General features: G+C 40.6%; 2 protein-coding genes and 1 pseudogene across 2 annotated transcripts; 2 read left to right on the forward strand and 1 right to left on the reverse strand.

Annotated features, from left to right (window-relative positions):
• Positions 1–5083: 5083 nt before the first annotated feature.
• On the forward strand, positions 5084–7666 carry LOC148809083 (macrophage mannose receptor 1-like). The gene is made up of 3 exons (XM_088909316.1): positions 5084–5120; positions 5663–6037; positions 7296–7666. The coding sequence occupies exons 1-3, from the start codon at positions 5084–5086 to the stop codon at positions 7664–7666; spliced, it is 783 nt and encodes a 260-aa protein (XP_088765442.1).
• A 281-nt stretch (positions 7667–7947) lies between these two features.
• On the forward strand, positions 7948–25815 carry LOC148809084 (antigen WC1.1-like). The gene is made up of 13 exons (XM_088909318.1): positions 7948–8278; positions 8681–8995; positions 10220–10441; positions 10664–10762; positions 11556–11870; positions 12843–13145; positions 13907–13960; positions 14135–14440; positions 15345–15491; positions 21683–21772; positions 22506–22577; positions 23689–23760; positions 25655–25815. Exons 1-13 carry the CDS (start codon positions 7948–7950, stop codon positions 25813–25815), a joined length of 2487 nt encoding a protein of 828 aa, XP_088765444.1.
• An 8903-nt stretch (positions 25816–34718) lies between these two features.
• Positions 34719–41216, reverse strand: LOC148809085 (uncharacterized; annotated as a pseudogene).
• Between the last annotated feature and the right edge of the window lie 22350 nt (positions 41217–63566).

A 63566-nucleotide genomic window follows, 5' to 3' on the forward strand; every position in this document is an offset into this window, starting at 1 on the left:
CTCCCAGCCTCAGCGGCAGACAGCAGATAATTGTTTTCTTCCCTGTTAAGCTGAGCTGTCTGCTGCTATTGAAAAGCCGGGCATGATTTTTTAGCAGCAGACAGATAAGGCAAAAACTATGCCTAACATTTAGGCTGCAATTGAATTGGGGATCTTTGTGTACGCTGAAAGTTGTTTTACTATTAGTAATCAATAATATTAAATTTAGCACTGTAATAAATTGTTGCACTTTTCCCTGCATCTTGTAAAAATATATTTTCATTGTTCAAATATACATTAAATCAGAAAATAAGTTAAATACAAAATTAAAGAAAAAATAGGGTAAAATGTAATTCAAAATATTTTGCTAACAATGTAAAATGTTCTTAAAAAATAAAATGTATTAACTAAGGAATAGGATGGCACAGTTGTTAGTATGCTTTTTGCATTTTTTTTCATAAATACAACAATAGTACCAGATGTCTCAGTGGGTTTCAAAATTAAATTTTGCATACAAACCTGTGAATTAGAAAGATAACTAAGCTATGCAGCCATTTCTAATAGTGGTAATGTGGTTAGTGTTGCTATCTTGCAGCACTGGGGCCCTAGGTTCAATTCCTGCCGTCCTCTGTGTGTGGAGTTTGCATGCTCTCTCTGATTTCTGTGGGTTTTCTCCATACATGTGATATGATTTCCTCTTGCAGTCCAAAACATACTGGTAGGTTAATTGGCTTATGGGAAAACTGGCCCTGGTGTGTGTGTGTTTGTGTCTGTTTGTCTGTCCTGTAATGGACAGGTGCTATGTCCAGGGTGTATTCTGCCTTGCATCCGTTGCTTGCTGGGATAGGATCCAAATAGATTAGAAAATGGATGAAAGTAAAGGCACTATGTGGATGGAACTATACACAGTGTTAGAAACCAACTATGAGATGGCAGAATCTCACTGAGGATAAATAATTTTATAGTGCTGGCTTAAGGAAACAGCCTTTCCACCTCTCTTGCACATCAGTATCCATACCTAGTTAGTTTTTTTAACAAATTGCCTCTAAATATAAACATCTTAAGATCCTGGATCTGTTCATCAGCATCAGCTATGTTTGGCCATTCCTTCAATTCATGTGCATCCAACACACAGTTCAATACTAGCAACTACACAAAATCTAAAATACAATCCTCATTTCAGTATCTATGTAAACATACAGTCTGTTAACTTCATCATCTTCCTCTGCAGTCTATAACATCTCCCATCATTTTGTCAAAACTATGCCTAAAATCATTAGGAAGTGTTCTTTTTATCAGTGTATTCCTCAACTTTCCCCAAATTATCTTTTTCCTACCAACATCTCTAGTCTTACTTCGTGCAATAACTCAGCCAACACTTAAATCCCCAAAAGCTGCTTGTGTTAATTTGTTTAAATCACAAATATCATACAGTATGCAAATACCGGCCATGTAGTACTCTGCATTGAGGAATAATAGTTTCTTTTAAAGGGAATTGGAGAAACTAGGAATTAATAAATGCACATCCTGTTCACTGGGGTAATTAAATCCACACTGAGTAATAGATAGATAGATAATACTTTATTAATCCCGTAGGGAAATTGATGTGTTACAGCAGTCCAGCCCAAGACAAACAAAACAGACATCAGAATAGTTATAAAACAAAAGAGAACAAAATAAATAAAAATAAATAAATATATAGGTGTATGCAAAATATGCATAGGTTTATACAGACTGATTGTCCAAAAAGTACAATGGAGTAAACATGTTGTCCATAGACGAGCAAATGAAGGGCTAACAGTCCTAGACTAGGGCAGCGTTATACACCCTGACAGCCGCCGGGAGGAAAGACCTGCGGAAACGTTCCCTTGAATACCGTAGCTGGAGCAGTCTGTTGCTAAAAGTGCTCCGCTGCCCAGTAACAGTCCCATGAAGCGGATGAGAGGTGTTGTTCATGATGGCTGTGAGCTTGGTCAGCATTCTCCTCTCAGCCACCACCTCCATGGGGTCAAGGCTCAGCCCCAACACAGAGCCAGCCTTCTTGATAAGTTTATTGAGCCTATTTGCATCTTTTGTCATGATGCTGCTGCCCCAGCACACAACAGAAGAAGATGGCCGCCGCCACCACTGATTCATAAAAAATGTGTAGCAGTGTTCCCCGCACACCAAAGGACCTGAGTCTCCTAAGAAAATAGAGTTGGCTCTGACCTTTCTTGTACAGGGCGTCAGTGTTACCAGACCACTCCAGCTTATCATCCAGGTGTACCCCTAAGTACTTGTAGGAATGTACGCCCTCTATGTCCTCACCCTGGATGGAAACAGGGTTCAGCGGAGACTTATTCCTTCGAAAGTCAAAGATCATTTCTTTGGTCTTGCTGGTGTTAAGCTGGAGATGGTTAAGATGACACCACTCCACAAAATTGGTAATCAATTGGTAATCTCCAATATGTTCAGAATTTGACAGCCGGAATCCTGTTTTGCTTTGAAATGCTACTTTTAAAGGTGCTATACAAAATAAAGTAATATATTTGTCATATATTTACAGTAATTTAAAGTATATATTTAAAGTAATAAATTAACAGTATATGTAAATGTTTTATGATATGTCTTTGTTGTAAATTTCTGTGATATGTCTGTAGATTGTATCTTTTTTTTATTTTTTGTTTTGTTTCTTGTTAATTTTATAAAAGAGAGTATAATAGAGAGTCCCCATTTACCCCATCTTGATTAAAATCACTAACGTGTGTTTCATAAAATGCTTTTATTTATTCACAATCAGACAATGCACCACAGAACTCACATTCCTGAATGCCCCCCCTCCGTTAATCAACAATCTTAGGAAGAACACGAAACAGCCTGTTAATAAAATTGTTGAACTTTGTTCTGTCAGTTCTTCCTCCCAGAACTTGTAAATCGGATTGATCAGTTCTTGCTTTGTGCTGGGTTTAGCCGTTTTCCGAATGCCATTTCAGGGAATGCCATACCATCTCTAGTGGATTTAAATTTGGGGATTCAGCTGGAGTTTTCAGCCAGTTCACTCCAGTTATTAACAGCTCACCCATTTAATAACCACTTTTTATGCGCGAAAAACGGGTGATCTTTCTTCCTCATGATCAGCTTAGAATCTTTGTGTACGCTGTACGTTTTTTTCTTCTTAATTAAACATTTAAAATATATGAATTTCATAAAGACAACACACATTTCGAACACAAAAAATAATATTCTGTTCTCTTCCTGGTATGTAGAACAGATCAGCAGGTCTTCTTTCCGAATTGCTTTTTTCCATTATATTTATCATATTGGCTAGCTAATGTCCTCTCTTTGCTAGCTAATGTTACTTGTGGCTGTGTTTCCGCGTTCCGTAGAAGCACACATATCCATAGAAAGTGTATTATACTACTATTCGAGCTACAGTACATGAATATAATTATATCGTTATTAATTTCTTTAGATACGCAATTACATATTATATTCCCTATTAATCAAATTCTAAAACTATGCTTTTGTTTTCTCCGATAATGAGCGTATTCACAGAAAAGGTTAAAACATTATGACTTTTCACAAAGTATATAAACTTAATATGCTCAGAAGGAGCACATAAAAACATTTCTGAATATTTTTCTTTAAACTACCAATGCCAGCCATAGACAGTTTACATTAAATGTTTATGTTCCTAAATTAATATTGTTTATGGTGGTTTATCGTGGTGTTACTTTTTGTCAATGAAAAAATAAAGTCTTTTCGTTTACAAAGACAGTTACAAAGAAAGTGGACCACTGTAATACTTTGAGCTTACAGCATGTCCAAGGTCATTCATTATTAAACCTATTAGTAATATCTTCCTTAAAGACTTTGATGCATAAAATATTTCTGCATAATTAAAATATTTATGATAAAGGTGGTAGGTTGTGTACTTTTGTCCAACTGAGCAATCTTGCTTTTATAAAATTTACAGACTTTTTAATGTTTAATGATTAACATGCTGTAATACACAGTTTAAAATGATTAAAAGTCTAAAGAGCAAACAACTTAAATTCTTAATTGGAAAAAGACTGTCCTTAAGCAGTGACCAGGATTTGAAACCATGTGTTTTCTGGCGATAACTCAACTGCTGTACATGAGAGGTTAAGTTTTATTAGCGCAACCTCATGGTTATTCCTGATACTATTATCATAACTGTGGTATTGTATGGTTTGACGCGATATGATGCGTTGTGATGTGAAATGCCCACCATGTTTTACCGCAGCGTACCCCCCTCGTTTTGAATGGCTGCATCTGTATATCAATGTAATATAGTTAGAACGAGCACATATAAAATCTTTTTCAAAATAAATACAGTAAGTGATTGAGTTAAAGACTTTGATGCATGTTTATGAAGAAGGTGGAATACTGTTGTGTATTTTTTTTAGGTACCACTACTAGCCATATACAGTTTGTGTATAATATTTATATTCCTAAATTAATATAGTTTTTGATGTTTAGAGACATTATGCTCATGTTGTTTTTATGCTCAGCTACCAAAAGTTTTCTTTAGTTGTAAAATTCCATATTAAGCACATTTAAACATGCACAGTAGAGAGATTAAATAAAGCAATCGTTTCACTAACAACTAATGCACCATTAGTGCCACCTGTCAATCACCTTTAACAGCGAATCACGTGCTGCGGCAACCTGCTGCCCCACTCCCGCATCACAGGGTTTTACTGCGCATTCTGAATGGCTACATCTGTATATTCATTGTTCCAATTTAGTTGTGCAACTTTTATCCAACCAGTCCTTTGTTACAGTATCTTTACAAACCATGCATATTTTTCTTGCTAAATGAATTTACTAAACTTCCTTTTACTTTATAACACTATAAACATCTCATGTTGCCTTCAAGTGTTCATGACAGCAGGAGGCTAGCAGCTCTGGAGTGATACCAGTGCCTATTGGTATCAGCATCATCTCCTGTATTGTTGGGATACAAACACAGTTAACCTGGGTAATTCTGTAGGGAATTTGGTTTAGATTCTGAAGTCAAAATGTTATTGTTTTTTTCCCCTCTTTCTATATTCCTGATATCTTTATTGCTCTATACATTCCAGACTGGAAATCCAGAAGCATGGAGAAGAGTGTGTTTCTCATCCTGCTGTTCTCAGGTCAGTGTTTTCTGCTGCATATCTTGATCTCCATTATCTGTTTATTAACTTTAAATAATAGTTTAAAAATAATGATTATTTATTTAAATACATAATAAATATAGTATTAAATTATACAAATATAGAATACATTATTTAAAATTAATTATTAATTACTTTAAAAATATATTTCCCTTCACACAATATAGATAATATTGTTAGATAATTAAGAGATACAAACAAGAGCCAACATGAAGGTTAAAAGCAGGTTAGAATTACTTGGCAATGAAAAAGCACTAATGCCATTAATGGACAACCATCTGCAGCTGGAAACAATGTGTCTGTGAAGAACATATTAAACAAACTTTCCAAAAGATCAGATATCAAATTTCTTTCTGTGGAAGGCACATATAAAGCCCATTGACATGACTCAGTATTAGACAAGTGGAAAAGTGGATTTCTGCCCTGAACCAACCTCATTTACTGATGTTATCCTGACTTTTGTGTGGTTGCAGTGCTTGTCTGAAACTCCTTGTGTGTTGTGTTGTGTTGTGTGTTTCCAGGGCTCTGTAAAGTCTCTTTGTGTCGCACACGTCAGTATCACTTTGTGAGCACACCGCTGAATTGGGCCGATGCTCAGCGTTACTGCAGAGACAAACACATTGACCTGGCCTCCATCCACAGCAGGGAACAACTAGACAGGCTTCTCAGCAATGCAGAGAAGACATTCTATGCCTGGATAGGACTTTATGTAGAATGGCAGTGGTCCCTGACAGGCAGCGATTTCTACAGTGAGGGTGAGGCTAATTTCCGCAACTGGCGTAGTGGGCAACCAAACAATCACCAGTCAAAGAATGAAGATTGTGCGGCAATGGATAGTCAAGGTACATGGAATGATATGCCCTGCAGTTACACCAAATACTTCATCTGCTATCAAGGTAACCACCCCTGTCTCTTTTTAATTACTAAGACCCTTAAAATGATTAATGTTTCACACAGTTGTAGTAATGCTTGACTCGTCCTCTGTCACAAAATATTTCCTTATTTAATGACACATTCATATTCAATCCAGGTTACCTGCCTTGCAGTCTCTGCCACAGAAAGCTGAGAATTTCCTGGCTGATACATTTTCCCATTAGCAATGTTAGTCCATGTGAGAAACAGGAGCTGTTGGGATAAAGACTTTGTGGAAGTAACCACTCCTCTGTGCTAACTGAGAGGTTTATAAGACCAGGTAGGAGGGAGTCTGTGTCTAAACTCCAGGCTGGAAGGAGGAAGAGTGAGATTTTATTATGAATGCATTGGGCTAGCTTATAGACCTGGGGGACTAAATGAGGAAGGCCTGAGAAAAAAAATGGTCCTGGAACTGGACCTCAAGGAGTGTGCATTGCATGTTAGTGTGACAGTTCATTTTCCTCCCACAGAAAAGAGAGAGGAGTCTAATTGACACTGGTTGAGTCCTAAAGACTCTCTCCGTCTTGACATTAGCAGCCAGTTGAGAGATCACAGAGTGTTTGAGAAAGAGAAAACAATAAATCACTTGATTATAGAGCTGTGGCCCAAACACGATGAACAGAGAGAAATAAGAATGGGCAAAGTTACTAATTGCTTTGTGAAAAACTGGTGTTTGATGTAGAGTAAGAGCTGAAGAGCTGAGTTGAAGTGAAGATTGGGACTGGGTGGCATGGACTAGTCTAATTGAAGAGTCTATTGAAAACCTGGCTGTGAGTAGTGATTAGTAAAGTGTAGATCAAGTATTGTAGATCAAGTATTGTTCAACACAAAGTTAATGGGGTTGACTATTCTAGTGCCTGATGTCTAATGAAGACAGAAAGTGAAGAGTTGGTGACCAGAATCAAGTGAATAACAACCAAGGAAGAAGATGACCACATGGTCTTTCCTGACAGGGTGACAGGCTGGCCATGTTTGAATTAGGGAAGTGTTTGTGTCAGCGATTGTTACAGAGTTTCAAAATGATGCACAAGACACAAAGACAGCTGCTTGTACTTTGGAACTATCTACCAGCCTGCTTGACGATACTAATATATCCAACTCATTAAAGGCTACTTAAAAAATGATCTAAGAAACATAAATATACAAAATAAGAAATGATTTTTTCAACTATATTTTTAAACAAAAATACTACATATAATTAAAAACAAACATAATATTTACATATACCCTTTGTCTATTCAGATGAAACAGTCGATGCACTGACATACATTCTGATTCGGGAACAAAGAAGCTGGCAGCAGGCTCAGAGATTCTGTAGAGAGAGGCCCAAAGATCTGGTCAGTGTGAGGAGCCAGAGGGAGAATGAGAAGATCAAAAACACGGCAAAGGGCAATGAAGTGTGGATCGGCCTCTACAGGGGGAACTGGAAATGGTCAGACCAGGAGAACTTGTCATTCCAGAACTGGGCTAGAGGTGAACCCAACAATTATGGTGGAACTGAAGACTGTGCTGCTGTGTTCTCAGATGATAGTAATAGGGGAAAATGGAATGATAATTTTTGCAATGTCCCTTATCCTTTCTTCTGTTATGATGGTGAGTTGAACCATTTTTGATGAGAGACTCAAGGAGATTCACCTGATAACACAACAACAAGTCTCATCTCAAAATATACCAGTCAATTCCAAACACTTCAACTCATCATTCACCAACACAACATCACTTACTAATACACCTCATCTTGTCATTCACCAACACACCTCACCTCCTTAAAAGCAATTTTAACTTATTTATGCAACTGATATATCTCACAGCTCACTTTATGTGAGATACTCAGATTTTTTTATCTCAAAAGTTGCTTACACTTGTTTTACCATCCTTCAGTTTTAAAGTGATCATGGTTGTAATTACAGATCTTTACAGAGTGAGGCTGGTGGATGGTAGTAATCCCTGCTCAGGGCGTGTTGAGGTTATGCCTGATCTTACCTGGGGCACAGTGTGTGAGAATGACTTTGACTGGAAGGATGCAGAGGTCATCTGTAGACAAGAGAATTGTGGGATTCCCAAAGCTGTCTTGGGTGAAGCTTACTTCGGAGAGGGGCAGGGTCCTGTCTGGTCGGAAAAGATCCAGTGCCAGGGCAATGAAACCCACCTGACCTTCTGTCAAATCTCCACCAGACAGCACCAGAACTGCACCCACAAAAATGATGTGAGCATTGTTTGTTCAGGTGAGAGCATCAGTTCACACTTACTCAAAAAAATGAAAATACTTTGTGGGGCCAATAGGAGTTTTGTGATTGCAAGGTTTTGTGCTAGCTGGAATTTTCCCTATTAAAAATTATAATTTGGTCCCAGTGTTTTTGATGAATTTTGCTTGGAGATCGGTGGAGAAACCTTAGAATTAGAGCACAGGAGTAGTGGTGAGTCTCAAAACATGACCTGTAAAAACAGTCTCTCCAAATTCCAACTTACACTATAGGAACACTGATTTGTACAATCATTGTTTGTGTTCTTGAAATTTCCAGTTTGGAAATAAGAGTGTGGTCAGCACAGGAGAAGGTAGGCTAATTTACCAACTCCTTTCTCTCACAAGGAGTCTTAATCCTCCTCCTGTTGTTTCTCCTGTGCAGGATACACAGGATTCAGGCTGATTAATGGCTCAGACTCCTGCTCTGGCCGAGTGGAGTTGCAGTATGACGGCGAGTGGGGGACAGTGTGTGACCAGTACTGGGACATGAGAGACGCCAGTGTTCTCTGCCGGCAGCTGGGCTGTGGACTGGCTGTAGCAGTTCCAGGACAGGCCTGGTTTGGACACAGAGAGGGCTCAGTGTGGAAAGATCATTTCCTCTGTGATGGCAGCGAGGCTCACTTATCTCTGTGTGCAACATCCACCCTGGGGGGAGCTCTGTGCTCTCACAGGAACGATGCAGGGCTTGTTTGCTCTGGTGAGTTTGGAGTATGGTGGCAAAAACAGAAGCATTTATAAAGGTGGCTAGTCCCAGGGTTTATAAAGGTCAAGTGTGATGTCGTGGGGGCGTAGTCATCACTGGTCATGAAAAATAGACAGATAAAAATACACAGACACACCCAAAAACTGATATTCAGTGTTTGGTTTGTTTATCAACAGAAAATAAATCAAAATAAACCTAGCTCCTAACTGACTTTGTGTTTTCCCTCAACTCAACTCAAAAAGCCAAGCTTACTGGTGTGTTTAATTGTCTTTGCTGTACGTTGTGACACTGATTTATGAAGAAAGCAGACCTTTTCTATTGGCCATGTTCATGCTTGGTAGTTGATAGCAGCTGATCCCTGCTGTCTAACAATATTTTTGTGTGCTGGCATTCACTCTCTGCCATCTTGGTATGAGCAAATGCCTGTGTAAAATGGATGATGCTTTGGGTAAAGTACCATTCTACAAGGATTACACCCCTCATGGTATCACAAGAACACTAGGAACTACCTTTTCACGGGCTAGGGGGTCGACACCTTGAGAGGAGGTAGAGAGCCAATGTGTAGTCGCTCAAAAATTAGGGTTCTTCACTAAGGTGAGATAGGGGGTGTGGTAATGATCAAGAGAAAACTTCACTAAGGGTTTTATACATGAAAAGAGTGCCTTACCTGTATACCTGTAACGGCGTGGTTCTAGGACAAATTAGTTCACATAAGAATGTAATGTAGGACTCTCAATTAGAAGCTCAGGTGGTGCTGATGATAGATGAGGATGCTGATGATAGTGACAATCAGGGAGAGAGAAACAATTTAGGGGACTGCCTTGGTGGTGTTAGGGCCACTCTAGTGGTGAACAGGGGAGGATTCCTTCCACTGTGTCAGTCAATATACTAAAATATCTCAAATACTTTGTATCAAAAAGATCTTTAAAATCACAATTTGGATCATGACAGTAAAGCTTAGCTTTTATTTTTTTAAAGAGGACTTGTATTTATTCTGAGAAATTCTTGTTAATATAGCCCTCATGCTACACAAATGAATTAATTGTTAGAAAAAAATAGAAGCAAAATATATACTACAATTTGGGAAATATCTAACATGGGTTTTCCAGAATAATGAAATATTGTGTTTTCTCCTAAATGTTGTGCTACCACAAGATAATTTCTGCAACAGTGTAAGAATTAAGAGAATAAATACTTTTCTGGACATTTTTATCTCAGGGCCTGTGCTTTCAGCCCAGGATGTCCGGCTAACTGGAGGAAGGAGTCACTGTGAAGGCAGGGTGGAGGTTCAGTACAACAGGACTTGGAAGACCATTCTCATGGATTCTTGGGGCTACAAAGAGGCTTCTGTAGTCTGCAGACAGCTGGGCTGTGGCTCTGTAGAGCAAGTCTATAACTCCTCTCTGTATGGGACAGGTGACAGTGCTCTGTGTCTGACAGGTATTCAGTGCTCTGTAGTATAAGTCTATAACTCCTCTCTGTATGGGACAGTGACAGTGCTGTGTATCTGACAGGTTTTCAGTGCTCTGTAGCACAAGTCTATAACTCCTCTCTGTATGGGACAGTGACAGTGCTGTGTGTTTGACAGGTATTCAGTGCTCTGTAGTACAAGTCTATAACTCCTCTCTGTATGGGACAGTGACAGTGCTGTGTGTCTGACAGGTATTCAGTGCTCTGGGGATGAGTCTCACTTGGTGAACTGCAGTTCTCCACAGACAGTCAGCTGCAGCCCTGGACAGGAAGTGGCCCTGCTCTGCTCTAGTGAGTGCTAAGCTTCTTTTTCATTAGCAATCTAGAGCTGTAGGTGAGAACAGTTTAATCAATACACTTTGAAATGGCTTGAGAATGTGAATGTTGGTTTAAATCATCCAAATATCTGATATCCCATTTAATAAACATTACTTATGAACTTGCAGTATTGAGAGGAAGAGGAAAATTGTTTTCTAGAAGCTGTGTCATGCACTAATATTCAGGGTCACCGTTTTCATCAAATTATTTTCCTAATTGGACTGTAGCACTGGACAGGATCTCAGTTGTTTAGCATTTATAGTATACAAATCAGTGCACATGAGGCTTTGTGTGTAAAATCCCTCCTTTACAAATCATCAGTTTCTTCAAGGTAATGGAAATAAAAAGTCGATAAATTATTAAACCAATTGATAATGAATGAGATTTAATTTTTACTGTCCCTTTTTTGTGTTCATTGAATAAATTCAGTCAGTTTTCTTTCCACTCAGTGATGCAACTGTTACATTTTAAATATTTTTTTTTTATTAAGGGTCTATTTTTCACAGATGTTAATATTTCTCCCAAGTACACACCCGGCAGTATAAAAAACCAAGTAGATAGAAAATTATATTTGTAATTTGCCGTTTTAATGCAATTTTAATTTTATTATTATTAACTCTAATACTGGAAAGAAAGGTATTATTGCTAATACTGTCTGTTCCTCTTAGACCATAACTCTTAGCAAATTGTGTCCCTCTAGAGGTCATATTCACATCTTAGTAGTAGACAGACCTCTGACCCCTGACCTCTGACTCTCTGCTCCTAGACCAGCTGTCCCTTAGACTTGTTGGAGAAGGAGGTGACTGTGCTGGGAGGCTGGAGGTTTATCACAATGGATCCTGGGGGACAGTCTGCGATGACTCCTGGGACCTGGCAGACTCTCAGGTGGTGTGCAGGCAGCTCCAGTGTGGGACAGCCCTCAGTGCCCCAGTGCCAGCCTCCTTCAGCCAGGGAACTGGACCCATCTGGCTGGACGAGTTGGGCTGTCTGGGGAACGAGTCGTCTCTGTGGGAGTGTCCCTCAGCAGGGTGGGGACAGCATGACTGTGGACACAAGGAGGATGTGAGAATCCTGTGTTCAGGTAAGAGGGCTATATTTTTATGTTTTGAAATCTGTGCAAAGAAGTAATAAATAAAAGAATAAAATTGTGTAAAATAAGAAATTGTTATTACATGTTTTCAGTCTTTAAAAAATATACAGTACATATCCCTTTTAGGGATCAAAGTTGAAAGAACTGAAGTTTAATAGGCTGTGATGGGAGGAAATGTCTATGAGTTAGAAAATATCCCTGTTCCTCAACATAGGGAGTTTGGATAGAATTCAAAAACCCATCTCAAATCCCATAAGGGATTTCCAAAAAAAATGATTGAGCATGCAAAAAATGCAGCACAATGTGTGGAGGTTAGATAACACTAAATGTGGACATTTGGTCTAAATACAATGCACAGATCCAACATACCCCAGTAAACACTACCAACCAGTCAAGCATGGCAGTGTTTCTTCTCTACAGCAGGGACTAGGAAATCATTAAGAACTTAGGAAAAATGGACAGAGCCAAGTACAAACAAATACTAGAGGAAAACTGAAAAAAAGCTTAAGATTTAAAACTGAGGCAAAAATTTTAATTTCATTTGGGCCTCAGAAAACATACTGAAGCTTCTGGGGCTGAAGAGGTGGAGAGTAATGTGTGAAAGTGGACTCTCGGTCAATGTGGAGCCACCAGTGCTGACAGGAGTGAGTGGGGAGAGAAAGAATATCAGATGATGGAGGCAATCATGGCACAGACTCACTCTGGAGATCATTTATATTTGGTGTCAGTGCTAAGTGACATACATTTATATATATATACGTTTTGGATTGGATATCAACAATTGATTGTGCCACTTGATGAAATAAATCACCAACATGTAGACTATGAGAACTTAAAATATTATTAAAATATTGTATTATTATATTTGCCATTATTTTCACAGGTGTGAAAATGTTGATCCATAAAAGTGAAAAAAGTAAGAGTAAGAGTGATTTCTTTCTCGGTTTCTCACTTTCTTCCCAGAGCACAAGCAGCTGAGGCTGTCTGCAGGCTGCTCAGGACAAGCAGAGGTTTACTACAATGGCACCTGGGGCAGCATCTGTGCCAACAGCATGACAGACATCACAGTTGCAGTGATCTGTAAACAGCTGGGCTGTGGAGACAAGGGTACCATCAGAGAGACAAACTCCAAGCTGAGCCCTGATCCCAAATGGCTGGACTCTGTCTCCTGTCGCAAACACGACTCCACCCTGTGGCAGTGTCCCTCCTCCCCCTGGGGTCAGAATGAGTGTGAAGACCGGGAAGTGGCTGAGGTCACCTGCTCAGGTAAAAAGATCTCATGCTTTTCCCTGTCATAAAAGAAGTCCATATTGATTCTTCCATGCTAGAACTTATATGAACTATGTGGAATGAGAGACTAATGAGGGAGTAGAATATAGGCTTTGGAATTCAAAGGACATGTTAAGAATTTAATAAACAGTTTTGCCTTCTGCTTTAACAATTCATCAAAGGCCAACTTCAATAAATCATCTCTCCATCCATCCGTTTTCTTATACTTTCTTCCAATTTATAGTCACATGGGAGCTGTAGCCTATCCAGGGTCAAGCAACCATGATGAAAAAATTAACCACAAAGAAGAATTAACCACATAGAAGTCATATGTTATATTGAATAGTAATATGACTCCCTGTGGTCTTCATGTGATCTTATATGGTGTGTTTTTGTACTGCTCATTGACAATCATTAACCCGTGACTTAATTACCTAGGTATACCAAGTTAAAATTGCAATTATTATTGATCAGGGGATCCTCCACATCTCAGCTAGAAGTGTTTACTCTGCCAGATATCACAAAGTGTATCTAAAAATGAGACACTTCCTAGTCACCTATAGCTGTAGCAAAACTTTCAGTCTAAATATGTGAGTCAGCAGCAGTTTAACCCTCATTTATTATTGTACATGCTGCTATTGTAATGTATTGTAATGTAATGTAGTATAGCAGTAATAACTGAAGTGTTATAAAAGGTCTTGTCAGGTACAGTTTCCAGGTCTCCATTCTGCAGCCTCAACAAAATCCTGTTTTTCCAGCCTCCAGCAACCACAGGCCCTGTTCTGAGGACCCCACTCAGCAGCACTGCACAGGTTAGTTTACAGCCGCTGTGACCCCAGAAGCGGAATCATCTTAGCATGGGATGATTCAATCAAACGTTGCAAAGCAAACACTCCCCATGATTAACCAACAGGCACCGCTCCTTTAAAGTCTGCATCCAATCAGATCTCTGAGGTTCTTACATTGTTCTGGTTTTTCATCATCAGAGGCTCTGCGCCTGGCTGGAGGCACTAACTGCTCTGGCCGGGTGGAGCTGCGGTACGAGGGCTCCTGGGGGACAGTCTGTGATGACTCCTGGGACCTGCAGGATGCCCAGGTGGTCTGCAGACAGCTGGGCTGTGGGGACGCAGTGAGCGCAGCAATAGAGGCCTCATTCGGACCAGGGAGTGGCACCATCTGGCTGGATGAGGTGAACTGCAGGGGCAGTGAGCTTCACCTGTGGGACTGCTGTCACTCTGGACTGAATCAGAGTGACTGTCGACACAAGGAGGATGCAGGGGTTACTTGTACGGGTAAGATTGGAGGGATGGAGGATTTTCAATCCATTACAAACAGGGATACTTATCTCTGAAGGAGTTTCGTGTTCTGCCATGTCATTTCCTTTATTTCATGATCATTCTAAGCAGGGGCAACATTCAGCTCTTGTTAAGCCAATTAATTTAGTTGCAGGAAGTGATTAGCCCAGGCCTATCTAGGTTCTCCTGCCCTGATCTCCATTTGGGAATTCTCTTGACTTCTCTGACAAATGTAAAGGGATTTAAATCTGGACAGACAGCTAGACCACATGCTTGATTTACTTATCTCTGAAGGAGTTTCGTGTTCTGCCATGTCATTTCCTTTATTTCATGATCATTCTAAGCAGGGGCAACATTCAGCTCTTGTTAAGCCAATTAATTTAGTTGCAGGAAGTGATTAGCCCAGGCCTATCTAGGTTCTCCTGCCCTGATCTCCATTTGGGAATTCTCTTGACTTCTCTGACAAATGTAAAGGGATTTAAATCTGGACAGACAGCTAGACCACATGCTTGATTTCTCTAAAACAAGGTTTTCTTTTCTCTTCCCCAGGTTTGACAACTACAACAGTTACAACAGCTACTCCAGCAGCAGCAACAAGTAAATTACAAGGCTTTCCTGTTCCAATTTATCCTTATTCTCCATACTTATGCGTCTTCACATATGCAGTGCAGAAACCTTTTCTCTCTCTTCCTGGCATGACACTAACAGTTTTACTGGTCTGGTGAAGGTGGTGGGTTGACCTTCTGTTAGGTTTTATTGACATCACTTACACTTACAAAACCGAGACAGTTGAAACTTCTTAACAGATAGTAAGAGACGTCTGATCTAAGCTTCGAGTGTTTGTATTTAACCAACACTACATCTCCTCTTCTGAGCTCCTCTCCTTTTCTGGCTTTACCAGGGGTCACTAAATTACCCAGACAGCCAGAGCAGGAGCCAGGAGGCTGGACTGTCCCAGCTGTGGTCTTCTTCCTGCTGGGAGCTCTGGTCTTTGTGCTGCTGGTCCTGCTAGTTGGGCAGCTGATATGGAACAGGAGACTGCGTAAAGGTAAGGAGTGAGTCCAATTGAGAAAACCCTGAGAAGAGCTTTGTGTTTATTACAGTGATAAGCTCATGCAAGAGCTTGTCTATGTCCAATCTGGAGTTATAACATCCATTTATTTGCCACTGTATATCCTGATAATTAAAGGATGCTCAATCTTAATGAGAAATAATATATTCAAGTTGCATTTCAAACTATACATCAACCTTACAAGGTGAGAGATTCTTCCCAGGAGAGGTCAGGAAATCAGAGCTTCCAGACTGGGTGTCCAGACCTGTGCTATTCAGAATTCAGCTCTCATCATTTCACAATCAAGCAGTGAGATGTGTGCTGGCCTTCACAGAGCTCTTACCTGACAATAAACAATAAACAATGGTCCAGGGATTGCAGTCTACAGATGCAGCCATTCAAAATGCGCGGGCGATACCGCATTATTTTCCGGTATGCTGTACGCAGTCTACCGCAAGTTACCGGTAAATACCGCAAGTTACCGGTAAATACCGCTAGCAAAATAATAGTATCCGGAATTTCCGCAAGGTGGAGCTAATAAAGCTCAACCTCTCATGTTTGAGCTGTAGCCATCAAAGTCTTTAACGAAGATATTAATAATAGTATTAATAATAAATGACCTTGGACAAGCTGTAAACTCAAAGTATTGCCCTGGTCCACATTCTTTTTTTCATTGACCGTCTTTGTAAAAGTAACACCACAGCATTTCGCAATCACGTATTTTTTTCCAATCATGCAAAGTACAGTAATTTTTGAGAATCGATTCACCATGCCTTACACGTGCTCATAAAAGAGATTGATTTAGGAACATAAACATATTACCGTATGCAAACTGTACTGTATACAGTATGTATATGTATATTTAATATCTTAACTGTGCCCGTTTAAGTATTGAATATACATATCTAATTTTACCACTGAAGGGAAATCTTAGTAGCTGAGCATAAAAAGAATAGGAGCATACTGCAACGCGTGTGAAGGCCATAAACGATATTAATTTTGGAACATAAACATACAGTATATGGCTGGTCTCGGTACTTTAAAGAAAACATACACGAAACATGGTTTCATTATGACCAGAATCTGTCTTGAGATATTTTTAACTTGATTTACAGTATTTGAGAGGTATGTCTTAACACCGATACTACAGTGCTTAAGTACTGCTCACTTATATGTTTCTAGGTTTATATTATGCATTTCATACGGTCAAATTACTTTTGAGCAACTAATAAGAGGCGCGAAACGGTATGCGTTTTAGTTTCGTTTCGTGCTGGGACCCGTGGATTGATTAGAGATATCAAGTACATACAAGTCATTTTTTAAATGTTGTAGTTCGTCTTGAAAAAATGTTACGAGTACATCATCTATCAACAATTACACAGGTTCTGTTTCCATATTGCGGATTTTGGTTACGTAATATTATTTTCTAGATTTCACGTTGTGAATATATGATTTGGGCAAACAGAGTCACAAAGAAGTACATTATGGGTTGTTGTTTTTTTTTTGCAGTTTTATCTAGAACAAGCGATGCTTAAACCTTTGTCTGATTCTTGTGAAACTATCCACACGACAGTTACAGTACCTAGGATTTGACTTCAGTGATGTCACTGATGGGATGTTTCTAAAAATCCATCCTCTGTAAAATGTCTTCTCTAGTTGTCCTGCATACAGTATGTATTCGCTAATGAAGCTGTGTGTTCTGAGCCTGGATCTCTACATTTCTGTATGAACCAGCTTAGAGGGCTAAAGACAGCTTGTGTTTAAATTGAGTGTAAGGCAATTTATGCTTCTAAAGTCATGGTCAGCATTTATTATTGTACTGTGCTGTAAACTTGTTCTGTGCCAAGTCACATTATTTTATAGCGTTTTTATAGCGTTATCAAATCCGGTGGCGCTGTGTGTTAGTTTCCTGACTCCCATGTCACATGGTCTGTGATTGAAACCTGTAATACCGGTTTAATTCGTCACAGCCAGCACTCCGGTTGTAAAGTAGAAGCAGGCGAGATTTCCAGCGAAAAACACCTCCCCCTTCTTCAGGTGTGAGGGTCTTCTGCTCAGAATGAAACGCTAAAATGTAATGTAGGCTCTGAAGGGGTTCAATTGTGATTTGGGCTTGATTAAGGTCGCTGCCTTTCATCTAAAACCCTACTTGAATCCTTCTAAACTAAAAATCAGTGTTAGTGACTTCTAAATAAAGAGGTATCCAGGTAACAGTGAAACGGGCGGACAGTCTGGGGAGATCGCCCGTTTTCCATGTAAATAGTTCCCTGGTTCCGCACCCCTTGGTGCTTCTCTCGCTCTCTCTCGGGTCACCTGATCATTAGCTCGAAAGATTTGAGTGCTTTGTGTATATTCTAATGGTAGTGGGGGCAGGGTGTGTGGGAACAGGTTTGGTTGAAATTGCATTGGAGATCTATGTTCTTCACACCTGAAACATTTTCTCTGAAAGCATTTTCTTCGCAGTTTAACCGATCTTGTTACAGCATGTTACAGTTTACTATTATTAACCATATTAATTTTAAGTGCTTAATGTAAAATCTTGTAAAAATATATTTTCATTGTTCAAATATACATTAAGTCTGACTATTATATAATAAGTTAAATACAAAACTAAAGAAAAAATAGGGTTAAATATAATTCAAAATAGTTTGCTAACAATGTTAACTGTTTATGAACAATAAAATGTATTAGCTAAGGAGTAGGATGGCACAGTTGTTAGTATGTTTTTTGTTTTGTTTCTTTTTCATAAATACAACAGTAGTACCTGATGTCTCAGTGGCTTTCAAAATTAAATTATGCATGCAAACCTGTGAACTAGAAAGATAACGAAGCTATCCATCCATTTATAATGGTGGCAAAGTGGTTAGCATTGCTATCTTGGAGCACTGGGGTCCTAGGTTCAATTCCTGCCATCCTGTGTGTGTGGGGTTTACATGTTCTCTCTGGGTTACATGGTTTTTCTCCATATGTGTGATATGACTCCCTCTCGCACTCCAAAACATACTGGTAAGTTAATTGGTTTATGGGAAAACTGGCCCTGGTGTGTGTGTGTTTGTGTCTGTCTGTCCTGTGATGGACTGGCGCTATGTCCAGGGTGTATTCTGCCTTGTGTCCGTTGCTTACTAGGATAGGCTCCAAATCCTCTGTACTGGATAAAGAGATTAGAAATGGAAGTAAAGGCACTGTGTGGATGGAACTATACACAGTGTTAGAAACCCACTATGAAATGGCAGCATCTCACTGAGAATAAAACATTTTCTAGTGCTGGCTTAAGGAAACAGCCTTTCCACCTCTCTTGCACATCAGTATCCATACCTAGTTATTTAAACAAATTGCCTCTAATTATAAACATCTTAATATGCTGGCTCTGTGGATCCGCATCAGCTATGTTTGCCCATTCCTTCAATTCATGTGCATCCAACTAAAATCTGTAAATCTAACCTCAGAACCTTTCTTTTCAGAAGACTTTGTATCTGCTTCATTTTGGTAGCACCTCTAACTGCTTGTCTTTCTTATATGCATTTACTTTGTAATCTGTGGTCCTTTTATCTGTTTTTACATCTACTGTATTGCTTTGAGATGCCACCTTTAATGGTGATATATCAAATAAAGTTTTTTATTATTGTTATAGGGAAACATGATCAGATTGTCCCTGGTTCAGAAAAAAAGATCTAAAGTATACTAGTTTGTCACTCTTCTAATTCCCTTTGCTAAATGACTTTTCATACTAATCTGATCAATCTAACTGCAAGTTTTCTGTGCTTTCTCTATCCTGCTAGATTTGCAATTATTCTGAAAATTTTCATCTTGAAATAACTTATTTCTAAATACCCTTTTCACTGTTAACATCTTGCAGCAACTCTGCGACAAAATATACACTCTGACAGTTCATCCTGCTACCAACATTAAATAAAACAAATCTGAAGATTTCTATATTTATGTCTTTATTTGGTGGTTTCATTAGTGACAAAGGCTAAACTTTCTTGGAAAAATGTCTTTTATGTGTTGCGGAAAAAACTGACTTGCTTTAACAAAATATGTTTACAAATCCTTTCACCTGGCATTTTCGTAGTTAGAAATTATGGAATGCTCTGTTAAAAGCAAGGGAGTTTTTATGTCCGTTGCAGTTCTTTTGCAACATGAATATAATTATATCGTTATTAATTTCTTGAGATACGTGATTCCATATTATATTCCCTTTTAATCAAATTCTAAAAGTATGCTTGTTGACTCCGGTATCGCGTTAGTTAAAGACTTCGATGCTTAAAATTTTTAGGGAGAAATGGAATTCTGGTGTGTATGTTTTCTTTAAAGTACCGAGACCAGCCATATACTGTATGTTTAAGTTCCAAAATTAATATCGTTTATGGACTTCACACGTGTTGCAGTATGCTCCTATTCTTTTTATGCTCAGGCACTAATAAAAGGAGATGCTTCATATTGCTTGACTAATTTTAAAAACTAAGTTATAAATGCAGACGCTCCCTCGGTGCGCTGCTCTGGTGCGCCGGCTCTTACACAGTGCCTGTCTGCCGTAAGCGTTACAATATACATACCCAACACTGCTTGTACCCATCTGTCATGCAAATAAAACACCTTGAATTGAATTGAATTGAGGGGAGAGGGGGGGAATACTAAAGCCAATACTGGCTCAATACCCTTGATGGGCTTTGACGTGCTAATGCGTTGGTTTAACAGTCCGGGTGTGGCAGGTTTCCAATGTCAACTCGACTCAATTGGAAGACAATGAACGTATTTTGTGATATTTAGAAATATAAATTTGTTTGGTCCGAGTGAGGTTTTATTTAATCTCTGACCAAGGGAAACGTTTCATTTTTTCAAAGAAATGTTTGTTAAAAAATAAAGTCATAGTTCTATGGGATTCAATCACAGACCATTGACATGGGAGTCAGGAAACTACTGTAACACACAGCGCCACCGGATTTAATAACGCAATAAAAAACGCTATAAAATAATGTGACTAGGCACAGAAAAAGTTTACAGCACAGTACAATAATAAATGCTGACCATGACTTTAGAAGCATAAATTACCTTACACTTAATTTAAACACAAGCTGTCTTTCTGTATGAACCTCTAAGCTGGTTCATACAGAAAATGTAGAAATGCATTAGCCTGATTATGATTAAAAAACACATAATTAAACACGCGTTTGCGATTTAAATCAGAACACGATTTAAATCAATATAAATGTTTATATTGTAACGCATACTGTCCAGCCTCCATTTCTCTATAAAAATTTACTCTGTTGCACACACACACACAATAGAAGCAGGAACCGCTGTCAGAAGGGAAGATATGTTCAAAATATCGCAAATATCGATCATGTTGCGACATTTTGAAATATAAAAGTCAATTGATTGTCCATAATATCGCTTTTCTATTTTTTCGAAGAAATGTTTGTTAAAAGAAAAGTCCAGCACCAGCTGGATTCGAACACACAACCTGCCAGTTAGCAGGCACGCACCTAGACCAGTCGGCTACAATACAGCTCGCATGAAGAGGCAGGCGAAACAGCCCTACATAGCCCTGTCGCAGCACACGAATACCGTTATTAAATTCTTTAGATACGCGATTCCATATTATATTCCCTTTTAATCAAATTCTAAAACTATGCTTGTTGACTCCGGTATCACGTTAGTTAAAGACTTCAAAGCTTAAAATGTTTAGGGAGAAATGGAATACTGGTGTGTATTTTTTTCTTTAAAGTACCAAGACCAGCTATATACTGTATGTTTATGTTCCAAAATTAATATTGTTTATGGCCTTCACACGCGTTACAGTATGCTCCTATTCTTTTTATGCTCAGCTACTAAGATTTCCCTTCAGTGGTAAAATTCAATATCTACAACGGCACAGCAAAGACGTTTACTGTAAGTCTTTCTACGACAGACCAACGGACCACGAGTGCCCCTGTTGGTCAACCAATCACGTACTGCGGTGCCACGCGTCATCTTGCGTCACACTGAGCGACGCCACCTGCGGTACGTGTCTGTGACGCGCACTTTGAATGGCTGCATCTGTAGTGAGGTGACAGGCCAAGGTTTCGGGGTTTTGAGTTTGTCTCCCTTCTGATAAAAAAATACCCATAAAAATATAGTAATAATAATAAATTAACTTTTTCTTAAGATATGCAGCAATGTGTTTACTTCTCTGTTCTTTTCCAAAGCTTTAGCTGAAGTAGAGGTCAAGCCCATGAATGAAGCTCTCTACCAGGAAATTGACTTCACACTGACTGCAGAGGGAGCCCTCAGGAGAGGTGAGTGGACACACACACTGGCCATCATCCATGACAGCACCCTCTCTTGTATAGGAGGCAAGAGAACATGCTCAACACTCAGTACTACAGTCTCAACACATGAAGAAACACACTGCCACAGAATGTGTGTGCCCAGGATGTCATTACTGACTCTGTGGACCAATTATTTTAAGATAAGATAAGATCATTTTATTGGCCATATACAATTACTTGTATTAGGAATTTGTCTTTTCGCATACATCACACAGACACATAGACAGGGAGAGAAGCTTGGTGTCAGAGCGCAGGGTCAGCCATTTATATGGCACCCCTGGTGCAGTTGGGGTTAAGGGCCTTGCCCAAGCGCCCAACGGAGTAGGATTCCTCTGCCAGCCATGGGATTCGACCAACAACCTTCCAGCCACAGGTGCAGATCCTTAGCTACAGAGCCACCACAAAGCCTTCACAGCAGCTGGAGAAAAATCTTCCCTATTTTAATAACTGGATGTGAATTTCTTGATTAGCAATGGATGCACAGCACTGTTTGAATATCACACCTCATAGCAACAGTGAATTTACTCTTATCATTGTTTAACTGAATAGAAATAATTCAGTGCAGCGTTCGTCACTTTTTAAAAGCACAAACTCTGAGTTAGTGTTCACAACCTGGCTTTTCCCCAGTGGGAAAAGACATTAGATGCAGTGAGGCTGCTGTCTGACTGCAGGTATCTCTGCTCTGTCCTCCTTTTCACAGGGAGATCCCTCTCTGATGAGTTGCCCTCTGAATACGACGATTTGGAGGACAGTAAGGGAGACCCAGTCCCAGGTAAACATAGCCCCTTTGCACATGTGTTTCTATCAACAACCTCAGAAGAAAACACGTTTGTTGTTTGAAATCTCTGTAAATCAATTTGGCAATGCAAAAGGCTCACTGATGTCTTTATAACATGCTTGTTATGTCAGAGCAGTGGTAGTATGATGTTGTTGGGTAAATTAATGCCATCTTCAATAGTTAGTTAATTTTTGCTGTCATTTTCACTTGATCACATTTAAAAAATTGCTTTTCACTCCGTGCTATAAAAAACCCTATGTCAAAATCAAAATCCCACATTCAACCCCAATGTCACAATTCTTTAAAATTGCAGTACATGATATGGGCCACTCATGGCTTTGTGAGTCTTATATCACCTAATCATATATTTGTCATACAGGGATGACATGTCCCCATCAGCTCTGTGGCCAATATGCACTGTCTTCCAAATTTTCCCGCACCATGAGAATGTTTCAAGCATTACAGTACAGTGGCACTAAACATCAATCATTTAGGTCTTGAAAGTCTATTTCAAAGAAACTAAATAACTACTCATGAAAAAGTGTCACACACAGCTAAAATAACAAATTGATACCATTCCATCTTTTATGTGTTTAATATAATCTAAAAAAAATTCATTTGTATGAAATCAAACTGAAACAGTGCCACTCTGTGGTCAACATAATACATATTTCCCCAGATCCTCCTCATTTGTATCTTCCTAGACACAGTTCCACAAACACACAATTATACAGCCACACACACAAATGATGACAACTTGCCTTCATATGTGTCAAGACAGTACTTAGTGTGTAACACTTTTTTTTGCATATAAGTAATGATATTAAAATATTTTTAATCTGAATAATGGACAGTTTATCTACAAACCTTTTTTTCCTGGTTTCCTATAACCTATTGAGATATAGTGGGGAACAGATAGCTATATCTACTGAGGAGTAAACTTTTCATTTTAGAGGATGAAATAGTTATTTTGAAGTAGTTAGGAGTAAATAAAGGAATTATAATAAAGAATCTAACCACATTCACAAGAAGTAAGAAGCAGAAGAAGAAAATTGCATCAATTTTCTAGGTGAAACACTGTAAGTAATTGATCTCATGTTCCCAGGAAAACTCCTCTGTGATGAGCTGCAGTCTGAATATGATGATGTGGAGAACAATGAGAATGATCCCAACTCAGGTGAGGGCTGTGGAAGCCTGGGGAGCTCACAGTGGGCGTGGGAGGTTCAGCAGGTCTTCAGGTAGTTCACAGGGAACCATTCCAAAGTCAACTAGACCCAGGACCAGACCTTAACTGTGGTTCAACTGTCAGGGGGTCTTCAGGGTTAAATCCCAGCACATTGAGAAAGAGGGTTTCTTACAGTGGGTCTGACTCAGTCTCTGGAGTCCCATCTTGAAGAACTACTGAGAAACATTACATATCTGCATAAACATATATTAGTTTATTAGTGTATCCTATTCATATATTCTGTTTCCTATAGAGTTTACAACACATGTTTGGAAGAAAGATTAGATTCTAATCTCACTTCCTGTTCTTCTAAATTTAAATGTATGTATTGGGATGTTTTCACAATTAATACAGCAGGGAATACCCGAGCATTTGAAAACCCTGGCAGGCATGTGTAACAATACTTATACTCATCTGGAATAGGGGATTAAACACAACAAATGTGTCATCATGGATAAAGTCAGAGAGCTCTCTGAAGACTGCATATGAGGTTATTCACCAAACAATCTCCCCTCAGAAGTACCACAATCTCATATTCCATTACAGGAGGTGTCCCGTAAGTGTAATATGACTCCTACTGGACTTTATTTACAGTACTATAAAAATGACAATATACAATTTTTAGATGTTTTTAAGCAAGATACATCGAAGACATACATCTGTTTTTGATGTTTTTTATCTATTTTAGTGGGATGCACTGTTCACATATTCTGTATTTTTTTTAAATATATTCTTGCTCTAACACATTTCTGGGACTTTTTGCATAAATGGTTATGAGCTCTGAGGCAAACTACACTATGTTTCAATGCCAATGCCCTGGTCTTTTTGAAGAACTGGTTATTTAATATCCTAGATCAATTAATAAACTAAAAGTTTGTATTATATCTTGTTAACCATGTATCTTTTTTACTTATATTTTACTAAATCCATCTCCATCTCAAAAGATAACATAGCCACATAATGTCTTTACTAATAGCTGGCATAGTTCTCAGGGAAATGACCGAGTGACCTCTGCTGGAACAAATGGTCTATTCAGCAGAAGGGGCTGCTTGTCACATAAGCTAGAAGAAAATATTATATATATATATGTATGTACTGGTCAGCTTTTTCAAATGACTATATATAGCCATAAGGCAAACAGAGACACATCTGGGAGTGTATCTTGTATTGTTTATTTCGCTATATAAAGGAGCACTGTAAACGTTGGTATTTAAGTCTTGTGCCACACAACACAAGACTTCCATATGCATATGAAATAAAGACGACTTTCAACACACAAACTCTCAGCTGATGGCCTTTTTTGTGGCACAGCACTACCAACCACTAATTTCTAGTGATTGTTTGGAATAATACCTATAATTTCCTACATATCCTTTCAGTAAAGAATTAATAATTATTAAATTCTAGTGACTTAAATTGACTTCTTTCACTTACATTTTCACATTATGGGAAGGATTCCCATTGCAAAGTTCTCAGCATTGATAGTGCCACATGTATTTTGTATCTTCACACTCCATGTATTTTATATATTTTCCACAAGCTTGTTTCTTTGAGTAATGAGATATTGAAGGGAAAAATCTGTCTCGATTTGCCTTTCTAACACATTTTATTTTATTCCACAAGTCACTGCCTCAGCAAACTTTACCACCAGCTCAGCAGGCAGATCCAGCTAGTATGAGATAGTATGAGATAGCTATTGGTATTTATCCTGATGAATAAGGTAAATGGCTAAAAAAGAAAATTACAGCGTGTTAAGAGAAATTTGGACATATGGTCTGTTTCTGTATGAATGACTCTGTTTTCTGTACCCTGTCCACCTCTTCTGCTGAATGTGTGTCTCTGGCAGGTGTCTCCCCCATTTCTCCTGGAGTGCAGAGTCTCCTGGCCACACAGCCCATTGAAGAAGGATGTGACTATGATGATGTTGGAGTCTCCTGGCCACACAGCCCATTGAAGAAGGATGTGACTATGATGATGTCAGAGTCTCCTGACCACAACACCCTCTGAAGAAGGATCTGAGTATGATTATATCAGAGCACTGTGAACCTGTTTGTGCAGTTTTATAGAGGATTCGTCCTCAAGTCAGATTAGAGTTTTTAACTGAGTAACACCATAACGATATGCCTTGTGTTTCTGATTAAAATACTGTTAAAATACTGTTAACTTTCCCTTAATGTGTGTAGTTCTATACAGTATGTTATGAAGTGTTTGATTTGAGATTATTCAGTCACTGTACAGCTGAGACCCTGTACAGTAATCACACAGTCACTGGCCTAGTGTGACCTTGTTACTGTGTCTCCTGCTGTGTCTACAAGGCTGTGAGACTGACCTGCACATTTATACCTTTACATTGAGAGACACTGCATTGCTACAGAAGGTCTACCTGTCCAGCAATTCTGAGACCAGAACTGAACATTGTGATTGTTGTTTCCCAGAAGTATGTCATTATCAGAACACGTAGATACAACATCAATTCATCATCAGTTTATCTGGCCTGATTTCATGTAGCACTTGCCATAAACACTGCCCTTACAGAGTGCTACATATGGAAAACAATCTGTGTACATTATATATGCATCTGTATACCTAGATGCATAAGAACAATCAGAATGAGTGGAAGATGAATAGTTCAAGATAAAAGAAAAAATAAAAGCATCTCACACACAGAAAAATGAAGAAAAATAAGTCTTACCACCATCCAACCCAGGACACAGCAGCGAGGCTCAAATTCTACATTTTTCAATCTGAACTGATGATCCTTCCTTTCTAATGAGCTTTTGGAAGACTGAATGTAAGCTATATGTTGTTGTTTTTTGCTGAATGTCTTTTTAAAATGTTTTTAATTACTCGGATATGACTATTAGACTAGTGTTGATTAGACGATTATTGAGCAGGCATCTGAACACACAAAATCGGAGTATCATTCCTGCTTATTGACTTTTCTGGTTCTGATACAGTTTAGCTTTCTATATTTGCAGAGGAAATTTTTAATATGTTGGTAATCTTCATTATTTACTACACATTGAATGTACTGTATCACTTTGGATTTACATTTTAAATAAAGCTTTACTTTCATTGATCTGGTAAGAGTCATTTTCCTGGTCAGTAATAAAATAGTGAAAATGACAGTAGAATCTTGCACAACAATGTATCAAGCTGAGATTTGTTTTCTCTCTAGCAATGATTTAGAATGACATTTTAGAGCACTACAGCTGTGAGCTTTTGAAAGGAAGTACATTGTGTTTCCACAACATACTTATACAAATAATGTTTCCATGGTGATGGAACTGTAGAAATAATGTGCAGGTCAGAGATCAGTGTCTTCACATCTCCTCTCCAGGGAGAAAATCCTGCTGCAGTGGTGTTGCGGTGGAGGGAGGGGATAGAAAAGAGTTGTGCAGTGCCCTCTGCAGCCAGGGAGCTGTTATCAGCAGGGAACCAGAAGTGCCAGATTAGAATTTGACCTCCACCTAAATTTATGTCTGAATAACATTAAATACAGATGCAGCTTCTCAGAACACATGGTATTTCTTCTAGATATGGATAAAAGTTGTGCGGTGCCTTATGCATTTCACTGGCCAAAGACAATCAATAGGTTGCACTTAGATGTTATTAAAACGATTACTTCATTCAATCTGTTTCTCTAATGTGCATGTTTAAATCCATTTAATATTGAATATTAATATGACATTTTACAACTAAGGCTAAATTTTGGTAGCTAAAAATAAAAACATAAGTACTGTATAGCACAATTGTGTTTTGATTTGAGCCATTGTTTGCATCTCAATAATCCATTCGTCCTCGAAAGAAGCAAAGACAGAAATGTTTTGAGTCTCACAAAGATCCTGTTCTCAAACCAAAAGAAAGGTTTAATGTGATCCCGCTAGAAAAAAAGTCAATTTCCATCTGAAATAATGTCCCCTCAAACATTTTGTAATATCTCTGGAAGTTTATACAGTAGAAGCCTGGTTAAATGCTTAAATTCAAACTAAACAAGACTATTGGAATGAGATTTGATGTCGAACTGGGATTGAAATAAATAGGAACACTGCACTCCATTGTGCTTTCTGTATGACAAACGTTTTTCTTTCTGTGTTTTTGATAACTCAGCTGTTAGAGTGGAAGACCGTAGTAGAAACAGCTGGGAATGCTCAGGCCTCTGGTTTGAATCTGGCTGGAAGAAAGGTGCTTTCTATGTTCTTTAATCAAAAAGTGAAAATAGCAAATTTGTCGTTCACTTAAACATTCATCAAAAGCTGAGTGAAGCACAGCCTCTTGTTCTGAATTCTCATCACGTCTGGTTTAGACCTTTAAAATGTCGACTGCTCACTCTTCCTAACACAAAGAGCTGCAGGTAACAGTACCTATCGGGAGTTTAGTTCAGTGGTAGAGCACATGCCTCGCTTCACTGTAACATGTGCAGCCCTACAAAACCTTTCTATAGACTGGATGAGTCACCTGTTCCATCTCCAATTCTTTCTGCACATATTGCCTGTTTCACCACCGTTATCATTAGACTATAGCCCCTAATATGAGAATACTGTTCCGAAAGACTGTCTTAAATAATAACGCTGAAAAGGGTAATGATAACAGTTTTTATTAAGGTAACCTTACATTTGCTTGTATAGTATAATTTATTATTTGTACCCGCAAATCCCCAATATTACTGCTGTCTCCTGAGAAACACAAGTGTAGAGTCAAATCATATGAAATAGTACAACAAATCTATTCAATTAACACCCAGATGTGACAGAACACTTTTAAGACTTATACCCCTTTAAATAAGTATTTCCTTAATTTCAGTTCTCTTCCCTCCATGGGATACCTGAAAATTCACTATAGTATAATAAAGGCTGTGCATGCATTACCTGTAATACAGGTACTAATAAAGATAACATTAAAGTTGATTATTAAGAAATCACGCTTTTATTAATAAAATATGTTTTGATAAAAGAAGTCTTCATAGAACCTAGGTAAATCCCTGTAGTAGTCTAACAACTACAAAAAAGAAAAAACAAAAGAACTTCAAAACAAAGAGAAAAAGAACATTAAAAACAAATCTGGGGAACAACAAAAACACAGAATCTAATGCGAGAGCTTTTCAAGTCTTCAGTACTCCACCGTGCTCCTCTCGTCTCAGTAGACCTCTCTCATATATTTGTGTATAGGTCAGCTGGACGTCCATTGCTGATGGTAATTTAAGTAGGGAGCTGTGTCACCATGTGTGGACTACATAGGAACAAGTAAAATTTTATTCCATGCTGAAAAGAGAAACAAACAACGTTTGAGCTTTGGAGCTTTCTTCAGGTCTGACAAGGAACAAACCTTTACTTGTTCCTTTGATGTTAATTTAGACCTGATCTCCAGCAAATACTTAACAGGACCTAAACTGGTCAGTTAGTTTAAATAGTTGAAGATACAGGTCACACTGCTCCAGGTGAGGCTTGAACTCAATCTCAGCATGCATTCAATCACACCACTGGAGCTGCAGAAGTCTCTTTTTACACAGACTAATGCAATTGCAATTTGTCACGAAACAAATGAGAACTGCAGCTGTGCACTTGAGACAGGATGCTACCGTATTAATTTTAACACTCCAGTAAAACAAGCAGACATGTCACTATTGCTAAATCGTTACAAAAGACGCCAACTAATGACCAGTTTTATTTTTAACAGAACTTTACTGAAAGTTAACAGAACTTTACTTATAAAATTACCTGAGCAAATAAATACAACAATTATTGTTCCTCTGACCTTCTCAGCATTTTTTTTTAAATTAATACATTTATTTATCCACGGTGTGCCTTGTGCTTACTTTTCAGAACTTTGATTTTCTCTCTCTCCTGTGTCAGTAGGAGCTTACATTTCAAATTAAGTTCTTTAATCAGTTCCAATATCTTCCTTTCAAAGTAGGGAGGAGCAAGCTGGTGTGTTGTTTTGTGGGTATTCTTTATGACTATATCTTCTGACACCTGTGCACAATCCTACAACATTACAAGAGAAGCGCTATAACAGGAGTCATAAAAATGCAAGAAGCCACATTAAACAATCATTTGGAATTGTAAAACAACTAATGCTTTGCTTGGGTGTCATTTGGTTTGTATACCAGTCCATCAAGAGCCAGCACCATCATCATCAGGTCATGTGCAGTCCTACACAACCTTGCGATTGACTGGGATGAGCTACCTTTTCCATCTCCACGGCATGCAGCACACTCTGGCTGTTTCAACACAGTCATTATTGGACCACAGTGCACTGTCTCTTCTGTCCTGTGGCTATCATAATCACTTTTAAGAAGCCAAGTTTTTTTCTTTAACATGTGCTTGGGTGCCACCCATTTCCTTATTATCCCTGCTTTCCACTGATAACCACAAATACAGAGACCCATCACAATAAAATACTTAGCAAATCTATTCAGTTGACTCCCAAATTTTATAGAACATATTAAAAGATCCCACTCTATTTATATAACCATTTGCTCTGTTCTGTTCTCTTCACTTCCTAGCATATCTTAAAACTCACAGCTACTAGTAATGATTGACATTAAACAAAAATAGTAAATGACACTTCTGTAAATACACACATTAATAAACTTCATTATTAATAAATATGGTATGAGTGTAAAGTAATTTTAATTAATATTCCAATACATTTCCAAGCAACTGATTATTTCCACTATATTTGGGAGCCTTCTAATGCAATCCTGCGTTACACTGAGTACGGTACTAAGCCATATGAAGACATCATTTAAATTAGTCCGCTACTTTAGTTACTCTGGAGTGCTGCAGTTGTTACTTTGTGTTCATTGCAATTGAGAACAGGTTTAGTTGGGTTGAACTCCTGTTAGTATGCTACTTTCAGTTCGATGCAATTGACCCATAGAGTTTGCCCTAATAAGGTCTGAATGAAGCTTAGGCAGAGCCAACCCATTGCTTTTGTAACTTCCATTAATCTCCACCCATCTTCCCTTGCTCACTTTTGATCTTTCTAAGACAAGCATTTAACTGGAGTTCAGCCCAATGATACTGCTGAGAACCAGAGAAAAAATATATATATATTGTAACGCCCTCGCCTGGTGGTTAGGAGGAAGCGCCCCTAGGAGCTCATAGTACAGCTTGGCATGCTGGGAGTTGTAGCTGGGGAGAGTCTGAGGGTCAGCACGGTGACCAGCGGCTGACCCTACCTGTGTTAATAATGTCATAGTAGTTCTAGTGTCCTGTGTAGTCTTATAAGTATATAGCATGTTGTTAAGTAATTACCACCCTAAAGATGTGTATGTGTTCCGTCAGTCTTCTCATGTGCGTGTATATGCTGTGTTTGGTTTTGTGGTTGTTAAAGAATAAAGCTATTGCTTGGTTTGTTAATCGTGTCTCCACTGGTCCTTTGTTCTGAGAAGAACCTGTGAATGCTACATCGGTGTCAGAAGCGGGCAGGATGGACAAATCGTGGCAGACACTACCCGATTCTGTCAAGTGCCGGTTGACTCTAAAAGAGACAGAACCCACCGGCAGCGCACATAGGGAGCCTGAGCAACTCCTGGGTGCGACCGGTGGCCACGGCCCTTACCAGGGCTACTCAGTAGTTGTCCCGCCGGTAGAACTGGGGCGACTGACTGCTACTCCTGGCCAGCGGGTGCCCCAGAGAGAGGATACCCTCCCTGCCGGAAACGGCCAGCGGCGCGGGTGCGACCCAGTCACTACGACAGGGAAGTGCCTTGTGAAACCTACAAGGTGCAGTTCCAGCTTGCGGCCTGGAAGAATGGCTGGAGCCGAGTGGAGATGGTGGGCTGCCAAATGCTCTTGGACGTCCCGGAGGAGGACAGAGGCGAATACACGGCGCTGGCAGCAGCTCTCCAGCTTTGCTTCGGCGTGGAGGAGGCGCCGGACCTGATGCCGGAGAGACTGGCCCTGCGGCGGCGCCAACCAGGAGAGCGACTGGGCCCGGTTGCCACTGATGTCATGTTCCTCGCCCGCCGAGGATACCCAACTTTTCCCCGGGAGGCGCAGCGGGAGATGGCTCTCCAGGCCTTATTCAAGGCCCTCTCACCCGAGGAGCTGCAGCGCCACGTGCATTGCTGGAGCAGGCCTTGGCCCTTGCTACACGGGCTGAGGCCGTGTTCGGGGTGGCTGGAAGCGCCAGCAGACACAGTGCGCCCTGCCGGCTGACCGAGGCGGCGACGGAGGAGTCCAGCGAGGGGGAAGAGGAGCCAGACCTTGCAGCGACCCCTGCGGAACAGCCCCACATGCTGCTTTGCGACCGCCGCAGGAAGAGGGGACTCCGAGCCCGGTTCTGCCGGGCACCCGAACCTCGCACTCCTCGATCGGCGTCGGGAAACGGGAACGGGGCGGCTCAGCGTGGGGACGGCCGCCCGCCCTTGAACACCTCAACCCCAGCTCCGGAGAGCGCTGTGAAGACCGGCGCCCCTCACACCACCATGGGGCGAGTCGGCTGTAGCCGGGGCCTGTACCTCCACTGCCAAATCGAGGACCAACCCTGCCTGGCCCTGCTTGACACCGGTTCATCGGTAACCCTACTCCGGCCAGGCGTCCTCCCTGACACCGAGGGCACCAACCCCTCAGGATGGGAGGCCTCCAGCCTGCGGCTAAGGACCGTAACGGGACAGCTTGCTGCAGTCAGAGGGAAACAGGTGCTTGCCTTCCGTCTAGGTGCAGCAATGGTGCGCCACCCCTGCTACCTTGCACCTATTCAGGAGGACTGCATCCTAGGGCTGGACCTGCTGCAGCGAGGGGGGGCCAGTTTGGAATTGGGCCAGCAGGAGTTGGTGTGGCAAGGAGAGCGACTTCACCTGGTGGAGGGCAGGCCCGTCGAAGGCCGAGGGACGCGGGCTTGCCAGAGCCGGGGGAAAAAGAGGCAGTGGCGGCCGCGGAGGCAGTCGCCGGGGAGCGAGCGTGTCGGATCCTGCCCCTGAGTTGCTCAGGCTCTGTATGTGTGCTGCCAGTGGGTTTGGCCTCTTTTAAAGTCAGCCAGCGCTTGACAGAATCAGCTAATGTCTGCCACGGTTTGTCCATCCTGCCCACTTCTGACAGCAACGTAGCGTAGTCAGGTTTTCTCAGGACAAAGGACTAGTGGAGACGCGATAACTTAACCAAGCAACTGTTTTTATTCTTTAACAACCACAAAACCAAACACAGCATCTACACACACATGAGGACACGTGTGCAGGGCGAGTTTGTTCTGAAACTCTCAGAGCAGGACATGCAGAAGACTCTGAGCAGGGTGAAAATCCATAAGGCTGCAGGGCCTGATGGGATACCACCTCGAGTCCTAAGGATATGTGCAGCCCAGCTGACCACAGTGTTTATGGACATCTTTAACTCCTCCCTGTCACAGTCCATGGTCCCTACCTGCTTTAAAAAAAACACTATTGTTCCAACCCCCAAAAAGACAAAAGTGACATGCCTGAATGATTACCGCCCAGTAGCATTAACATCTGTGGTGATGAAATGCCTGGAGAAGCTGGTGTTGTCACACATCAACTCCTCCATCACAGAGTCCCTGGACCCCTTGCAGTTCGCCTACCCTGGACCCCTTGCAGTTCGCCCCTTGCAGTGGATGATGCTGTCTCCCTGGCTCTGCATACAGCCTTGGAACACCTGGACACTAAGAACTCGTATGTGAGAATGCTGTTTGTGGACTACAGTTCAGCATTCAATTCCATCATACCCAGTCAACTGGTGACAAAGCTCAGGGGATTAGGTCTGTGCAACTCTGTCTGCAACTGGCTGCTGGACTTTCTTATCGAGAGACCACAGGTGGTGCAGACAATAAAACATCAACACCACTCACCCTGAGCACTGGAATCCCACAAGGCTGCTGTCTGAGTCCAAGGTTGTACTCCCTATTTACTGACGACTGCACAGCAAGACACAGCAACAACCACATCATTAAGTTTGCCGATGACACCACTATAACAGGACTGATCAGTGATGATGACAAGTCCACTTACATGGATGAAGTTGTACAGCTGCTTAGGTGGTGTCATAGCAATAACCTGGACTTGAACATAAAGAAAACGAAAGAGATAATAGTGGACTTTCGGAGACACAGGCCATACACTCACAGCCCACTCAGTATTGATGGAACGGAAGTGGAAACAGTCACCAGCTTTAGGTTTTTGGGAATTCACATCTCCAAAGATCTAACCTGGACTGTGAACACTGACTCTATCATGAAGAAAGCTCAGCAGCGCCTTTATTTCTTGAGGTGCCTCAAGCGATGGGGGATGCCAATACATGTGTTGGTGAACTTCTACTGCTGCACCATCGAGAGCATCCTCACCAACGGGATCACCGTGTGGTATGGCAACACCTCTTCGCGAGAAAGAAAGGCACTGCAGTGAATGGTCAATATGGCCCAGAAGATCATCGGCTGCGGTCTCACCGAGATTAAACAGCTCTATGAGGACCGCTGCCGTGGTAGAATTCTGGCCATCACAGAGGACAGTCACCACCCCGGGCATGAGCTCTTCACCCCACTGCCCTCAGGCAAGAGATATAAGAGCATACGGACACTTACCACTAGATTCTTCAATAGCTTCTATCCACAAGCAGTGAGACTGGTGAACACATTTAGCCATCCCCCTCGGACCACACCTACACCATCACCATCTACCTCTTTATGATTTCTTATCTATTGCACATCTCCAGTCATTGTTTACACATCTGTATTGTTTACATTCAAACTGTCTACATGTTTACTTGCACATTGTCTATTGTTTGTTTGTACATTGTCTTGATGCACTGTTTGCACTTTGTCTTGTTTTTTACACTTGTTTTACAATCGAGAGACTTTCTGTAAGTAAGAATTCCATTGTACCAGTACCGGTTACATATGGCAATAAAGTTCGAGTTCGAGTTCAGAGGGACTGGCAAAGGAGCAGCAAACTCAAGCTACAACGGTCTCTGTCCTGTGTGAATGCGCTGGTGGACTATAAATCTACTTGACTGACTAAAACTCTTCCCACACTGACTACAGCTGAAAGGTCTCTCTCCTGTGTGAATGCGCTGGTGGGTTTTTAAGCTACTTGACTGACTAAAGCTCTTCCCACACTGATTGCAGCTGAACGGTCTCTCTCCTGTGTGAATGCGCTGGTGGGTTTTTAAGTGACTTGACTTACTAAAACTCTTCCCACACTGATTGCAGCTGAACGGTCTCTCTCCTGTGTGAATGCGCTGGTGGGTTTTTAAGTGACTTGACTTACTAAAACTCTTCCCACACTGATTGCAGCTGAATGGTCTCTCTCCTGTGTGAATGCGCTGGTGGGTTTTTAAGTGACTTGACTTACTAAAACTCTTCCCACAGTGATTGCAGCTGAACGGTCTCTCTCCTGTGTGAATGCGCTGATGTCGTTTTAAGAGGTGCGAGTGACTAAAACTCTTCCTACACTGACTGCAGCTGAAAGGTCTCTCTCCTGTGTGAATGCTCCGGTGTGATTGTAATTGGCTTATCTGACTAAAACTCTTCCCACACTCACTGCAGCTGAACGGTCTCTCTCCTGTGTGAATGCGCTGGTGTGATTTTAAGTGGCTTATCTGACTAAAACTCTTCCCACACTGACTGCAGCTGAACGGTCTCTCTCCTGTGTGAATGCGCTGGTGGATAATTAAGTTACTTGACTGACTAAAACTCTTCCCACACTCACTGCAGCTGAATGGTCTCTCTCCTGTGTGAATGTGCTGATGTCGTTTTAAGAGGTGCGAGTGACTAAAACTCTTCCCACACTGACTACAGCTGAAAGGTCTCTCTCCTGTGTGAATGCGCTGGTGTGACTGTAAGTGGTTTTTCTGATTAAAACTCTTCCCACACTGACTGCAGCTAAATGGTCTCTCTCCTGTGTGAATGCGCTGGTGGGTTTTTAAGTGACTTGACTTACTAAAACTCTTCCCACACTGACTACAGCTGAAAGGTCTCTCTCCTGTGTGAAGGTGCTGATAGGGTTTTGAAATGCTAGACTGACAGAAACGCTGCTTCTCCCTGTGCCATAATGGCAGTTTGTCCACTCCATCTGAGCAAGGCCTTGAGTGATTCTTCTTCATCACCTGATCGTGCCGGGGTCTCTTATTCTGCAAATGCTCCATGGAATGGCCTTGCTCTGTGTGATGAAACTGAGATTTGTTTTCATCATTATGTCCCTCAGTGTGCTGCACAGCATTGTGAATCATCTGGGGCTCCTTCTCCAGCTCTCTGAGACTAAAACCGTCAAGTTCATTCAGTTGTTCCTCTCTTTGCCCAAGAACAGACATACTCTCCAGTTCATTAAAACTTTCAACGATTTTCTCAGTAACCAGATTATTAAACCTGTGTGTAAAGTCATCAGATACTATGGGATCATATGATTGTTTGAGACTCTGCAATGACAGTCTCTCCACTTGAACAGAACAAGGCCTAATTATTATCAAGCCCTGTAGGAGCTGCTGTTGCTCCTCCCTGTACTGACTCTTCTCAGTGTGCTGTGACTCAGTACTGTTCTCTTCACCAGGTACATCAGTCTGCTGCTCTGCAGTGTCAATCAACTTGGGCTCCATGTCCTGCTCTGTAAGATTTAAAACATCCAGTTTTTCACCGTGCTCTTGTATAGAGATGCAGCCCAGTTCATTACAACCTTGTGTAATATTGATTGTGTCCAGATTATTAATATTCTCTGTAAAATCATCACATACTAAGAGCCCAGGTGTCTCACTCTCAGGCTCTGTCTTCATCATGGGCACAGAGTCCAGATCCTTGACACTCTGTCTACTTTCTGTGTGCTGCTCACTAAGTGCCTCTTTCCCTTCTGCGGCAGTGAGCTCTGTCTCCTGCATCAGACTGGAGCCCCACTCCTCCACACTGTGCTGCAGTTCAAGAGGAGCCCTTTCCCCAGCTTCAATAAGAGCACTGGCCTCTGAATCTGTAAACACAAGACAAGACAAGACCTTTATAAGAACAAACTTTATTTTATAGTTTTTTACTTTTAGAGGTGGCTTCTTAAAGCATTTTACAGAATGCCAACAACAAAAAATACACAAAATTAGCACGATGAGAATACACAGTTAGGAGACAGTAGACAGTGGTACTAAGTACAGCAGGAACAGAGGGGTACAGAACAGTTAAATAAAGGCTCTTCTGAAGAAAATGTTTTTGAGTCTGGATTTGGAGTTTAGAGAACGTGACTCTCTGATATCCTTGGGGAGAGAGTTCCAGAGCTTGGGGCATAAAATTAGAAGGCCCTGTCACCCATACAATGTAGATGGCCTTGGGGGACAGATAGGAGAACAGAATTAGAAGAGCGAAGATTGCAAGGTAGGGAGTAGGGTGATAATATCAGACCAGCATGGAGGTGTCAAGCCAAGCCAAGACATGGAGAGTCTTATAGGTGAGCAGGAGGATTTTTAAGCCGATATGAAACTTGACAGGAAGCCAGTGCAAGGACTCCAGGATAGGAGTAATGTGATCATTTGTACAAGACCTGGTCAGGATTCTGGCTGCTGAATTTTAGACATACTGCAGTTTGTTCAATGTGGATTTAGAAACCCCAGAGAGTAGAGCGTTACAGTAGTCGATTTGGGAGAAGACAAAAATTTTCAGTCAAAGTTAGTGATAACACAGGGCGTAGTCGAGCAATATTTATGAGGTGAATGAAAGATGTTCTGACAACATGCTGCACATGTGAGTCGAACATCAAATATCATCCCCAAGTTTTTCAATTTAGACTGAAGCTCAAGTACAAGACCATCTACAGATAGGGTTACACATTGGTTGTACAAAGTTGATGGGTGGTGCCAATAAGCATGACTTCAGTCTTGTCACAGTTAAAGGAAGGAAATTTTGAGTCACCCAAGTTTTTATATCGGGGATGCAAATAAATAGAATAGAGACAGCCACATCATCGTCAGGTTTGGTATGGATGTATATCTGAGTATCATCAGCATAGTAGTGATAGCTGAGGCCATGTGATCTTAAAAGCTTTAAACTACACACATGCATACAAGTACACTCACAATCAATTTGGGTTGTTTAAACATAGCGGAATATGTGGGTATAAGGGCATGTTCTGATTTAGCTTCGCCAGAAACCTAACTACCATGTAAAAAGTAAGACTACTGTAATAATATCACTATTACATTACATTTACATTGACACTGCACTGAGAGAGAGAGGGGTTAATACAGACACATTGACTGGACACTAAAGCACATTAACACTGCACTGAGAGAGAGAGGGGTTAATGCAGACACACTGACTGACTGGACACTCCAGTGCATTAACACTGCACTGAAAGAGGGGTTAATACAGACACACTGACTGACTGGACGCTAAAGTGCATTAACACTGTACTGAGAGAGAGAGGGGTTAATACAGACACACTGACTGGACACTACAGTGCATTAACACAGCACTGAGAGAGGGATTAATACAGATGCATTGACTGGACATAATAGTACATTAACACTGCACTGAGAGAAAGGGATTAATACAGACACACTGACTGCACCTTACAGTACTTTAAAACTGCAGACAGAGGTGGTTTAATACAGACACACTGACTGGACACTACAGGACATTAACACTGTACTGAGAGAGAGGGGTGAATACAGACACACTGACTGGACATAACAGTACATTATCACTGCACTGAGAGAAAGGGGTTAATACAGACATGCTGACTGGACACTACAGTACATGTACATGTAACCAGCACTGAGAGAGGGGTTAATACAGACACGTTCTGGAAACTACACTACATTAACACTGCATTGAGAGAAAGGGATTAATACAGACACACTGACTGCACACTACAGGACATTAACACTGCACCAAAAGAGAGGTTAATACAGACATGCTGACTGACTGGACACTCCAGTACATTAACACTGTACTGAGAGAGAGGGGGGTTAATACAGACACACTGACTGGACACTACAGTGCATTAACACAGCACTGAGAGAGGGATTAATACAGACGCATTGACTGGACATAACAGTACATTAACACTGCACTGAGAGAGAGGGATTAATACAGACACATTGACTGCACAATACAGTACATTAACACTGCATTGAGAGAGGGCTTAACACAGGCACTGCGACTGGACAATACAGCACATTAACACTGCAATCAGAGAGAAGGATTAATACAGACAAACTGACTGCACATTACATTACTTTAAAACTGCACAGAGAGAGGCGGGTTAATACAGACACAATGACTGGACACTACAGGATATAAAGACTGCACTGAGAGAGAAGGGTGAATACGGACACACTGACTGGACATAACAGTACATTAACACTGCACTGAGAGAGGGATTAATAAAGACACACTGCCTGGACACTACAGTACTTTAACACTGCACTGAGAGAGGGGGGTTAATACTGACACTGACTGGACACTACAGGACATTAACACTGTACTGAGACAAGAGTTGAATACTTAGCAACACCTTCTTTATAAATTGGGTAACTTGCATGCTGTATGTTTATTGTGTGTGTAGATTAGTGTGTGTATTGTCACTGTTAATAAATATTTGTTAGCCATGTGTGTCTTACTTCTGCCTCTTTCTGTGTCAGCACAAAGAACACAAGTGCTTCTCAATCTTATTATCGCTCAGTTATATGGGGGTTATAATCATTTCGTTTAATTGTTGATTTACCCTCTGGGCCATTTCAGGCTGTTCCTCTAATTTCAAAACCCCCTATACGTAACAGCTGTCACCAATTTTCTGTGATGAACTGGTATCCCGTCCATGGTGTATCCCACACTGTGCTACTTGCACGCTGGGATAGGCTCCGGCTCTACCGTACCCCTGTACTGGGTAGAGCAGTGAATTCAACTGAGAGGAAATGACTGTATCTCTAGAAGACTCATACACCTTCTGCTTTGTGCTTAATCCAAAGAGGTCAGGAAGAGAACAGTGGACCTTGCAGTGCTGGTACTCAACAGTAAGAGCAGACAACACTGGCCAGACAGTCAGCACAAAAACACCATGAGAAAAACCCAGGGAACAGAGTTTGGACTTTTAATTCCTTCCAAATCCACAACACTCCTTCTCCTCCAAGATCAATCAACACAGAAGAATCCCCAAACTTCAAACACCCCAATACACTGCACCTCACCAGAGACAATCCAATATTCACTTGCTCCTGCACCTCAAACCCCTGACCGCTGGAAAACATAAGAATGCATACAGCCGTCGACTGATCGACCATTTTTATCCTGTTTACAATTTCACGGTTATTTCCAGATTTTATTTGCGTTTGTAAATCCTAGATCACTGGAAACACGTTTGGCCAAGAATGTTAAAAATAAGGAAGATGTTCCAAGATGTTCTGAAATAAAGATGTTTTCAGCACCATAATTGGAAAACAACAGTTCAGTATTGTACTGAAAATGAGGGGTTAGTACAGACACACTGACTGGACACTCCAGTACATTAACACTGCACTGAGAGAGAGAGAGAGAGAGAGAGAGAGAGAGAGAGAGAAGGGGGGGTTAATACAGACACACTGACTGGACATTGCAGTACATGAACACTACACTGAGAGTGAGAAGGGTCAATACAGACAAAGTGACTGACATAATAGTCCAAAGGAGTTAGTACAGACAGACCCTGGTGGACTGGAATGTTTAAATCTATCTATATAAATATAAAATCTAAAGATATAACACAATAATTATAATACAATACAAGATTTTTATTTTCCCGAATGACGTCGGATTGTGCACTGATTCGGTGAAAGAATTATATTATAATACAAATACAGTATTATATGCCGTGGATATATATATATATTTCATAATAACGTCGGATTACACACTGATTTAGAGAAACAAATGCTGGATATGAACGAGTTGTTTTTATAACCGGCCAACAGTTCAGTTTCCAGTAAAGAATCCCGTTGCTACGTCACACAGGTCTTTCCCACTTCACTCGGCATCTCTCCACTATATTATCACCAGTGAGGAAGTTAAAGACACTGGTTTTAAAGACACACTCTGACTACATACAAGTCACCACACTTACCTGACAGCTCCAGTTTCGTGTTCAATTCTTCTTTTATTTCTGCAGTGACTTCACAGGGAAGCGGGTGTCCAACACGATCTGTCTGTCCCTGATCTCCTCCTGCTCTCGACACCTTCTCCCACAGCTGCAACTTCCACTTCAGGCTCTCGTTTTCCTTCTTCAGCTGCGCCATTTCACTCCCGACACTTTCTTCCACACACTGTGTGATTTTAAACACAGACCGTCTCAACAGAGTCTGGGAGACGCTGTGGAGTTTGTTTTCAATCTCATCCTCAGAGTCAGACATCCTGTTTCGGAACACATGTGAAACTTCATACACGATCTATTTGAGCAAAACCTCCATGAAAGAGTGAAGCTCAGTTTCCAGATTGAACAGTAAAATTGCCATATTTAACCAAAGTTGATCACAAATACAGAGTGTGCTGTGCTGTACTGATTATGAAATGACAAACACTAAAACTCCTACGCCCCTACGGGTCTATATTACTGCAAAGGTTTTAATTTACACCTGAAGCAGGAACAGGAACTGAGCGATCACTCCTCCTACATCCTGCCACATGACGCACTTCCTTAGTGATTGTTGCTATGCACTTCACGTGAAGGACTTTCAGTATGTTATATCTTGTTGAATATACGATGAAAAATAATGTAGCATTGTTTACAAATATATGTACGTAAAAAATACACATATATACACATACAAATATATATGTTGTATTTTCGTATATTTACAGATCCTTCGCCTGTATTGAAATAAATAACAGTACTTAAACGTGTATTGAAATAAAGGGATCAAACTTTTAATGTAATGGATTCATATCTAAACAATGTCTGCTAATAGACGGTAATGTGAACAATTCCTGTTGCCAATTGGTTGGATATCTCCAAGACATCCAAGAGATCAGGTATTGAAAATCATTTTTTAAACAGAAAATGTGAAATGGAAAGTAGGTCAAAAGCCTTCTGATAATCTAAGCACATCATACTACATGTTCTGTGCATCCATTAGTTTTATGGGCTTTATGGGATTTAATTAGTTAGACAAATTATATTTCTGATTACAATAGATAGTTTTATATCTCTATTCATAATAAAGGTTGGTTTTATTATAATTTATGATTTCTATAATTTATAGTAATCCTTTGTTTCATTTTTTTCAGAAAAAAGACTGCAATGTTGATGGAATAAGAAAAAAAGGTCCCTAAAAGACTGATTTGAATGAAGCATTTTTTGTCCACATTTAACATTTTGCAGCTCTCTGACAAAGCAGCAGCATTCTGACAGAAAGAGCAGTTGTAAACTGTCATTGTCTCAGTTGTCCAGAGGAGCAGAGTGACTGAGAGGTCAGAGTTGTTAGCTGGTATTGTCAGTGTGAGAACAGCTCTCCAGCTCCGTCTCATTGACTTCACACCACCTGAGTGCTGATGCTCTTTCTCTCCTGCTTGTCTCCTCTCCACTACCGTCTTTTGTTCTTTTGTTTGATTTATCAGCTGCCCCTCATACATGAAGGAGGCACCAAAGCCAAAACATTGTGTCTCTTTTCTTTTCACTATGGAATAAACCTTTACCTGCTCCTGTCTCATTCACTCTCTTTCTCACCTTGTCTGCAGTCTCACCTCCTGCTGCTCCATTGTCTGCAGTTTCTGTCCAGAGTTTCACCTCCTGCTGCTCCATTGTCAGAATGAATGATGAGTCACAGGACTGTTCTCACCTGTTAACACCCAGTAACATTTCTGCCCAGGTGGCAATTTAAATACCTGATTCTGTATTTTAATGTGTCTGTTTTGTGTTTAATGTCTTCATCCTGCTCTTTTTTGTAATGAAATTTATGTACTTGAAGTTGTAAAACTCAAACCTTGGTTTACCATGAGATTTTAACGTGATTTCTTGTTGTAATGTTCATCTGCATTTGATATGTTTATATTTCACTATATTTAATCATAATCATATGTACTCATACATAATCCATGTAGATAATGTAAAATAAATATCATGTCACAGTAAAGGCCCACACAGTGAGAATTCTTGAAGAATAAAATCACACTGCACAACTTTGGGACATCACATCCAAGTTTAGTGACAGCAACATTAGAGATTTTAAGCTAAGACAATTCAGATCACCTTTTTATTAAAAGTTCAAGCAAAATTGAATAACTTTGCAAGGAACATTTCCAAATCTCAATCAAATCCAGTACAATCCCAATGGATTAATCTGAATTTACTCTCTGCGATCCCGACAAGTTGGGAAACAATTTTATGGTTCTTATGGTAAGAAAAATAACACGAGACCACACAGATTCTTTAATGCTTACATCATAATGTTATTAGAGTAGGACACCAATGTGAATATGTGTTTGGGTTTCGATGAGCTGATTCTTGTTGAAGAATTGGTGATTTACGATTAAAGAATCAGTACTGTCGGAAAGCAGGAGCTCTGTTTCTCAGCGATCTTGAAGGCATGTCTATGTAGAGCACAGTGTGAAGATCTGTACTAAAGAACACCAAGTGTTTAATATGACATCTTTTACCATTGCAACTTTTCATCTCAGGTATACTTTTAGAAGGCATAGAAAGAATAGTTGTGTTGACACTCTCATCACACAGCAGAGTGGCGCATCTGACGCGTGCTGGGCCCATAACCCAGAAGTTGATGCAGCAAAACCCTTCTCTTCTATGGACGTTTTATGGAAGACTTAAGCACACCATCGGGTCAATGTAGAATAAGAAAAAAAACATAAACAAAGTCTCTTCGTATAAGTCCCGTTCTAAGTTTCTTGCTTTTGTGAGCAAACTTACCCAGATCTGCAATATTTTAAAATATATGGAATAATTAATTGGAAATAACTAAATTATCGACAATATCCAGTTATATACTTGGACAGACAAAAAAAATGATTATGATATTACATATACCCACATACTTCATATCCTACAGATTAACATACTGACCAGAAAAATTGAAAAGCTTTGATTCTGAACCCCTGCAGTTAGTGTTAATTAGAAAAACAACAGTGCTGCAACCTGAGCACAAGTTCAGCTGCTCTCCAGCTTTGTTCCACACGGTTTTTCATTGCAATTGAGCTCAGAGCTGGAGATGATCTCCAGACAGTATGGTTAACACCTGGTTAACTAGTCCGCAGCTGTGTGCTCCTTTCAAAAATTTGACCCAATTGACCCAATGTGTGGTTCTATAGCTGTCAGGTGCAGTTCCCTTACGTAAAGGACATTTATTACTGAGGAGCCCGATTGACAAGCCAGGCAGGAGTCAGATCTACAATTTTCTGATCCGCATGATTCTGAACACTTGATTCAGGCCCCTTTATAGCTTTCTCTGTTCAAGCTAAAAATAAAAAAGGTTCAGTGCGTAGCAAAGAATCACCAATAAATTGAATGTGGAAGTTAAGTCCTGTTCTAAGTTTCCTGCTTTTGAGAGCAAACTTACCCAGATCTGCAATATTTAAAAATATATGCCATTGTTGAATTGGAAATAACTAAATTAAAATATTGATTTCCAGTTATATACTTGAACGAGACAGAAAAAATAACAATAATGACCTACATATTAACACATTGATCAGAATAATTGAAAAGTTTTGATTCAGAACCCCTGCAGTTAGTGTTAATTAGAAAAAACAACAGTGCTGAAACCTGAGCATAAATTCAGCTGCTCTCCAGGTTTGTTCCACATGGTTTTTCGTTGCAATTGAGCTCCGAGCTGGATATGATCTCTAGATAGAACCGTGTTAACTAGTCCGCAGCTGTGTGCTCCTTTCGAAAGTTTGTTGCAATTGACCCAATGTGTGGTTCTATAGCTCTCAGGTGCAGTTCACTTACACAGAGGACATTTATTACTGAGGAGCCTGATAGGTTTAAAAGCAACACGAGTCAAGCAGGAGATGAACCTACAATCTTCTGATCTGCGTTATCCATTGTGTTACTGCCCTTCCTCTCACATTGCTGAACTGCACCAGAGTGAGCTCAGCGCCATAGTACCATCCATAGTATATGGGGTGGTGTGGTGGCTAGGGATCTGTGCCTGTGGCTGGAAAGTTGCCAGTTCGTGTCTCGTGGCCAGCAGAGAAATCCTCTTAATGTTAGATGCAAGACAATCAGATGTCAGGAGAATCTTAAAGCTACTGACGCAGGAGTAGCAGTAACCGCAATGAGGTGGGTAAAGTTTGGCATTTCTCATTTTCTTCTGCACAGCCACCGTGTCAGAATGCACTGCTTGGGATATGAAGGGAATTATGGCTTCAGATTGTTTTTAATGAGCTCTGCATTGTTTTATTCATGGGAACAAGTAATAGGTTTATTCCATGCTGAAAAAAAGAAGAAAGAGAACACAACGTTTCGGCCGTGGAGCCTTCTTCAGGTGTGAGAGAGACAGGGCAGTAGGCAAAGGTAAAGTAGCGGGAGAACAAAGGTTGGGAGGGAGGAGGAGTGAGAGGCAGGAGTAGAGGACAGAAAGACAGAAAGAGGTGCCCTGTCTCTCTCACACCTGAAGAAGGCTCCACGGCCGAAACGTTGTGTTCTCTTTCTTCTTTTTTTCAGCATGGAATAAACCTATTACTTGTTCCTTTGCAGCCTACGCATGCTGACGCAGCTACCCACCTGAACTACTATTGTTTTATTCATGCCGCCTACATGCTTTGAATTGCTGACATTGTCTTTTTAATACAAATCATCACACTGCTCTACATAGACCTGTCTTCGGGATCCTTACGATTGCTGAGAAACAAAGCTTCTGCATTCCGAGGATACTGATTCTTTCACCGTAAATCCCTAATTCTTCAACAAGAATCAGTGAAAACCAAACACTTATACACACTTGTATCCTAGCATGAAAGCAATATGATGGAAGCATTTGAGAATCTCCTTCACAGCACAGATGAGAATTTCGATTTCTTCCCCATTGCAGAGCATGTATGGGCACTCCCTCAGTACCCTAGTTTGTAAAACCACGACTTAAAGGTCGAAGCACTTTTTAATATTCTGGAGTCTCTCATTTGATGGCCAGAAATAAACAAATTTATGTCAGAACTTGAAAAGCTTTCTAAAATTGTTCGGTGCTTCTTATTAAAAGAAATGACAAGAGCAGTCTAAACAGCTCCAGGCTATTAACTGCTTAATATAGTGATCAGCAGCGTGATAACCAGTTTATAAGGCTGAAAATGATCCTGGAAGCACAGCAAACTTCTAACTGTACTACTGTTTTGGGTTTTACAACTGAATAACAAAACGGCTTCAATTCCGTCGATTAGACTCAGTGAAACGTAAACACCTATGATATTTGCGGTAATTGTAAGTGTTTTGCACGTGTCGAACCTAACGTCAAAGAACGGTCACCATTGTAACCAAGGCAACCACAGGAACAACATCAAGAAGCACAATCAATTCCCCATTTAAATCTTTCCTGTAAGGTGTGCTTTGTGAAAGCATGAAGTAAACCCCCAGATTGCTTTTGAACATGGACAAAGTATTTCTGATGGAGCGCTATGCGCAAAGATTTAATAAGCTTTACCCCTGCTGATGATTCAGCGTGAAGAAGTAAAAGTTTCACAGACAGTTTCACAGAAAAGCAGCTCGCCACCACAGCCAATAGTAAATGTACTTGCCGGCACACTACCATGTACACTGGCTCATAAGTGAACTCTTATCCTTGATGTTAAGCTGACCTGTCTTTTAGAAAGTCTATCTCTAAACACCTTGGGCAGCATCTCAACAGACTCTTTTACTGATCGTCTTGCAAATCAGTGGAAACAAAGTCTTAAAACAGTGTCATTTGGCAGCGGTGGGATTCAAACCCACGCCCGAGACTGTAGCTAGACTGTAGCCTAAATCCAGCATCTTAGACAGCTTGGTCACACTACCTTCCGCACGGCCGCTCTTCCTCACGTTGCTGGCTTGGAAAATGCTGGGGGCTTCAGCTCTTGTCATCAGATCTAATGGTATCATGACATGTGGAAGTGACTGCAACTTCATCTTCTGTGATGCTTTCAACAGCACAAACCAGCACAAACGTAGCAATAACGAGGGAGCTGTTTCATCCTTTGTGCTGTTTGTAGCGGCGCGACTCCACGGAAATCTAATGAATTGAAGAGCAACAACCAAACTCCTCTGCTATTACTGTTGCTTTTTTCATAGTTTCTTCAAATCCTTCATTTGACCATCGATTTCGAAGGATATTGATGATAATACCACGTGAATTGTGGTTTTCTTTTGATCGCCAATTTTATTCAAATACCAGCCTTTTTTACAGTTGTCTTGGATGTTTCACAAGGTATAATAGCCCCCCTTGCATCCTCAGCTAACATATTTTAAAATTGCAACAAAAATTCAATGGATTATACAACATGTTTGTTTACATTTATATTAAAATTAAAGTAAATATACCAGAATATCAACATACATACAGTGCTAACCTAATAATTCTTGTCAGGTTCTCCATCAAATCTGTGTTGTTATTTTAACATGTTTTAGCTGACAGTGTAACGGGAGTATAAACGAATTTTCCTGCCAGCCATTCAAAGACTAAATTCCTTGGGTGAACATGATTTTCTCCGACGTTGCCGGTATTGGACTTTGCCGGTGATATTGAATTATGTCTACAACTGTTGTAGTAGTTCGTACTTGAAGTTCGACATGTGCAAAGCACTCGCAATTCCTGCTAAAATCATAGGTGTTCAGAACTCCAGAACTCTTTGTACTGCTGAGCCCAGGCTAACCCCCGTTCCTGTTGCTTCGCATAGGGTCTTTTCGCTCTCCTGCCTCTCCACGGTATGTCCCTTCCGACATCCGTGACAGAATGCTGACCCATCTACGACCCCGCGAGCAGCGCTTTTTTGTCTTGCCGCAGTTTTTTCTTTTTCTCTGGGCTTTTTTTTTCAGTTCTCCTATTCTAATCTCGGGATGCTACTCCTGACTTCCGTGTCTGTGAGCGGGTCATTCTGTGTTATGCCTATCCGACATATACTCCTGAATACCTGGCTTTCCTCGGGTTGTCTCTCCTGGCATCCGTGATTGAATGTTGAGCTGGCCCTCCTGTCATCATCGCTGGATATCATTCCATTCTTCCGTGCCTGTGAGTGGGCCCTGTGCCTGGCTGTCCTCAGGTAGATCACTTCGATATCAGTGATAGAATGTTGAGCTTTTTTCCTGCTTTCCTGTTCTCATTGCTGGATATCACTCTGAGCATCCATGTCTGTGAACGGGTTTCGTGCCTGGCTCTCCTCGGGTTGTTCATTCCGATATCAGTGATAGAATGTTGAACGTGTTTTGCCCAGTTTGTGGTATTTTTCCCAGGTTTTTGTCTTTTTATTTTTTGTTTTTGTGTTTTGATTTTTCATTTCCTGGTTTCCCCTCCTATTTGGTCCCCTTTTTGGTTCCTACCTGTTTTTTGTTGTCACCCTGGTCTCCCAGGTTTATGTTTTTTGTGGTTTGTGCTTGTGTACTTGTCTTTTTTTTTGTTTTAAGCCTCCGGAGCTCTACCTGACCCCCTCTTCCTCTACCCAATAAAGGTTTATACCCTGGAGGAGGGGGCAGCTCTCAGCCGTGGACTCCCGGCGGTTTCCTTTCAGTTAAATGAGGTTTTTCCTCCCCCCAGTGCTGTGCAGCTCATTTATTCGTTGGGCGTCTGGAGCCGCCCATGAAGAGGGGGGGGGGTACTGTCATGCCCTCTGTAGCTTCTCTGTCCTGTCCCAAGCTTCCTGTGCTTTGCTCTCCTTCCGGTGTCTCTCTCTCTGGGATATATTTCCGGGTCACTTATTCTGCTTCGCTCAGCATTGACGTTCGGATGTTCTGAGACCCGCCTAGCACCAGGTCGCGGCTCCATCCATGACCTGAGGGCTTAGGTTTCTTTACGTCACTCCAGAACTCTTTGCACGGCTGAGCCCGGGCTAACCCCCATTCTGCCACTTCACATGGGGTCTTTTTCACTCTCCTGCCTCTCCACGGTTTGTCCCTTCTGACTTCTGTGACAATAGTTAATTTAAATAACAAATATGTTTAGAAACAGCTGGGTGAGACTAAAATGTTACTGTTATTCCTCTCAAACTTCATTTAATAATACAATTAGTCAGCAAAGGAACAAGTAAAGGTTTATTTCAATGCTGAAAAGAGAAGAAACTAAACACAAAGTTTCAGCTGTGGAGCCTTCTTAGGGTGTAAGAAAGATAGGGCAGTCAGCCAACACGTTGTGTTTCCACAGCCGGCATTGTGTTTGTTTTCTTCTCTTTTGAGTATGGAATAAAACTTTACATGTTTGGTTAATAATTTTTGTTTTTTTCTTGAACAACCTAATTTGGAGTCAATTTGCCTGTGAAATTGTTCTAGATTTATATTGAACCATTCACTTCCTGCACTTTGTTTCTGTGCTCCAAACTTACTTACTGAGAGACTTAGACTAGCAGACAAACAGATTGCTGCTTCTAAAATTCAAAAAACTTTTCATCTAAAGCAACTTCCAATATCTGAGTAATCCGAGTACAGTACCTTACTCATTAATACAACAGCAATGACTGTTCTGTAAATTGATCATTTGTGGTTACTGTCTAACTTTCATAATCAAAGGACTGCTGCAAATAAGAAATAATTTTCTAGCACAGTTACAGTGACATTTTGCTACCAAGGCATACATTGGCACAAATCTACCAGACCACAGACAAAGAAAAAGAGTTGCTTATTTTTAATCATTCCCACACAAAGTTCCAAACAAATCTATTTTCCTATCCTCATCTAGTTAATATAGTAGCACTTTTAACCCTTAACCCTTCAATATGATTCACTTGTTTAAATGAGGCTCACAAAGTGTCCTGGAACACCACCCCTGTCCATGTTACCTTAACATGGATTAAATGCTTAAATTCTGTGGTAAAAATGCTAAATATACAGTGCTAATGAACTAGCACAGCATCTGTGCTAGTGGGCAGTAGCACTGCCCACTAGCACATCATCCAATCAGTTTTAGTGAGATTAAATAACCTTTTTTGGTTAGCATTGGCATTACCTCCTCCTCTTCTTTCTTCTTTCTTTCACTTTGTTTTTATCTGCCCTACTCTGCACAGTATAAAACATGTGACATTCCCACAGATGAATAATTCATGAGTTTCTCAGTTTCCGGTTGTCAGTTTCACTTTCTATTTGTCATGTATCCATCCTCAAATAACATGATACAGACTGTATTTTGCTTTTTAAGATAATCAATGTAACGGTCATTTTAAGTAACATACTGTACTGCTGTTGACAAGAACAACAAACATCAACAAAAACACAAAAGAAAACCCTGCATATTCTGTCTCAGTTTAGCTAATAGACTTTCAGGACTGCTGTCCAATCACCAACAATTTCTAAGGTGAGCTTTAACTACAGTAATGTCCAATAGGCCTCTGTTTTATAGTTTTTGTAGGATTCAGTTATAAAATCTTATTTCCTGTGGCAAACTATATCCTGTGGTGGTTCCCTGTGGTGTGTGTGACTTTGTCAAGAAAGTCACACATTTCATCCCATGTCATTTTTAAAAAAAATCTTTACAATATATGAAAAATGGGTGAATACCTCTTCTCCAACTCAAGTGTTTTCCTGACAGAATCCTTTTTTTCTCAGGTAAGAAATCATGGGATTAAACCACTTAAGAGACATTCCAGGATAAATTTCTATTAGATGTTACGAAGACACAGATCCTCTTCTCCACTCAGTCTGCCTGAGCTGTTAAATCGCCATTGCCGCATAAATAGCAAGAAGTAATTGGAGCAGAATGATGGCAGGGCCACTCATAATAGGAGAAAGAAAGATACAACTGCTCTATTAAACAACTACATCTCTCTTTCCCTTAAATGTTCCGCGAGAAAACAATTAGAAAAAAAAGGAAGAAAAACATGCTGTGAAAAGCTTCCAACTGAAAATGTTGTTTTTATTGACCAGAGCAAAATGTATTTTCTCTTTTGGTTTTGATTTTGCTCATGCGTGCATATTTACCATTTTAGATATATAATGCTGTAAAGGTTTATACTGTATGTGTTTGTTCTGTATTTGAACTTAAAAGTTGGAAAAAAAATTCTCACTGCTCAATCCAGGAATGAGAAAATCTCTGAATCTCAGGGAACATTTAGGGCACAAGAAGTGACCATTTCATAGACAAAAACAATGGGAAACAACCCCTTTAGATAATAGACAGTGTACATCTGGAAAAACAAAAATTTACATAACATTTTTTTTACAGCTAAGAAAGACTGGAATGACACCTGTGTGATAGCAATGTGGAACAATTGTACAGTGTTTCATCAGTACTGCAGAAAGTGCATCTCTGTCTCTGCTTCTCCCTGCTGGCAGTGGGAGCACAATTTGTGCTCTCTGGACAGTCAGGTCTGTCTGTGACCAGTTTCTGTGTCCAGACTGTGGTCACTGAGCCTGTCCTGTCTGAGCAGTCAGGTTTGTGTGTGTCCAGTTTCCATGGCTAGGCTGTGGTCACTGGTTCTGTGTTCTCTGGGTAGCCTGGTCTACCCGAATACATGTCAATCATCATATTTATTTTTTTTTCTCTTTACTTTTTGCAGACATTTTCTATAGCATATCTTAACCTCAGATATTAAGTTTAATACAATTTTGGAATATTAATATTAAATGTCCAAATAGTTTTGCAAGGCACCATATTCACAAAATTTCCTACACAACCTAAATAAATGTCTGCTACAGTACATTTTTTCAGTCCTTTGTAAAACAACTCTTCAGTACACAGGTCTCCTATCGCAAATGATAGACAATAAGCAGCAAAGGGGAATTTTAATTTCACTTTCCATTTCCTGTAAGCAATGTGTTGTCAGCAATATTCTGAGAACAAAATTAACTGGAGTGAAAAGGTCTTTATTTACAGGTTACAGGTTGCAATTAGTCCTCTTACGGAAGGAAGATTCTTTAACAAAGTGAAAACGGACTAATCCAAGGTTATTAGCACTATCAAAATTCTTTCTGGAGACAGATGAGAAGAAAACTGAAAATCTCTATATTGTTATATAACAGCAGAAATTATTGGCTAAGTTATAATGAGAGAGCTGAATCCCCCCTAACTGACTATCAAGGCGACCAGTTGCTGTTCATTTTCACTTTCAAAGTGACTCTAAAGTGTCCCATTTGATCCCCACAGATCAATACTAGCAGCCAGCCTGATTCCAGCCAGGATTCAGTCACTGTCTCCCAGACATGCTCCCTCATTGTTTCCACCAGCAATGGATTTCATTACTTCAGCAAATCATCAGCAACTCAGCAAGGCATCCCAGCAGTAGATTTCACTACTTCAGCAAATCATTTTCACTAGTAGATAACTCAATTCATTGGCGCATCCAGGTCCCGGGCTCGCACGATGCAGGAATCAATGCAGAGACCCGAACTGAGTGGGCGTCTGGCTTTTAAGGGGGGCTGGAAGGAGGCAGGTGCACAAAATCAAGTCAGACGTGAAAGAACCGGAGCACCCTTAAGGGGGAGGGACTACAATCGTGACAGCATGAATACTAATACACGACAATACATTTATTAATACATAAAATGTGCATATAAACATAACAGATCTTATAGTGAGGGTTAGCAGAATACAAAAGGTATATATTCAATAACGAAGAGTTACAAACCAATAGGGACATACATTCAGTATACCATTCATGTGTACCGTTTTGTAAATGAGCTTTGATTACAACTTCTACACTAGATACTCGCAAGCAAGTACATCACTGAAAGGAATTAAATTGATATAAACTCAGGTTGAGGTAACAATTGAATTCTCGAGCTGTAATGCAGAATGTTGAATACTCATCCAATCTGTGTGGATTCAGATCTCCCACGGACACAAGAGAACAGCGACAGGCTGTTCTCTTCCGATTGGTGTCCTCCTGCCTGGTGCCATCCAGTCCTGTTCAGTGTGGGAGAAGGAAAGAGAGATTCTTGCTGCTGTGCACAGGCAGTGGGCTCTCTGAAGACCTAGTTAGTCCCGGCTGAACTAGCAGAGCTTGTGCACATGGAAAGTGACTGCGGGTCCAAGCCAGTCACACTCTTTAGATGGGAAGAAGACCAGTTCGTTCCCGATGTAGCACTAGTCCTGAATCCTGAGATTCAGCTGTCGACAGTTCCAACTGTAGTTCACTCGTTGATCAGGCGAGATTTGGCAGTGGAGTACCGGTGGTTCACGAGGCTGTCAGCTAGGCTAACCTCGGGCAGATCTTTTTGTTATGCACGGGCAACCTCCGTTCTCAACTCTTAGAACACAGTTAAGTCCTGGCACTCAGACACACTGGCCGTCACGTGATTGTCCGAGCTGAGTCTGAGAACGTCCTGGAGGGGCACCTTCTGGGCATTGTGCTGCCTGTTTTATCTGGAGGAACTATGGTAGTTCAATGACTTAAAGTTCCGCAGGCATTCGAGACCCATGTGGGGTTACCCTGCCCTACCAGTTCCTGATTGGCTGATTGAGGTGGAGGATGAGTAACAATGACCTCTGACCTTAGGGTTGTAAACCTTGGGATGAGACTCTCCCATGGAATCTCCCAGACAGTAAGGCACCAGAGATGACCATTTATTAGGGTGGCTGGTGAATCTCAGCCTTGGGAGCTGTTCCTTATCAGGAAACTCTATCAGCTAGAAAAACACCTTAAATGTGAACCAGATGGAATGGCCTCTCTGTATCCAGCTGCACTGAGCTGAGGGAGAGAGGGACTGGCAAGGGAGCAGCAAACTTAATTCCTATATTTTAAATAAGCCTTGCCGCTACAGAAGTATCCTTAGAAGAAAAACATCTTCTATGATAGTGGTACAGTCCATCACACCCCTCCTATAGCCTTTCAAAGAGAAAAAAAAACTGACAACAAAGTATGTCTATGTGTGGTAATCAACCAGGTCTTACAAACATTCTTAAACCCTTCCACCTCCTTTCACTGCAAATGATTTGTACATGTTAGAAGGTTAATTTTGGCTTCTGATATTATGGTGGATTAAGAGTCCTGGAATCTTTGTAGAAGGACAAAGATGAAAGAAAGGGCAGTGTAACCATGGTCAAGAGAAGGGGAAGATCAACATATATGAGCAGGCGTCCTGTGCCAAATCCAATCTGCCTTCCTTCCAAGCATACAGGAATGCCAGTGAATTAAATATTGACATATGAAAATACACCAAAATGTGCAATCACACATATGCAGTTTGAGCAAACATAAGACAATAACCAAGTACCACAAACTACCAGGCATCTAGTATCATTATCAGTTCAGGTGGGGAGCTGCGTCAGCATGTGTAGGCAGCAAAGGAACAAGTAATAGGTCTATTCCATGCTTAAAAGAGAAGAAAGAAAACACAACATTTCAGCCGTTGAGCCTTCTTCAGGTGTGAGGGCTCCACGGCTGAAACGTTGTGTTTTCTTTCTTCTCTTTTCATCTAGTGTCATTAGCCTTTTAACAGTTCCTGTCAAAATAAAATAGAAATGGATAACATTCTAGAGAGAGTTTGAAATACCAAGGTACAATTTAAACCATACAGATGCAGCCATTCAAAGTACAGACACGTACCGCAGGTAATTGGCTACGGCGTCGTGCATGATGACGCGCGATAAAGCAAAATACCGCGGTGCGTGATTGGTTGACCGACAGGGGCACTCGTGGTCGGTCTGTCGTAGAAAGACTTACTGTAAACGTCTTTACTGTGCCCGTTGTAGATATTGAATTTTACCACTGAAGGGAAATCTTAGTAGCTGAGCATAAAAAGAATAGGAGCATACTGTAATGCGTGTGAAGGCCATAAACGATATTAATTTTGGAACATAAACATACAGTATATAGCTGGTCTTGGTACTTTAAAGAAAAAAATACACACCAGTATTCCATTTCTCCCTAAACATTGTAAGCTTCGAAGTCTTTAACTAACGTGATACCGGAGTCAACAAGCATACTTTTAGAATTTGATTAAAAGGGAATACAGTGCCTTGCGAAAGTATTCGGCCCCCTTGAACTTTTCAACCTTTTGCCACATTTCAGGCTTCAAACATAAAGATATAAATTTTTTATTTTATGTGAAGAATCACCAACAAGTGGGACACAATTGTGAAGTGGAACGAAATCTATAGGATTTTTGAAACTTTTTTAACTAATAAAAAAATGAAAAGTGGGGCGTGCAAAATTATTCGGCCCCTTTACTTTCAGTGCAGCAAACTCACTCCAGAAGTTCAGCGAGGATCTCTGAATGATCCAATGTTGTCCTAAATGACTGATGGTGATAAATAGAATCCACCTGTGTGTAATCAAGTCTCTGTATAAATGCACCTGCTCTGTGATAGTCTCAAGGTTCTGTTGAAAGCGCAGAGAGCATCATGAAGACCAAGGAACACACCAGGCAGGTCCGTAATACTGTTGTGGAGAAGTTTAAAGCCGGATTTGGATACAAAAAGATTTCCCAAGCTTCAAACATCCCAAGGAGCACTGTGCAAGCGATCATCTTGAAATGGAAGGAGTATCAGACCACTGCAAATCTACCAAGACCTGGCCGTCCCTCTAAACTTTCAGCTCAGACAAGGAGAAGACTGATCAGAGATGCAGCCAAGAGGCCCATGATCACTCTGGATGAACTGCAGAGAACTACAGCTGAGGTGGGAGAGTCTGTCCATAGGACAACAATCAGTCTTACACTGCACAAATCTGGCCTTTATGGAAGAGTGGCAAGAAGAAAGCCATTTCTCAAAGATATCCATAAAAAGTCTTGTCTAAAGTTTGCCACAAGCCACCTGGGAGACACCCCAAACATGTGGAAGAAGGTGCTCTGGTCAGATGAAACCAAAATCGAACTTTTTGGCCACAATGCAAAACGATATGTTTGGCGTAAAAGCAACACAGCTCATCACCCTCAACACACCATCCCCACTGTCAAACATGGTGGTGGCAGCATCATGGTTTGGGCCTGCTTTTCTTCAGCAGGGACAGGGAAGATGGTTAAAATTGAGGGGAAGATGGATGCAGCCAAATACAGGACCATTCTGGATGAAAACCTGATGGAGTCTGCAAAAGACCTGAGACTGGGACGGAGATTTATCTTCCAACAAGACAATGATCCCAAACATACAGCAAAATCTACAAAGGAATGGTTCACAAATAAACGTATCCAGGTGTTTGAATGGCCAAGTCAAAGTCCAGACCTGAATCCAATCGAGAATCTGTGGAAAGAGCTGAAAACTGCTGTTCACAAACGCTCTCCATCCAACCTCACTGAGCTCGAGCTGTTTTGCAAGAAAGAATGGGCAAGAATTTCAGTCTCTCGATGTGCAAAACTGATAGAGACATACCCCAAGCGACTTCCAGCTGTAATCGCAGCAAAAGGTGGCTCTACAAAGTATTAACGCAAGGGGGCCGAATAATTTTGCACGCCACACTTTTCATTTTTTTATTAGTTAAAAAAGTTTCAAAAATCCAATAGATTTCGTTCCACTTCACAATTGTGTCCCACTTGTTGGTGATTCTTCACATAAAATAAAAAATTTATATCTTTATGTTTGAAGCCTGAAATGTGGCAAAAGGTTGAAAAGTTCAAGGGGGCCGAATACTTTCGCAAGGCACTGTATAATATGGAATTGCGTATCTCAAGAATTTAAAGACCAGACAATCGCAAACGCATTTTCAATAAAATTATTTTATTCATTCAGCAGTTTGTGAGAGGGACATCCAGCAGGGAGAGACACACACACCGGTTTTCATTGACAAAATTGTTTTTTTTCAATTCCTCTTGTCTAACAGGAATGTTTTGTTTGTGGACAGACTGTTAGACAAGAGGAAAAGACCGCCTCCTCCTACGAAGCATTTCGTTGATCCGATCACGAATTCTTTTCCAGTCGTACGCAGCAAGGGTTGAGAATCTCCGATTCACCATTGTACTAATGGTTTCCCGGAGATTGCAAGGCAAGGCACTTTTGCCTCTGGACCCATCGAAATTTACAGACGTGGTCCACCCCCAGTAAATTTCAAAAGTCACAAGATTTCGAAACACGAGGGCGGCGTAGCGGTCAGCTCTTGCTTTCCCGTCTATGCCGATGCACTGCAAGTACAACCCCCCCTCCATCTCCTGAGTGATGGGTAACAGTTGGATATCTGTGTGAATTATTCATCCCACTGGCGTCTGTGAATTCTGCTGTGCTTCCTGGGGGGAGATAGGCGGTGGGGACAGCATCAACAGATTCCTGCGCGGTGGTGAACTGAGAGGCCGGGATGGAGTGTCCTGAGGCGGTGTGTGCTCTGCGGGGCAAAATAACATAATTCATGTAAGAAATAAAGTCACACAGTAGTATTCATCAGTCGCGGAACAGAAGTCAAAATAAACTTTTCTTTTTTTCCATCTTACCACTTTCTTTTTTACTGTTATTATTGCTGAGAATGCAAAGAGAGTACAAATATCAAATTCAATGAGTGAAAATACAAAAGTAATTCACTAAACTGAGTTTCCTCCCTGAAATGATTTGCTTGCAAAACACTAAGAAGCTTTGAACGGATCGCGGGAATCAAATATACAGATGGAATCAGAGTGTGCTTTCCAACTTTTGAGTAACATTTTTCTTTGATAGGGCGGAGTTGTCTTCACAATCTGGGTTAAATAAAAAGGAGTGACGTCAGTACAAAACAGCTTTCCTTCTTGGGAAACAATGGTTGTGTTACATATTTATTAACTATTTTGGTTTCAAGATCTCAATTTAGTGAGATCAAAAGAAAGCCAGCTGGCTAAATGGTCTTTCAACTAATCGCCCGTGCAGGGATCAAACCCCAGCTGCTGGTACGAGTAGCGTATGGCTCTGCAACATGCAGATGAGGAACTAATCTCTGCTTCTTCATTATATACACAGAGAGCTATATTTGCAAGCCTACTGCCCCCTACGGGCTCTGTATTTCATTGCGGTACAAGACTGGTCGTGGAGACTTCTCGGTCTCGGTGAAAGTGATACACTCCGTAAAATTTCCTGACATTCATTTGTTTTTAAAGGAAAATCACCAACAGCGGCCGAGATCTATTGGAGTTTTTTTTTTTCATTCTATACTGCGATTTCTGAAGGTTACCCTGTGAAAATACGAGTTTTGACGAGAAGGGATGGACATATATGGTCAGCAGGCTTGGGGAATTGGACCTTATGGTGAAGGGTGAGGGCTCAGCAGCAGCAGAACCTGATCAGCATTGGTTGACTCCGATATTTACCTTAGTGTCGGTATACTAAGATGTTTTGGTAACGAGGAAGGAGGGACAAAGCAAATTGGCAGAATGTGTGCTATTTTGTTGACTATAAATCCCCACATGCTGTGTTCAGAGGGTCATTATTAAAAAAAAACATAACAGTAAAATCTCTTGTACTTCAAAATTATGAGTGCCTGTTACATTGTGTCTCACACCTCAGTGTCAGAATTGTGAGACGATTTTGTAATCAGCAGAAATTGCATTCACCTTTTCCCAATGTATTCTCACATGCCATTTTCTCACATGCCATGTTCAGAGGGTCATATTTTTAAAATGGTACAGTAAAATGTCCTGAAGTTCAGGATTGTGACAGTCTGTTATATTGTGTCTCACACCTTGATGTCAGAAATATGAGACGATTTTAAAATCAGGAGGGAGGGCCCTAGCAATATAGCAAACATTGCATTTACCATTTGCCAATGTATTCTCTCATGCCATGTTCAGAGGGTCGTATTTAAAAAACGGTACAGTACAATGTCCTGAAGTTCAGGCTTTTGAAAGTCTTTTCCATTGTCTCTCACACATCTGTGTCAGAATTTTTAGACATTTTTATAACCAGGAGGTAGGTTCACAGCAATAAGATGAAAGTGCGCTCACGCCCTGCTCATCCTCAGTTAACCATATATTCTCATATGCCATGTTCTAAATGTCCCATTTAAAACTGCTATATTAAAATTTCTTGCAAAATGCAAGAGTTTGAGACTTTTTATGATCAGAAGCCAAGGTCGAGGACAATATCCAGAAAGTGCCAGTGAACTTATGTTTTGCCTTTGTCTTATTTACTTGTTGTATAACATGCCAGATTGTTTTATTGTGAGTTGTGTTTCTGAAATGTGTTTCATACAAAAATGCAATTTGGACAGTCTCTACTTACATATTCCCCTTTACTGAGGATATGTACAGTAATACATCCGGATAAGTATTTTTAAAAATGACTGTAGAGATCCATCTACAGGCGAAAGGCGGCATAACATCACAACAGCAGCATTTAAGATGGAATGAAAAACGCGAAGAAGCTGGCGAATAAGAAGCCAACTTCAGCCTCGTTAATGCAATAGCATTAGGTGAGGTGAGGTAAAAAATAAAAGCAAATTTTATGCTTCAAATTAAATACATTTTATTTATTATGAATGTGCCTGAAATTTTTCAGTACTTTAGAGGGTTCTGCCATTTTAGATGTTATGCTGTTTCTGTCTGATTTGTCAAATGTGTCATTTAAATCTCCCGTCATTTCTATATCAGTCTGAAGGCCTTGAAGTAAAGATTGCAATTCATCCAAAAATACAATTCATCCAAAAAAAGTTTCCCACTGGTGATACATACAAGGAAATGAATGTACATTTTCCCCCATAATCAACAAATTTAAAATCAAATACCTCCCTCATCTGCAGGTGGAGAGAATAATGTCAGAATAAATACAGGTTTAAAAGTCAGGAGCATTGATAGTGCTATTTTAAAATGACACTAAAATGCTCACAATATATTAAAAAGCTCTATTAAATAATGAAATAATTAAAACAAGGTAAAAAGAAATAATACACAGTTATAAAGCTCAGGAATTATCAATGGGAAGTTACAATGGGTTGATATGATTTAAAAAATAAAATGTTTGAAAAAAATCCACTTACAATATGCTAAAAATGGCAAGAATACTTAAAACAGGTGTGTAAAATTAAAAAAAAATAAAACAAGTTAAAAATAAATACTAAATGGGTTTAAAATTCAGGAATGTGATTGGTCAGATCCTTACGATGAGTGTTGCTGGTGTTTCGTGTGATTTACCGAAATGAAAAAAATATTCAATTTAAAAACGGCAAGAGCTCGTATGAAAAAAAAGTTCTTAAGTATCTTTGTTGTAACAGCTGCGCCAGAACTAGTGTATTCATATACATCAGAAAAGTAGCTGAACTTGACTGGTTTATATTCAGTTATATGCATTGGGGACGAAAAGGAGACTTGATTTTATTAGGTTTTAGGAATCAGAAAATTTATTTTTATATGTTTATGCCTACGAGCAGAAATAACTTCCTGCTTTCAACGCTTTTATTGTTTCTTCTTGTAACCTCGAACAGAGAAACCCAGTACTGACTCACCGAAACACCCCAGAGTTTCTGTGTTTCTGGGATTTAAGAGGGATGTACTGTATGAAGACAGTAAAGGGAGTTTTTTTTCCCGCTGTAGAGTATGAAGGCGGTTTGATGAGTCTGGAGGGAGGAGACACGCATTCCGCACAGGGAGCGCAGAACAACGAGTTTCACCTGCAGCTCGCCGAGTAACCACTGAGACCGGGAAACACTGAGTCTCTAACCAGTGTTGGAGATGTAAAGGGTTAAACCCAGAAGTGGAGATTCTGTATAAGTGTAAGATTAAGGGAATAGGGTTTTGGGGGGTTTGGTGCACAGAAGAGGTTTCGGTTTAGGTTTAGTTTGCTTTCGACACATTTGTAACGGCCATGGTGGCCTGTAGAGTCGGCATGCGCCGTTACTTTTGCGGACGTTTGGTGTATAAGGGTGGTGAGGGTTCGGCTCACTCGGGTGATATTTCACGGTTGGACTTTTCAAGGAAGGTGTTACAGAAAGGATTAAGGCATTAGATGTCAAATGCTTAATCACTTTGCTGAAGGGAATTGGTTTTGACATTAGTTTCAATCGGTGAAGTTACTGGAACAATTTTGGATGAAAATAGAGGAGAAAAAAGGATGTGGGCCTGATTAGAATGTTTGAATGGCAGAAGCTGATGGATCTCTCTAATGTGGTGTGAGCCTGGTCAGTACCTGGATGGGAGACCTCCTGGGAAAAACCAAGGTTGCTGCTGGAAGAGGTGTTAGTGGGGCCAGCAGGGGGCACTCACCCTGTGGTCTGTGTGGGTCCTAGTGCCCCAGTATAGTGACGGGGAAACTATACTGTAAACGGGAGCCGTCCTTCGGATGAGACTTAAAACCGAGGTCCTGACTCTCTGTGGTCATTAAAAATCCCAGGGCGTTTCTCGAAAAGAGTAGGGGTGTAACCCTGGCATCCCAGCCAAATTTCCCATTGGCCCTTACCAATCATGGCCTCCTAATAATCCCCCTCTATGAATTGGCTACATTTCTCTGCTTTCCTCCCCACTGAAAGCTGATGTGTGGTGAGCGTTCTGGCACAGTAAGGCTGCCGTCACATCATCCAGGTGGATGCTGCACACTGGTGGTGGTGGAGGGGAGTCCCCATTACCTGTAAAGCGCTTTGAGTGGAGTGTCCAGAAAAGCACTATATAAGTGTAAGCAATTATTATTAATTAATAGGACTGTGATTTTTTGCATGTTTAATGAGATGGTGATGAAGGAAGATGTTGTGACATGGTTGTCTAAGTATTGTTTAGTGAAAGGTGAGCTTCTTGGATGATGATGGCATCTGGAACTGTGCATGGAGAGTACCTGTTTCATTGCATGAAGACAAAAAATGGTTATGGTGGATTTAAACACATTCCTTCTTTGATTGGATTAGGTGAAAATAGAGGCCTTGTGTTCTACCAAGGGCAGCCAAAACTGTGCAGGAGATGTGGGGAGCTGGGGTACTGGCGTGTGGTATGTGCAAGGAAATTGGACATGCATATACTGAATGTACAAGTGTGAGGAAATGTAATCTCTGTGAGTGTGAAGGTCATGTGTTTAAAGACTGTCCAAATTCCTTTGCAAATAGAACAAAACTGGGAAGACCAATGCAAAAACAGGAAGAGTTTGAAGAGGCATTTAGGGCTGGAGCAGTGGTTCTGGATCAGGAACTGGATGTGGTTGACGTTGAAGAAAGTGGTGGAAAAGAGAGCGAGGGTTCAGAATGGAGTGAAGGGGATGAGGGGGAGGTAGAAGAGAATGATGATGTTGCAAAAAGTGAGGTGGAATCTGAATTGATTGGTAGCATCTCTTCCAATAGCCTGCCACCTGTGGAGACTGAAAGTGCTCAAATGAAATGTACAGAACAGAGGGTGCAGTCTAAAAGAGACATTGGATTTAGAAAATGATTTAACTCCGAGCAGTAGAGTGAGGGAAGATCATTTTCCGAGTCCTCAGGTAGGTTCTCCCATGGGTTTAGATGTCTCCAATACAGTATATGTGATCTTACTGACCAAGCTTTAGAACCAGAGACTCAAGGAGGGCAGGTGGAGAAATATCCTATGGATTGTGGGGGTGGTGGAGGAGGAGACAATTAAAGCAAAAGGGGGGGGGAGGCCTGTATAGTAGGTGTCACCTACTGAATGATTGTAGCCAGAGCTTTTAGTCTCCCCTGGTCCTACTTTAAGTATGGCTCTTAATATTGTGTCAATAAATGTGAGAAGCATTCGCTCCAAGTTAAGGGCAAGGAATATACTATCATTTCTGAGGAAGGTAAATGCTGATATTGTGTTGTTACAGGAGTGTGGGTTACCCTTTCAAAACTGCTATAAGGATATGGAAGAACTGGGGACATTGGGCCCATCAATCTGGAGTGGGTCCAAAGAAAATAAATCTGATGGTATAGCTGTTCTTATTAAAAATAAGATGGTAGAGGTACGTCACCACCTTGTAGTGAAACCAGGGAGAGCACTGGTGGTATATCTGGGTTTCATGAATGTCTAATTTAAACTCTTAAATATATATTGTCTGAGTTGCTCACATGACAGATATGTCCTAATTCAGGAACTGAGTATATTTATTGGGATGGGAACCAGTGGTTTTAGCTGGGGATTTTAATTCTCTTTTAGAAAGAGAAGGCAGAATGAGGGGCGAGAGGTGGGTCCAATTTGATAAATCATCAATATTATTGCAAACATTATGTAAAGATTTTAAACTGAAAGATGGCTTCAAACTTCATAGTCAGGGGAGGGCAGGTTTCACATGGCACTAGTCTAATGGGACCCAAGCCTCACGCATTTTGTTTTGGTACTTGATTTTACTTGCACGACCGCAGGCCTAACCCCTGTTTTTTTTTTCTCTGACCATTGTCTGCTGTCATGTACAATTTCTATTCCAACAGCTGTTACTGTGGGGAAGGGTGTGTGGAAGCTGAATATTTTGCTTCTGGAAGGTGAGGAAGTGACGCACAGGTTCAGGGAAAGATATAAGGAATGGCGGTCTTTGTATGACCTGTTTGGCACAAGAGCACAGTGGCTGACCCTGCGCTCTGACCCCCAGCTTCTCTCCCTGTCTGCGTGTCTCATGGAGTTAGAAAGACTACAAGCTGTGCAAACTTCCAAATCTGTAACATAATTCCAAGGGTGTATGATAGATCATTCACAAAATCAAATGGCTGTTTATTATTTTAAGAACTGTAGTTCACTACTGTTCTTTTGACTCTTGAGCTTGCATTATACAGCCGTTGAGTGGATTTTGAACCTAAGAGATATCCAACTGATTCAACCTGTCTGATGAATGTTAAATGGGTTGTGAGTTTTGGCAAAGTTTTTTGCAACATTATTTGTTTCACGAATACCATTCATCTCTATAACAACTTTCCTGTACCCTGAACATATGTTTTAAATTGCTTGATCCCATTTG

The sequence above is a fragment of the Atractosteus spatula genome, unplaced genomic scaffold, assembly GCF_055471065.1.
Source record: "Atractosteus spatula isolate fAtrSpa1 unplaced genomic scaffold, fAtrSpa1.hap1 Scaffold_169, whole genome shotgun sequence".
In the NCBI taxonomy this organism is placed as follows: Eukaryota; Metazoa; Chordata; class Actinopteri; order Semionotiformes; family Lepisosteidae; genus Atractosteus; species Atractosteus spatula.

Coding starts and splice junctions, on each gene's coding strand:
- LOC148809084 (XM_088909318.1), top strand. CDS start 7,948: ATGGTTGTAATTACAGATCTTTACAGAGTGAGGCTGGTGGATGGTAGT. Junction 13,961..14,134: donor CACTCAGCAGCACTGCACAG/GTTAGTTTACAG, acceptor TTTCATCATCAG/AGGCTCTGCGCCTGGCTGGA. Junction 22,578..23,688: donor TAAGGGAGACCCAGTCCCAG/GTAAACATAGCC, acceptor TCATGTTCCCAG/GAAAACTCCTCTGTGATGAG.
- LOC148809083 (XM_088909316.1), top strand. CDS start 5,084: ATGGAGAAGAGTGTGTTTCTCATCCTGCTGTTCTCAG. Junction 5,121..5,662: donor TCTCATCCTGCTGTTCTCAG/GTCAGTGTTTTC, acceptor GTGTGTTTCCAG/GGCTCTGTAAAGTCTCTTTG. Junction 6,038..7,295: donor ATACTTCATCTGCTATCAAG/GTAACCACCCCT, acceptor TTGTCTATTCAG/ATGAAACAGTCGATGCACTG.